The sequence below is a fragment of the Cavia porcellus genome, unplaced genomic scaffold (assembly GCF_034190915.1).
Source record: "Cavia porcellus strain 051 isolate PalLab524CR breed Dunkin Hartley unplaced genomic scaffold, mCavPor4.1 scaffold_3, whole genome shotgun sequence".
NCBI classification, from domain to species: domain Eukaryota; kingdom Metazoa; phylum Chordata; class Mammalia; order Rodentia; family Caviidae; genus Cavia; species Cavia porcellus.
Window position 1 is genome coordinate 3322158 of NW_026947486.1, and position 72089 is coordinate 3394246.

The following is a 72089-nucleotide window of genomic DNA, read 5'->3' on the forward strand; positions in this document are numbered from 1 at the left end:
GCGTGTCATGTCCATGTCTCTTTACAAAAGATTTTATCTCCTATTTGATAGGAATTACTGTTTCTTTGAAAGGTCAACCTGCACTGAAATAAAGATAATCCCTCCTTTCCTCATTCTGCTTGAAACCACATCCTTTGGTAGTTATATTTTCTTACACAGAAACACTTGGAGATGACTACAGCAAGAGTTTCCCATTGGTGGAATTTCCACGGAGACACATGAAGTAATACTGCACAACTTCAAGTGAAGTGCACTGTCCCTTGACAATGGCAAGTCTGGGCAAACCTCTAGTAACTGAAAATATTAGAAAGTCTAAAAGTGAGTGAATGAAAATGGGCCTCTCCACATTTGGACAGGGCCTCTCCTGAAGCACACATTTGTGGAAAAAGTAATTATGAGAGACGCATGAACTCCCAAAACGGAATGGAAATTTTCTTGTTTAGGCCTGGAACGCTATGGCCTGGAGCCCTGTGTTTCTAACTGGATGAGCAAAGTGTGAGCAGAGATCAAAGTAAAACACACAGCATTTAGCGAACTCGATATTTAACCAGGTGTCCAGAGTAGTGGCAAACTGTACTTGTGTCAATTTGCTCAAATCCTGTCTTCACAAGAAAGTAAATTCCAGCACGACCAGTGACTAGAGGAGGACACATTTCAAAGGACTTGTAAAAAGTCCAACCCTGAAGTTAGCCCAACACTGAATTTAGATGAAAAGTAGCAGAGTCTGTTAGTCTTTCAAGTTTTAATAGGAGAAACTTATACCATGTAATAGCTGTTACATGAATAACTTCAGAGCTTTTGGAGAGGTCGAAATCACTATGAGTGAGGGCTTCCCTGACTCACAAAGTTAAAAATAGTAAAACAAACAATTTGAAAAACCAATCAACCAATTAAATACAAACACTAAGTCCAAAGGGTTTCACTGGTTTTAAAACCACTTATGGAATGCACAACTATTGATGAGGCTTACTCTGCATTCTACCTTACTCAGGCCCGGTACATGAGCAACTGTGAAAGCAAAACTCAAAATGTCATGTGAAGTGACCATTTCATTGTTGAAACCATGACCCAATAGACATTTTCTCTTTTCAAACTTCGTACATTATCCATATATGTTCTCAAAGGGAAGGAATACACAGGATTTAGGCTGAAATTTTTTTTCAGTATTTTGTGTTCCACCAGATTTATTTGAAGATCTCCTGTCCTGCATCCACTGCCCAATGCAGAAGGCCACACATAGGACAACCAACATGAGAACTTCACTTCTACAGCCTGATTAAATCATCATGAGAATATAATTTTCCTTTCATCATCAAAGATTTTTACATCAGATTAACCAGCTCTCTTGCTTTCCCATGTTTTTCCCTGGTTTTTGTACCTTGAAATGGGTGTGCACTCTTCTCAGCCTTGATGTCCATCTTCCCTCGTATTTCCAAACATATTCATCTGGGAAACATGTAAAGATCTTATTCGGGGCTTGTTTCATTGTTTTCAAATATCTGCCCTTGAAATTCAACTTCCACCACTGTCTCTCATATCCAAAGCTATGTATTTGCAGAGGATTTCTGCTGCGAAATTTCACAGAAAGCTCTTATACTGCAGGTGAATGATGCCAGCAAGTCTTGACTGAATAGCTTAGGGAACAGGACTCAGCTAAATGACAGACATGACAAGGGAAAAGCCTATGCTCAAGGATAGGACATGGCAGAGATCATCTGCGAGGCCCTGGCATATTTCATATCCCATTGAAAGTACATCCATGTGTAGATTGGCTAGCATTTCCATCCACAAATTCTGAGCAGTGAAGCCTTCAGAGAGAATATTGTGGCATACCAGGCCAAGAATATTCATCCTATTAAAATCTTGCCCTACAAGGTCCTCCGTGCCACTGAGGTCTCCATGGCAACACCCAGCATTGTGACTCAGGTCTCCTACTGCACACTTGTATCCTAGAGCCTAAAGTCCAGCTCACAATGGTGCTCAGCCAATCAAAGCCCATTGTGGTTGCCTGGCAACCACAAGCTTGTGGATTTCTGTGAACTGTTTCAGCCCAACTCTGCAGCTTTCCACCTCATATAACCACAGCCATTCCAATCATGCAGTATTTGATTAGCCTCTCTATGTTGCCTCAGAATTTTTTTTACAGTTGTAGTGATCAAGAAAATTTGACATATTTTGAGAAGTGGAGGGAAGTCATTGGAAAACCTTTTGGTATGTCTGAGCTCTATGGGTTCCAAACTTGACTACCCCAGTCTTTTAAATTTTCAAACGTTGAGCCTAAAATTCCCCTCACAGTGATGTTCAGCCAATCTCAGCCCAGTGTGGTTTCCTGGCAACCACAAGCCTGTGGATTTCTGTGAACAGTTTCAGCCCAACTCTGTAGCTTTCCACCTCATACAACCACAGCCATTCCAACCATGCAGTATTTGATTAACCTCTCTAAGTTGCCTCAGAATTTTCTTTGAAGTTGTGGTGATCAAGCAAATTTGACATATTTTGACAAGTGGAGGGAAGTATTTGGCTCTGTCTTTAGCTCTCTTTGTGGTATATGGGGTCCAAACGTGACTAGCCTGGTCTATTCAATTATCAAACTTAGAAAACCAAATATTTCAAGGGAGGAAGGAAAATGCCACAATGATTTGGGTTCTGCCAAGTTTCTGGTGGCTTGGGAAGCAAACCTGCCAACCATACATGCAGTCTCTGCTGGATTACTGCCACCATGGTAGTATCAGTTAGCACTAAAAGCCAGCAACCAGAAGATGAGACACAAAATGAAAGAGAATCCTTGCAGTGCATGAATATTTAGAGTGCCTGCTTCAACTATCCAGCTTCCTCGGGGTTCACTTGTCTGCAATCGCTATTTCAAGGAGGTCTGCAGCCATTCCAGCATAACCCTGAACACTAAACATGAGGTATTAGCACAATACCTTATCACCAGCAGGTTTTCCCAGAATTCAAATGTAACATGGTGAAAGGGAAACCCTTAGAAAAGGGATGCAAATGCCCCTTTCACTAAAAATCCCAGGTATTTTCTCATGGCATGGAATATTTACACTCCACAACTCATGTAGTGAACCCAGGGACCTAGACCAAGTGTGTCTAGTTTAATGTTGTCCTCTTTTTGGAAACAGCATCTTATGTAGTTGTTGAAAGAGGCCTTGAGATAAATTCGTAGCCCAAGATGGACTGGAACTCCCAAGGATCCATCCACCTCAGCACCCAGATTGCTGGGATTATAGGCATGAGTGACCATGCCAAGCATGTGCACAGAGATTCTTACATAATTTGTGAAATCCCACTACTGGTCTATAGGTAGCTTCTGTGCTTCAGGCTTTAGGAATATGCCTCTCTTTGTTTTGGCTCCCCTTGTTCAGGTGTCCATTTCTATTGTGATACGGTCCAAGGCCCCAGGCAAGGGAGTGGCTGCCCTTCCTCTGGTGTGTCCTTGGATGATTACAGCCCAGGTGAACAGGGTTCAAATAGATTGGATCCTGTGCATTTGAAGAGGAAATGAGTAAAGATTCATGAGTTAATGTGGACATGCCAGGGAATTGAGGGGCCATGATAGAGACAAAACTTCAGGCCATGGGCTGAAGGCTGAGGATTCTGTACCTCTAGCTTCTTGAATAGTGGGCCTGCTGAGCAATTGTGTTCTCTCAAATGTAATTTGATGGGTTTTATTTTAATTTATTTTGTTTTTTGCTTTGGTTTTTTACATGGAAGGAACTGTACCATGGTTTAAAGAAGCTGGAGTGTCTTACCTAAGAGAAATTTGCAAAAAGGGACAATTCAGCAGCCAAGAATTTCTCAAATGCCCTTGGCGTTTTAAAAAAAGTGACATAAAGTTGAGCGTGTCATGTCCATGTCTCTTTACAAAAGATTTTATCTCCTATTTGATAGGAATTACTGTTTCTTTGAAAGGTCAACCTGCACTGAAATAAAGATAATCCCTCCTTTCCTCATTCTGCTTGAAACCACATCCTTTGGTAGTTATATTTTCTTACACAGAAACACTTGGAGATGACTACAGCAAGAGTTTCCCATTGGTGGAATTTCCACGGAGACACATGAAGTAATACTGCACAACTTCAAGTGAAGTGCACTGTCCCTTGACAATGGCAAGTCTGGGCAAACCTCTAGTAACTGAAAATCTTAGAAAGTCTAAAAGTGAGTGAATGAAAATGGGCCTCTCCACATTTGGACAGGGCCTCTCCTGAAGCACACATTTGTGGAAAAAGTAATTATGAGAGACGCATGAACTCCCAAAACGGAATGGAAATTTTCTTGTTTAGGCCTGGAACGCTATGGCCTGGAGCCCTGTGTTTCTAACTGGATGAGCAAAGTGTGAGCAGAGATCAAAGTAAAACACACAGCATTTAGCGAACTCGATATTTAACCAGGTGTCCAGAGTAGTGGCAAACTGTACTTGTGTCAATTTGCTCAAATCCTGTCTTCACAAGAAAGTAAATTCCAGCACGACCAGTGACTAGAGGAGGACACATTTCAAAGGACTTGTAAAAAGTCCAACCCTGAAGTTAGCCCAACACTGAATTTAGATGAAAAGTAGCAGAGTCTGTTAGTCTTTCAAGTTTTAATAGGAGAAACTTATAGCATGTAATAGCTGTTACATGAATAACTTCAGAGCTTTTGGAGAGGTCAAAATCACTATGAGTGAGGGCTTCCCTGACTCACAAAGTTAAAAATAGTAAAACAAACAATTTGAAAAACCAATCAACCAATTAAATACAAACACTAAGTCCAAAGGGTTTCACTGGTTTTAAAACCACTTATGGAATGCACAACTATTGATGAGGCTTACTCTGCATTCTACCTTACTCAGGCCCGGTACATGAGCAACTGTGAAAGCAAAACTCAAAATGTCATGTGAAGTGACCATTTCATTGTTGAAACCATGACCCAATAGACATTTTCTCTTTTCAAACTTCGTACATTATCCATATATGTTCTCAAAGGGAAGGAATACACAGGATTTAGGCTGAATTTTTTTTTTCAGTATTTTGAGTTCCACCTGATTTATTTGAAGATCTCCTGTCCTGCATCCACTGCCCAATGCAGAAGGCCACACATAGGACAACCAACATGAGAACTTCACTTCTACAGCCTGATTAAATCATCATGAGAATATAATTTTCCTTTCATCATCAAGATTTTTACATCAGATTAACCAGCTCTCTTGCTTTCCCATGTTTTTCCCTGGTTTTTGTACCTTGAAATGGGTGTGCACTCTTCTCAGCCTTGATCTCCATCTTCCCCCGTATTTCCAAACATATTCATCTGGGAAACATGTAAAGATCTTATTCGGGGCTTGTTTCATTGTTTTCAAATATCTGCCCTTGAAATTCAACTTCCACCACTGTCTCTCATATCCAAAGCTATGTACTTGCAGAGGATTTCTGCTGAGAAATTTCACAGAAAGCTCTTATACTGCAGGTGAATGATGCCAGCAAGTCTTGACTGAATAGCTTAGGGAACAGGAATCAGCCAAATGACAGACATGACAAGGGAAAAACGTATGCTCAAGGATCGGACATGGCAGAGATCATCTGCCAGGCCCTGGCATATTTCATATCCCATTGAAAGTACATCCATGTGTAGATTGGCTAGCATTTCCATCCACAAATTCTGAGCAGTGAAGCCTTCAGAGAGAATATTGTGGCATACCAGGCCAAGAATATTCATCCTATTTAAATCTTGCCCTACAAGGTCCTCCGTGCCACTGAGGTCTCCATGGCAATGCCCAGCAATGTGACTCAGGTCTCCAACTGTACACTTGTATCCTAGAGCCTAAAGTCCAGCACACAATGGTGCTCAGCCAATCACAGCCCATTGTGGTTGCCTGGCAACCACAAGCTTGTTGATTTCTGTGAACTGTTTCAGCCCAACTCTGCAGCTTTCCACCTCATACAACCACAGCCATTCCAATCATGCAGTATTTGATTAGCCTCTCTATGTTGCCTCAGAATTTTTTTTACAGTTGTAGTGATCAAGAAAATTTGACATATTTTGAGAAGTGGAGGGAAGTCATTGGAAAAGCTTTTGGTATGTCTGAGGTCTATGGGTTCCAAACTTGACTACCCTAGTCTTTTAAATTTTCAAACCTAGAGCCTAAAATCCCCCTCACAGTGATGTTCAGCCAATGTCAGCCCAGTGTGCTTGCCTGGCAACCACAAGCCTGTGGATTTCTGTGAACAGTTTCAGCCCAACTCTGCAGCTTTCCACCTCATACAACCACAGCCATTCCAATCATGCAGTATTTGATTAACCTCTCTAAGTTGCCTCAGAATTTTCTTTGAAGTTGTGGTGATCAAGCAAATTTGACATATTTTGACAAGTGGAGGGAAGTAATTGGCTCTGTCTTTAGCTCTGTTTGTGGTATATGGTGTCCAAACGTGACTAGCCCAGTCTATTCAATTATCAAACTTAGAAAGCCAAATGTTTCAAGGGAGGAAAGAAAATGCCACAATGATTTGGGTTCTGCCAAGTTTCTGGTGGCTTGGGAAGCAAACCTGCAAACCATACATGCAGTCTCTGCTGGATTACTGCCACCATGGTAGTATCAGTTAGCACTAAAAGCCAGCAACCAGAAGATGAGATCCAAAATGAAAGTGAATCCTTGCAGTGCATGAATATTTGGAGTGCCTGCTTCAACTATCCAGCTTCCTCGGGGTTCACTTGTCTGCAATCGCTATTTCAAGGAGGTCTGCAGCCATTCCAGCATAACCCTGAACACTAAACATGAGGTATTAGCACAATACCTTATCACCAGCAGGTTTTCCCAGAATTCAAATGTAACATGGTGAAAGGGAAACCCTTAGAAAAGGGATGCAAATTCCCCTTTCACTAAAAATCCCAGGTATTTTCTCATAGCATGGAATATTTAGACTCCACAACTCATGTAGTGAACCCAGGAACCTAGACCAAGTGTGTCTAGTTTAATGTTGTCCTCTTTTTGGAAACAGCATCTTATGTAGTTGTTGAAAGAGGCCTTGAGATAAATTTGTAGCCCAAGATGGACTGGAACTCCCAAGGATCCATCCACTTCAGCCCCCAGATTGATGGGATTATAGGCATGAGCGACCATGCCAAGCATGTGCACAGAGATTCTTACATAATTTGTGAAATCCCACTAGTGGTCTATAGGTAGCTTCTGTGCTTCAGGATTTAGGAATATGCCTCTCTTTGTTTTGGCTCCCCTTGTTCAGGTGTCCATTTCTATTGTGATAAGGTCCAAGGCCCCAGGCAAGGGAGTGGCTGCCCTTCCTCTGGTGTGTCCTTGGATGATTACAGCCCAGGTGAACAGGGTTCAAATATATTGGATCCTGTGCATTTGAAGAGGAAATGAGTAAAGATTCATGAGTTAATGTGGACATGCCAGGGAATTGAGGGGCCATGATAGAGACAAAACTTCAGGCCATGGGCTGAAGGCTGAGGATTCTGTACCTCTAGCTTCTTGAATAGTGGGCCTGCTGAGCAATTGTGTTCTCTCAAATGTAATTTGATGGGTTTTATTTTAATTTATTTTGTTTTTTGCTTTGGTTTTTTACATGGAAGGAACTGTACCATGGTTTAAAGAAGCTGGAGTGTCTTACCTAAGAGAAATTTGCAAAAAGGGACAATTCAGCAGCCAAGAATTTCTCAAATGCCCTTGGCGTTTTAAAAAAAGTGACATAAAGTTGAGCGTGTCATGTCCATGTCTCTTTACAAAAGATTTTATCTCCTATTTGATAGGAATTACTGTTTCTTTGAAAGGTCAACCTGCACTGAAATAAAGATAATCCCTCCTTTCCTCATTCTGCTTGAAACCACATCCTTTGGTAGTTATATTTTCTTACACAGAAACACTTGGAGATGACTACAGCAAGAGTTTCCCATTGGTGGAATTTCCACGGAGACACATGAAGTAATACTGCACAACTTCAAGTGAAGTGCACTGTCCCTTGACAATGGCAAGTCTGGGCAAACCTCTAGTAACTGAAAATCTTAGAAAGTCTAAAAGTGAGTGAATGAAAATGGGCCTCTCCACATTTGGACAGGGCCTCTCCTGAAGCACACATTTGTGGAAAAAGTAATTATGAGAGACGCATGAACTCCCAAAACGGAATGGAAATTTTCTTGTTTAGGCCTGGAACGCTATGGCCTGGAGCCCTGTGTTTCTAACTGGATGAGCAAAGTGTGAGCAGAGATCAAAGTAAAACACACAGCATTTAGGGAACTCGATATTTAACCAGGTGTCCAGAGTAGTGGCAAACTGTACTTGTGTCAATTTGCTCAAATCCTGTCTTCACAAGAAAGTAAATTCCAGCACGACCAGTGACTAGAGGAGGACACATTTCAAAGGACTTGTAAAAAGTCCAACCCTGAAGTTAGCCCAACACTGAATTTAGATGAAAAGTAGCAGAGTCTGTTAGTCTTTCAAGTTTTAATAGGAGAAACTTATACCGTGTAATAGCTGTTACATGAATAACTTCAGAGCTTTTGGAGAGGTCGAAATCACTATGAGTGAGGGCTTCCCTGACTCACAAAGTTAAAAATAGTAAAACAAACAATTTGAAAAACCAATCAACCAATTAAATACAAACACTAAGTCCAAAGGGTTTCACTGGTTTTAAAACCACTTATGGAATGCACAACTATTGATGAGGCTTACTCTGCATTCTAACTTACTCAGGCCCGGTATATGAGCAACTGTGAAAGCAAAACTTAAAATGTCATGTGAAGTGACCATTTCATTGTTGAAACCATGACCCAATAGACATTTTCTCTTTTCAAACTTCATACATTATCCATATATGTTCTCAAAGGGAAGGAATACACAGGATTTAGGCTGAATTTTTTTTTCAGTATTTTGTGTTCCACCAGATTTATTTGAAGATCTCCTGTCCTGCATCCACTGCCCAATGCAGAAGGCCACACATAGGACAACCAACATGAGAACTTCACTTCTACAGCCTGATTAAATCATCATGAGAATATAATTTTCCTTTCATCATCAAAGATTTTTACATCAGATTAACCAGCTCTCTTGCTTTCCCATGTTTTTCCCTGGTTTTTGTACCTTGAAATGGGTGTGCACTCTTCTCAGCCTTGATCTCCATCTTCCCTCGTATTTCCAAACATATTCATCTGGGAAACATGTAAAGATCTTATTCGGGGCTTGTTTCATTGTTTTCAAATATCTGCCCTTGAAATTCAACTTCCACCACTGTCTCTCATATCCAAAGCTATGTACTTGCAGAGGATTTCTGCTGAGAAATTTCACAGAAAGCTCTTATACTGCAGGTGAATGATGCCAGCAAGTCTTGACTGAATAGCTTAGGGAACAGGACTCAGCCAAATGACAGACATGACAAGGGAAAAGCCTATGCTCAAGGATAGGACATGGCAGAGATCATCTGCCAGGCCCTGGCATATTTCATATCCCATTGAAAGTACATCCATGTGTAGATTGGCTAGCATTTCCATCCACAAATTCTGAGCAGTGAAGCCTTCAGAGAGAATATTGTGGCATACCAGGCCAAGAATATTCATCCTATTAAAATCTTGCCCTACAAGGTCCTCCGTGCCACTGAGGTCTCCATGGCAACACCCAGCATTGTGACTCAGGTCTCCTACTGCACACTTGTATCCTAGAGCCTAAAGTCCAGCTCACAATGGTGCTCAGCCAATCAAAGCCCATTGTGGTTGCCTGGCAACCACAAGCTTGTGGATTTCTGTGAACTGTTTCAGCCCAACTCTGCAGCTTTCCACCTCATATAACCACAGCCATTCCAATCATGCAGTATTTGATTAGCCTCTCTATGTTGCCTCAGAATTTTTTTTACAGTTGTAGTGATCAAGAAAATTTGACATATTTTGAGAAGTGGAGGGAAGTCATTGGAAAACCTTTTGGTATGTCTGAGCTCTATGGGTTCCAAACTTGACTACCCCAGTCTTTTAAATTTTCAAACGTAGAGCCTAAAATTCCCCTCACAGTGATGTTCAGCCAATCTCAGCCCAGTGTGGTTTCCTGGCAACCACAAGCCTGTGGATTTCTGTGAACAGTTTCAGCCCAACTCTGTAGCTTTCCACCTCATACAACCACAGCCATTCCAACCATGCAGTATTTGATTAACCTCTCTAAGTTGCCTCAGAATTTTCTTTGAAGTTGTGGTGATCAAGCAAATTTGACATATTTTGACAACTGGAGGGAAGTAATTGGCTCTGTCTTTAGCTCTGTTTGTGGTATATGGGGTCCAAACGTGACTAGCCCGGTCTATTCAATTATCAAACTGAGAAAACCAAATATTTCAAGGGAGGAAGGAAAATGCCACAATGATTTGGGTTCTGCCAAGTTTCTGGTGGCTTGGGAAGCAAACCTGCCAACCATACATGCAGTCTCTGCTGGATTACTGCCACCATGGTAGTATCAGTTAGCACTAAAAGCCAGCAACCAGAAGATGAGACACAAAATGAAAGAGAATCCTTGCAGTGCATGAATATTTGGAGTGCCTGCTTCAACTATCCAGCTTCCTCGGGGTTCACTTGTCTGCAATCGCTATTTCAAGGAGGTCTGCAGCCATTCCAGCATAACCCTGAACACTAAACATGAGGTATTAGCACAATACCTTATCACCAGCAGGTTTTCCCAGAATTCAAATGTAACATGGTGAAAGGGAAACCCTTAGAAAAGGGATGCAAATGCCCCTTTCACTAAAAATCCCAGGTATTTTCTCATGGCATGGAATATTTAGACTCCACAACTCATGTAGTGAACCCAGGGACCTAGACCAAGTGTGTCTAGTTTAATGTTGTCCTCTTTTTGGAAACAGCATTTTATGTAGTTGTTGAAAGAGGCCTTGAGATAAATTCGTAGCCCAAGATGGACTGGAACTCCCAAGGATCCATCCACCTCAGCACCCAGATTGCTGGGATTATAGGCATGAGTGACCATGCCAAGCATGTGCACAGAGATTCTTACATAATTTGTGAAATCCCACTACTGGTCTATAGGTAGCTTCTGTGCTTCAGGCTTTAGGAATATGCCTCTCTTTGTTTTGGCTCCCCTTGTTCAGGTGTCCATTTCTATTGTGATAAGGTCCAAGGCCCCAGGCAAGGGAGTGGCTGCCCTTCCTCTGGTGTGTCCTTGGATGATTACAGCCCAGGTGAACAGGGTTCAAATATATTGGATCCTGTGCATTTGAAGAGGAAATGAGTAAAGATTCATGAGTTAATGTGGACATGCCAGGGAATTGAGGGGCCATGATAGAGACAAAACTTCAGGCCATGGGTTGAAGGCTGAGGATTCTGTACCTCTAGCTTCTTGAATAGTGGGCCTGCTGAGCAATTGTGTTCTCTCAAATGTAATTTGATGGGTTTTATTTTAATTTATTTTGTTTTTTGCTTTGGTTTTTTACATGGAAGGAACTGTACCATGGTTTAAAGAAGCTGGAGTGTCTTACCTAAGAGAAATTTGCAAAAAGGGACAATTCAGCAGCCAAGAATTTCTCAAATGCCCTTGGCATTTTAAAAAAAGTGACATAAAGTTGAGCGTGTCATGTCCATGTCTCTTTACAAAAGATTTTATCTCCTATTTGATAGGAATTACTGTTTCTTTGAAAGGTCAACCTGCACTGAAATAAAGATAATCCCTCCTTTCCTCATTCTGCTTGAAACCACATCCTTTGGTAGTTATATTTTCTTACACAGAAACACTTGGAGATGACTACAGCAAGAGTTTCCCATTGGTGGAATTTCCACGGAGACACATGAAGTAATACTGCACAACTTCAAGTGAAGTGCACTGTCCCTTGACAATGGCAAGTCTGGGCAAACCTCTAGTAACTGAAAATCTTAGAAAGTCTAAAAGTGAGTGAATGAAAATGGGCCTCTCCACATTTGGACAGGGCCTCTCCTGAAGCACACATTTGTGGAAAAAGTAATTATGAGAGACGCATGAACTCCCAAAACGGAATGGAAATTTTCTTGTTTAGGCCTGGAACGCTATGGCCTGGAGCCCTGTGTTTCTAACTGGATGAGCAAAGTGTGAGCAGAGATCAAAGTAAAACACACAGCATTTAGCGAACTCGATATTTAACCAGGTGTCCAGAGTAGTGGCAAACTGTACTTGTGTCAATTTGCTCAAATCCTGTCTTCACAAGAAAGTAAATTCCAGCACGACCAGTGACTAGAGGAGGACACATTTCAAAGGACTTGTAAAAAGTCCAACCCTGAAGTTAGCCCAACACTGAATTTAGATGAAAAGTAGCAGAGTCTGTTAGTCTTTCAAGTTTTAATAGGAGAAACTTATAGCATGTAATAGCTGTTACATGAATAACTTCAGAGCTTTTGGAGAGGTCAAAATCACTATGAGTGGGGGCTTCCCTGACTCACAAAGTTAAAAATAGTAAAACAAACAATTTGAAAAACCAATCAACCAATTAAATACAAACACTAAGTCCAAAGGGTTTCACTGGTTTTAAAACCACTTATGGAATGCACAACTATTGATGAGGCTTACTCTGCATTCTACCTTACTCAGGCCCGGTACATGAGCAACTGTGAAAGCAAAACTCAAAATGTCATGTGAAGTGACCATTTCATTGTTGAAACCATGACCCAATAGACATTTTCTCTTTTCAAACTTCGTACATTATCCATATATGTTCTCAAAGGGAAGGAATACACAGGATTTAGGCTGAATTTTTTTTTCAGTATTTTGTGTTCCACCAGATTTATTTGAAGATCTCCTGTCCTGCATCCACTGCCCAATGCAGAAGGCCACACATAGGACAACCAACATGAGAACTTCACTTCTACAGCCTGATTAAATCATCATGAGAATATAATTTTCCTTTCATCATCAAAGATTTTTACATCAGATTAACCAGCTCTCTTGCTTTCCCATGTTTTTCCCTGGTTTTTGTACCTTGAAATGGGTGTGCACTCTTCTCAGCCTTGATCTCCATCTTCCCTCGTATTTCCAAACATATTCATCTGGGAAACATGTAAAGATCTTATTCGGGGCTTGTTTCATTGTTTTCAAATATCTGCCCTTGAAATTCAACTTCCACCACTGTCTCTCATATCCAAAGCTATGTACTTGCAGAGGATTTCTGCTGAGAAATTTCACAGAAAGCTCTTATACTGCAGGTGAATGATGCCAGCAAGTCTTGACTGAATAGCTTAGGGAACAGGACTCAGCCAAATGACAGACATGACAAGGGAAAAGCGTATGCTCAAGGATAGGACATGGCAGAGATCATCTGCCAGGCCCTGGCATATTTCATATCCCATTGAAAGTACATCCATGTGTAGATTGGCTAGCATTTCCATCCACAAATTCTGAGCAGTGAAGCCTTCAGAGAGAATATTGTGGCATACCAGGCCAAGAATATTCATCCTATTTAAATCTTGCCCTACAAGGTCCTCCGTGCCACTGAGGTCTCCATGGCAATGCCCAGCAATGTGACTCAGGTCTCCAAATGTACACTTGTATCCTAGAGCCTAAAGTCCAGCACACAATGGTGCTCCGCCAATCACAGCCCATTGTGGTTGCCTGGCAACCACAAGCTTGTGGATTTCTGTGAACTGTTTCAGCCCAACTCTGCAGCTTTCCACCTCATACAACCACAGCCATTCCAATCATGCAGTATTTGATTAGCCTCTCTATGTTGCCTCAGAATTTTTGTTACAGTTGTAGTGATCAAGAAAATTTGACATATTTTGAGAAGTGGAGGGAAGTCATTGGAAAACCTTTTGGTATGTCTGAGGTCTATGGGTTCCAAACTTGACTACCCTAGTCTTTTAAATTTTCAAACCTAGAGCCTAAAATCCCCCTCACAGTGATGTTCAGCCAATGTCAGCCAAGTGTGCTTGCCTGGCAACCACAAGCCTGTGGATTTTTGTGAACAGTTTCAGCCCAACTCTGCAGCTTTCCACCTCATACAACCACAGCCATTCCAATCATGCAGTATTTGATTAACCTCTCTAAGTTGCCTCAGAATTTTCTTTGAAGTTGTGGTGATCAAGCAAATTTGACATATTTTGACAAGTGGAGGGAAGTAATTGGATCTGTCTTTAGCTCTGTTTGTGGTATATGGGGTCCAAACGTGACTAGCTCAGTCTATTCAATTATCAAACTTAGAAAGCCAAATGTTTCAAGGGAGGAAAGAAAATGCCACAATGATTTGGGTTCTGCCAAGTTTCTGGTGGCTTGGTAAGCAAACCTGCAAACCATACATGCAGTCTCTGCTGGATTACTGCCACCATGGTAGTATCAGTTAGCAGTAAAAGCCAGCAACCAGAAGATGAGATCCAAAATGAAAGTGAATCCTTGCAGTGCATGAATATTTGGAGTGCCTGCTTCAACTATCCAGCTTCCTCGGGGTTCACTTGTCTGCAATCGCTATTTCAAGGAGGTCTGCAGCCATTCCAGCATAACCTTGAACACAAAACATGAGGTATTAGCACAATACCTTATCACCAGCAGGTTTTCCAAGAATTCAAATGTAACATGGTGAAAGGGAAACCCTTAGAAAAGGGATGCAAATGCCCCTTTCACTAAAAATCCCAGGTATTTTCTCATGGCATGGAATATTTAGACTCCACAACTCATGTAGTGAACCCAGGGACCTAGACCAAGTGTGTCTAGTTTAATGTTGTCCTCTTTTTGGAAACAGCATCTTATGTAGTTGTTGAAAGAGGCCTTGAGATAAATTCGTAGCCCAAGATGGACTGGAACTCCCAAGGATCCATCCACCTCAGCACAAAGATTGCTGGGATTATAGGCATGAGCGACCATGCCAAGCATGTGCACAGAGATTCTTACATAATTTGTGAAATCCCACTACTGGTCTATAGGTAGCTTCTGTGCTTCAGGCTTTAGGAATATGCCTCTCTTTGTTTTGGCTCCCCTTGTTCAGGTGTCCATTTCTATTGTGATAAGCTCCAAGGCCCCAGGCAAAGGAGTGGCTGCCCTTCCTCTGGTGTGTCCTTGGATGATTACAGCCCAGGTGAACAGGGTTCAAATAGATTGGATCCTGTGCATTTGAAGAGGAAATGAGTAAAGATTCATTAGTTAATGTGGACATGCCAGGGAATTGAGGGGCCATGATAGAGACAAAACTTCAGGCCATGGGCCGAAGGCTGAGGATTCTCTACCTCTAGCTTCTTGAATAGTGGGCCTGATGAGCAATTGTGTGCTCTCAAATGTAATTTGATGGGTTTTATTTTAATTTATTTTGTTTTTTGCTTTGTTTTTTTACATGGAAGGAACTGTACCATGGTTTAAAGAAGCTGGAGTGTCTTACCAAAGAGAAATTTGCAAAAAGGGACAATTCAGCAGCCAAGAATTTCTCAAATGCCCTTGGCGTTTTAAAAAAAGTGACATAAAGTTGAGCGCGTCATGTCCATATCTCTTTACAAAAGATTTTACCTCCTATTTGATAGGAATTACTGTTTCTTTGAAAGGTCAACCTGCACTGCAATAAAGATAATCCCTCCTTTCCTCATTCTGCTTGAAACCACATCCTTTGTTAGTTATATTTTCTTACACAGAAACACTTGGAGATGACTACAGCAAGAGTTTCCCATTGGTGGAATTTCCACGGAGACACATGAAGTAATACTGCACAACTTCAAGTGAAGTGCACTGTCCCTTGACAATGGCAAGTCTGGGCAAACCTCTAGTAACTGAAAATCTTAGAAAGTCTAAAATGAGTGAATGAAAGTGGGCCTCTCCACATTTGGACAGGGCCTCTAATGAAGCACACATTTGTGGAAAAAGTAATTATGAGAGACGCAAAAACTCCCAACACCGAATGGAAATTTTCTTGTTTACGCCTGGAACGCTATGGCCTGGAGCCCTGTGTTTCTAACTGGATGAGCAAAGTGTGAGCAGAGATCAAAGTAAAACACACAGCATTTAGGGAACTCGATATTTAACCATGGGTCCAGAGTAGTGGGAAACTGTACTTGTGTCAATTTGCTCAAATCCTGTCTTCACAAGAAAGTAAATTCCAGCACGACCAGTGACTAGAGGAGGACACATTTCAAAGGACTTGTAAAAAGTCCAACCCTGAAGTTAGCCCAACACTGAATTTAGATGGAAAGTAGCAGAGTCTGTTAGTCTTTCAAGTTTTAATAGGAGAAACTTATACCATGTAATAGCTGTTACATGAATAACTTCAGAGCTTTTGGAGAGGTGGAAATCACTATGAGTGAGGGCTTCCCTGACTCACAAAGTTAAAAATAGTAAAACAAACAATTTGAAAAACCAATCAACCAATTAAATACAAACACTAAGTCCAAAGGGTTTCACTGGTTTTAAAACCACTTATGGAATGCACAACTATTGATGAGGCTTACTCTGCATTCTGCTTTACTCAGGCACGGCACATGAGCAACTGTGAAAGCAAAATTCAAAATGTTATGTGAAGTGACCATTTCATTGTTGAAACCATGACCCAATAGACATTTTCTCTTTTGAAACTTCGTACATTATCCATATATGTTCTCAAAGGGAAGGAATACAAAGGATTTAGGCTGAATTTTTTTTTCAGTATTTTGTGTTCCACCAGATTTATTTGAAGATCTCCTGTCCTGCATCCACTGCCCAATGCAGAAGGCCACACATAGGACAACCAACATGAGAACTTCACTTCTACAGCCTGATTAAACCATCATGAGAATATAATTTTCCTTTCATCATCAAAGATTTTTACATCAGATTAACCAGCTCTCTTGCTTTCCCAAGTTTTTCCCTGGTTTTTGTACCTTGAAATGGGTGTGCAAGCTTCTCAGCCTTGATCTCCATCTTCCCCCGTATTTCGAAACATATTCATCTGGGAAACATGTAAAGATCTTATTCGGGGCTTGTTTCATTGTTTTCAAATATCTGCCCTTGAAATTCAACTTCCACCACTGTCTCTCATATCCAAAGCTATGTACTTGCAGAGGATTTCTGCTGAGAAATTTCACAGAAAGCTCTTATACTGCAGGTGAATGATGCCAGCAAGTCTTGATTGAATAACTTAGGGAACAGGACTCAGCCAAATAACAGACATGACAAGGGAAAAGCGTATGCTCAAGGATAGGACATGGCAGAGATCATCTGCCAGGCCCCGGCATATTTCATATCCCATTGAAAGTACATCCATGTGTAGATTGGCTAGCATTTCCATCCACAGATTCTGAGCAGTGAATCCTTCAGAGAGAATATTGTGGCATACCAGGCCAAGAATGTTCATCCTATTTAAATTTTGCCCTACAAGGTCCTCTGTGCCACTGAGGTCTCCATGGCAACGCCCAGCAGTGTGACTCAGGTCTCCTACTGCACACTTGTATCCTAGAGCCTAAAGTCCAACTCACAATGGTGCTCAGCCAATCACAGCCCATTGTGGTTGCCTGGCAACCACAAGCTTGTGGATTTCTGTGAACTGTTTCAGCCCAACTCTGCAGCTTTCCAACTCATACAACCACAGCCATTCCAATCATGCAGTATTTGATTAGCCTCTCTATGTTGCCTCAGAATTTTTTTTACAGTTGTAGGGATCAAGAAAATTTGACATATTTTGAGAAGTGGAGGGAAGTCATTGGAAAACCTTTTGGTATGTCTGAGGTCTATGGGTTCCAAACTTGACTACCCCAGTCTTTTAAATTTTCAAACCTAGAGCCTAAAATCCCCCTCACAGTGATGTTCAGCCAATCTGAGCCCAGTGTGGTTGCCTCGCAACCACAAGGCTGTGGATTTCTGTGAACAGTTTCAGCCCAACTCTGCAGCTTTCCACCTCATACAACCACAGCCATTCCAATCATGCAGTATTTGATTAACCTCTCTAAGTTGCCTCAGAATTTTCTTTGAAGTTGTGGTGATCAAGCAAATTTGACATATTTTGACAAGTGGAGGGAAGTAATTGGCTCTGTCTTTAGCTCTGTTTGTGGTATATGGGGTCCAAACGTGACTAGGCCAGTCTATTCAATTATCAAACTTAGAAAGCCAAATGTTTCAAGGGAGGAAAGAAAATGCCACAATGATTTGGGTTCTCCCAAGTTTCTGGTGGCTTGGGAAGCAAACCTGCAAACCATACATGCAGTCTCTGCTGGATTACTGCCACCATGGTAGTATCAGTTAGCACTGAAAGCCAGCAACCAGAACATGAGACCCAAAATGAAAGTGAATCCTTGCAGTGCATGAATATTTGGAGTGCCTGCGTCAACTATCCAGCTTCCTAGGGGTTCACTTGTCTGCAATCGCTATTTCAAGGAGGGCTGCAGCCATTCCAGCATAACCCTGAACACTAAACATGAGGTATTAGCACAATACCTTATCACCAGCAGGTTTTCCAAGAATTCAAATGTAACATGGTGAAAGGGAAACCCTTAGAAAAGGGATGCAAATGCCCCTTTCACTAAAAATCCCAGGAATTTTCTCATGGCATGGAATATTTAGACTCCACAACTCATGTAGTGAACACAGGGACCTAGACCAAGTGTGTCTAGTTTAATGTTGTCCTCTTTTTGGAAACAGCATCTTATGTAGTTCTTGAAAGAGGCCTTGAGATAAATTCGTAGCCCAAGATGGACTGGAACTCCCAAGGATCCATCCACCTCAGCACCCAGATTGCTGGGATTATAGGCACGAGCGACCATGCCAAGCATGTGCACAGAGATTCTTACATAATTTGTTAAATCCCACTACTGGTCTATAGGTAGCTTCTGTGCTTCAGGCTTTAGGAATATGCCTCTCTTTGTTTTGGCTCCCCTTGTTCAGGTGTCCATTTCTATTGTGATAAGCTCCAAGGCCCCAGGCAAGGGAGTGGCTGCCCTTCCTCTGGTGTGTCCTTGGATGATTACAGCCCAGGTGAACAGGGTTCAAATATATTGTATCCTGTGCATTTGAAGAGGAAATGAGTAAAGATTCATGAGTTAATGTGGACATGCCCGGGAATTGAGGGCCCATGATAGAGACAAAACTTCAGGCCATGGGCTTAAGGCTGAGGATTATGTACCTCTAACTTCTTGAATAGTGGGCCTGCTGAGCAATTGTGTTCTCAAATGTAATTTGATGGGTTTTGTTTTAATTTATTTTGTTTTTTGCTTTGATTTTTTACATGGAAGGAACTGTACCATGGTTTAAAGAAGCTGGAGTGTCTTACCTAATAGAAATTTGCAAAAAGGGACAATTCAACAGCCAAGAATTTCTCAAATGCCCTTGGCGTTTTAAAAAAAGTGACATAAAGTTGAGCGTGTCATGTCCATGTCTCTTTACAAAAGATTTTACCTCCTATTTGATAGGAATTACTGTTTCTTTGAAAGGTCAACCTGCACTGAAATAAAGATAATCCCTCCTTTCCTCATTCTGCTTGAAACCACATCCTTTGTTAGTTATATTTTCTTACACAGAAACACTTGGAGATGACTACAGCAAGAGTTTCCCATTGGTGGAATTTCCACGGAGACACATGAAGTAATACTGCACAACTTCAAGTGAAGTGCACTGTCCCTTGACAATGGCAAGTCTGGGCAAACCTCTAGTAACTGAAAATCTTAGAAAGTCTAAAAGTGAGTGAATGAAAGTGGGCTTCTCCACATTTGGACAGGGCCTCTAATGAAGCACACATTTGTGGAAAAAGTAATTATGAGAGACGCAAAAACTCCCAACACCGAATGGAAATTTTCTTGTTTACGCCTGGAACGCTATGGCCTGGAGCCCTGTGTTTCTAACTGGATGAGCAAAGTGTGAGCAGAGATCAAAGTAAAACACACAGCATTTAGGGAACTCGATATTTAACCATGGGTCCAGAGTAGTGGGAAACTGTACTTGTGTCAATTTGCTCAAATCCTGTCTTCACAAGAAAGTAAATTCCAGCACGACCAGTGACTAGAGGAGGACACATTTCAAAGGACTTGTAAAAAGTCCAACCCTGAAGTTAGCCCAACACTGAATTTAGATGGAAAGTAGCAGAGTCTGTTAGTCTTTCAAGTTTTAATAGGAGAAACTTATACCATGTAATAGCTGTTACATGAATAACTTCAGAGCTTTTGGAGAGGTGGAAATCACTATGAGTGAGGGCTTCCCTGACTCACAAAGTTAAAAATAGTAAAACAAACAATTTGAAAAACCAATCAACCAATTAAATACAAACACTAAGTCCAAAGGGTTTCACTGGTTTTAAAACCACTTATGGAATGCACAACTATTGATGAGGCTTACTCTGCATTCTGCTTTACTCAGGCACGGCACATGAGCAACTGTGAAAGCAAAATTCAAAATGTTATGTGAAGTGACCATTTCATTGTTGAAACCATGACCCAATAGACATTTTCTCTTTTGAAACTTCGTACATTATCCATATATGTTCTCAAAGGGAAGGAATACAAAGGATTTAGGCTGAATTTTTTTTTCAGTATTTTGTGTTCCACCAGATTTATTTGAAGATCTCCTGTCCTGCATCCACTGCCCAATGCAGAAGGCCACACATAGGACAACCAACATGAGAACTTCACTTCTACAGCCTGATTAAACCATCATGAGAATATAATTTTCCTTTCATCATCAAAGATTTTTACATCAGATTAACCAGCTCTCTTGCTTTCCCAAGTTTTTCCCTGGTTTTTGTACCTTGAAATGGGTGTGCACTCTTCTCAGCCTTGATCTCCATCTTCCCTCGTATTTCCAAACATATTCATCTGGGAAACATGTAAAGATCTTATTCGGGGCTTGTTTCATTGTTTTCAAATATCTGCCCTTGAAATTCAACTTCCACCACTGTCTCTCATATCCAAAGCTATGTACTTGCAGAGGATTTCTGCTGAGAAATTTCACAGAAAGCTCTTATACTGCAGGTGAATGATGCCAGCAAGTCTTGACTGAATAGCTTAGGGAACAGGACTCAGCCAAATGACAGACATGACAAGGGAAAAGCGTATGCTCAAGGATAGGACATGGCAGAGATCATCTGCCAGGCCCCGGCATATTTCATATCCCATTGAAAGTACATCCATGTGTAGATTGGCTAGCATTTCCATCCACAAATTCTGAGCAGTGAAGCCTTCAGAGAGAATATTGTGGCATACCAGGCCAAGAATATTCATCCTATTTAAATCTTGCCCTACAAGGTCCTCCGTGCCACTGAGGTCTCCATGGCAATGCCCAGCAATGTGACTCAGGTCTCCAAATGTACACTTGTATCCTAGAGCCTAAAGTCCAGCACACAATGGTGCTCCGCCAATCACAGCCCATTGTGGTTGCCTGGCAACCACAAGCTTGTGGATTTCTGTGAACTGTTTCAGCCCAACTCTGCAGCTTTCCACCTCATACAACCACAGCCATTCCAATCATGCAGTATTTGATTAGCCTCTCTATGTTGCCTCAGAATTTTTGTTACAGTTGTAGTGATCAAGAAAATTTGACATATTTTGAGAAGTGGAGGGAAGTCATTGGAAAACCTTTTGGTATGTCTGAGGTCTATGGGTTCCAAACTTGACTACCCTAGTCTTTTAAATTTTCAAACCTAGAGCCTAAAATCCCCCTCACAGTGATGTTCAGCCAATGTCAGCCAAGTGTGCTTGCCTGGCAACCACAAGCCTGTGGATTTTTGTGAACAGTTTCAGCCCAACTCTGCAGCTTTCCACCTCATACAACCACAGCCATTCCAACCATGCAGTATTTGATTAACCTCTCTAAGTTGCCTCAGAATTTTCTTTGAAGTTGTGGTGATCAAGCAAATTTGACATATTTTGACAACTGGAGGGAAGTAATTGGCTCTGTCTTTAGCTCTGTTTGTGGTATATGGGGTCCAAACGTGACTAGCCCGGTCTATTCAATTATCAAACTGAGAAAACCAAATATTTCAAGGGAGGAAGGAAAATGCCACAATGATTTGGGTTCTGCCAAGTTTCTGGTGGCTTGGGAAGCAAACCTGCCAACCATACATGCAGTCTCTGCTGGATTACTGCCACCATGGTAGTATCAGTTAGCACTAAAAGCCAGCAACCAGAAGATGAGACACAAAATGAAAGAGAATCCTTGCAGTGCATGAATATTTGGAGTGCCTGCTTCAACTATCCAGCTTCCTCGGGGTTCACTTGTCTGCAATCGCTATTTCAAGGAGGTCTGCAGCCATTCCAGCATAACCCTGAACACTAAACATGGGGTATTAGCACAATACCTTATCACCAGCAGGTTTTCCCAGAATTCAAATGTAACATGGTGAAAGGGAAACCCTTAGAAAAGGGATGCAAATGCCCCTTTCACTAAAAATCCCAGGTATTTTCTCATGGCATGGAATATTTAGACTCCACAACTCATGTAGTGAACCCAGGGACCTAGACCAAGTGTGTCTAGTTTAATGTTGTCCTCTTTTTGGAAACAGCATTTTATGTAGTTGTTGAAAGAGGCCTTGAGATAAATTCGTAGCCCAAGATGGACTGGAACTCCCAAGGATCCATCCACCTCAGCACCCAGATTGCTGGGATTATAGGCATGAGTGACCATGCCAAGCATGTGCACAGAGATTCTTACATAATTTGTGAAATCCCACTACTGGTCTATAGGTAGCTTCTGTGCTTCAGGCTTTAGGAATATGCCTCTCTTTGTTTTGGCTCCCCTTGTTCAGGTGTCCATTTCTATTGTGATAAGGTCCAAGGCCCCAGGCAAGGGAGTGGCTGCCCTTCCTCTGGTGTGTCCTTGGATGATTACAGCCCAGGTGAACAGGGTTCAAATATATTGGATCCTGTGCATTTGAAGAGGAAATGAGTAAAGATTCATGAGTTAATGTGGACATGCCAGGGAATTGAGGGGCCATGATAGAGACAAAACTTCAGGCCATGGGTTGAAGGCTGAGGATTCTGTACCTCTAGCTTCTTGAATAGTGGGCCTGCTGAGCAATTGTGTTCTCTCAAATGTAATTTGATGGGTTTTATTTTAATTTATTTTGTTTTTTGCTTTGGTTTTTTACATGGAAGGAACTGTACCATGGTTTAAAGAAGCTGGAGTGTCTTACCTAAGAGAAATTTGCAAAAAGGGACAATTCAGCAGCCAAGAATTTCTCAAATGCCCTTGGCATTTTAAAAAAAGTGACATAAAGTTGAGCGTGTCATGTCCATGTCTCTTTACAAAAGATTTTATCTCCTATTTGATAGGAATTACTGTTTCTTTGAAAGGTCAACCTGCACTGAAATAAAGATAATCCCTCCTTTCCTCATTCTGCTTGAAACCACATCCTTTGGTAGTTATATTTTCTTACACAGAAACACTTGGAGATGACTACAGCAAGAGTTTCCCATTGGTGGAATTTCCACGGAGACACATGAAGTAATACTGCACAACTTCAAGTGAAGTGCACTGTCCCTTGACAATGGCAAGTCTGGGCAAACCTCTAGTAACTGAAAATCTTAGAAAGTCTAAAAGTGAGTGAATGAAAATGGGCCTCTCCACATTTGGACAGGGCCTCTCCTGAAGCACACATTTGTGGAAAAAGTAATTATGAGAGACGCATGAACTCCCAAAACGGAATGGAAATTTTCTTGTTTAGGCCTGGAACGCTATGGCCTGGAGCCCTGTGTTTCTAACTGGATGAGCAAAGTGTGAGCAGAGATCAAAGTAAAACACACAGCATTTAGCGAACTCGATATTTAACCAGGTGTCCAGAGTAGTGGCAAACTGTACTTGTGTCAATTTGCTCAAATCCTGTCTTCACAAGAAAGTAAATTCCAGCACGACCAGTGACTAGAGGAGGACACATTTCAAAGGACTTGTAAAAAGTCCAACCCTGAAGTTAGCCCAACACTGAATTTAGATGAAAAGTAGCAGAGTCTGTTAGTCTTTCAAGTTTTAATAGGAGAAACTTATAGCATGTAATAGCTGTTACATGAATAACTTCAGAGCTTTTGGAGAGGTCAAAATCACTATGAGTGGGGGCTTCCCTGACTCACAAAGTTAAAAATAGTAAAACAAACAATTTGAAAAACCAATCAACCAATTAAATACAAACACTAAGTCCAAAGGGTTTCACTGGTTTTAAAACCACTTATGGAATGCACAACTATTGATGAGGCTTACTCTGCATTCTACCTTACTCAGGCCCGGTACATGAGCAACTGTGAAAGCAAAACTCAAAATGTCATGTGAAGTGACCATTTCATTGTTGAAACCATGACCCAATAGACATTTTCTCTTTTCAAACTTCGTACATTATCCATATATGTTCTCAAAGGGAAGGAATACACAGGATTTAGGCTGAATTTTTTTTTCAGTATTTTGTGTTCCACCAGATTTATTTGAAGATCTCCTGTCCTGCATCCACTGCCCAATGCAGAAGGCCACACATAGGACAACCAACATGAGAACTTCACTTCTACAGCCTGATTAAATCATCATGAGAATATAATTTTCCTTTCATCATCAAAGATTTTTACATCAGATTAACCAGCTCTCTTGCTTTCCCATGTTTTTCCCTGGTTTTTGTACCTTGAAATGGGTGTGCACTCTTCTCAGCCTTGATCTCCATCTTCCCTCGTATTTCCAAACATATTCATCTGGGAAACATGTAAAGATCTTATTCGGGGCTTGTTTCATTGTTTTCAAATATCTGCCCTTGAAATTCAACTTCCACCACTGTCTCTCATATCCAAAGCTATGTACTTGCAGAGGATTTCTGCTGAGAAATTTCACAGAAAGCTCTTATACTGCAGGTGAATGATGCCAGCAAGTCTTGACTGAATAGCTTAGGGAACAGGACTCAGCCAAATGACAGACATGACAAGGGAAAAGCGTATGCTCAAGGATAGGACATGGCAGAGATCATCTGCCAGGCCCTGGCATATTTCATATCCCATTGAAAGTACATCCATGTGTAGATTGGCTAGCATTTCCATCCACAAATTCTGAGCAGTGAAGCCTTCAGAGAGAATATTGTGGCATACCAGGCCAAGAATATTCATCCTATTTAAATCTTGCCCTACAAGGTCCTCCGTGCCACTGAGGTCTCCATGGCAATGCCCAGCAATGTGACTCAGGTCTCCAAATGTACACTTGTATCCTAGAGCCTAAAGTCCAGCACACAATGGTGCTCCGCCAATCACAGCCCATTGTGGTTGCCTGGCAACCACAAGCTTGTGGATTTCTGTGAACTGTTTCAGCCCAACTCTGCAGCTTTCCACCTCATACAACCACAGCCATTCCAATCATGCAGTATTTGATTAGCCTCTCTATGTTGCCTCAGAATTTTTGTTACAGTTGTAGTGATCAAGAAAATTTGACATATTTTGAGAAGTGGAGGGAAGTCATTGGAAAACCTTTTGGTATGTCTGAGGTCTATGGGTTCCAAACTTGACTACCCTAGTCTTTTAAATTTTCAAACCTAGAGCCTAAAATCCCCCTCACAGTGATGTTCAGCCAATGTCAGCCAAGTGTGCTTGCCTGGCAACCACAAGCCTGTGGATTTTTGTGAACAGTTTCAGCCCAACTCTGCAGCTTTCCACCTCATACAACCACAGCCATTCCAATCATGCAGTATTTGATTAACCTCTCTAAGTTGCCTCAGAATTTTCTTTGAAGTTGTGGTGATCAAGCAAATTTGACATATTTTGACAAGTGGAGGGAAGTAATTGGATCTGTCTTTAGCTCTGTTTGTGGTATATGGGGTCCAAACGTGACTAGCTCAGTCTATTCAATTATCAAACTTAGAAAGCCAAATGTTTCAAGGGAGGAAAGAAAATGCCACAATGATTTGGGTTCTGCCAAGTTTCTGGTGGCTTGGTAAGCAAACCTGCAAACCATACATGCAGTCTCTGCTGGATTACTGCCACCATGGTAGTATCAGTTAGCAGTAAAAGCCAGCAACCAGAAGATGAGATCCAAAATGAAAGTGAATCCTTGCAGTGCATGAATATTTGGAGTGCCTGCTTCAACTATCCAGCTTCCTCGGGGTTCACTTGTCTGCAATCGCTATTTCAAGGAGGTCTGCAGCCATTCCAGCATAACCTTGAACACAAAACATGAGGTATTAGCACAATACCTTATCACCAGCAGGTTTTCCAAGAATTCAAATGTAACATGGTGAAAGGGAAACCCTTAGAAAAGGGATGCAAATGCCCCTTTCACTAAAAATCCCAGGTATTTTCTCATGGCATGGAATATTTAGACTCCACAACTCATGTAGTGAACCCAGGGACCTAGACCAAGTGTGTCTAGTTTAATGTTGTCCTCTTTTTGGAAACAGCATCTTATGTAGTTGTTGAAAGAGGCCTTGAGATAAATTCGTAGCCCAAGATGGACTGGAACTCCCAAGGATCCATCCACCTCAGCACAAAGATTGCTGGGATTATAGGCATGAGCGACCATGCCAAGCATGTGCACAGAGATTCTTACATAATTTGTGAAATCCCACTACTGGTCTATAGGTAGCTTCTGTGCTTCAGGCTTTAGGAATATGCCTCTCTTTGTTTTGGCTCCCCTTGTTCAGGTGTCCATTTCTATTGTGATAAGCTCCAAGGCCCCAGGCAAAGGAGTGGCTGCCCTTCCTCTGGTGTGTCCTTGGATGATTACAGCCCAGGTGAACAGGGTTCAAATAGATTGGATCCTGTGCATTTGAAGAGGAAATGAGTAAAGATTCATTAGTTAATGTGGACATGCCAGGGAATTGAGGGGCCATGATAGAGACAAAACTTCAGGCCATGGGCCGAAGGCTGAGGATTCTCTACCTCTAGCTTCTTGAATAGTGGGCCTGATGAGCAATTGTGTGCTCTCAAATGTAATTTGATGGGTTTTATTTTAATTTATTTTGTTTTTTGCTTTGTTTTTTTACATGGAAGGAACTGTACCATGGTTTAAAGAAGCTGGAGTGTCTTACCAAAGAGAAATTTGCAAAAAGGGACAATTCAGCAGCCAAGAATTTCTCAAATGCCCTTGGCGTTTTAAAAAAAGTGACATAAAGTTGAGCGCGTCATGTCCATATCTCTTTACAAAAGATTTTACCTCCTATTTGATAGGAATTACTGTTTCTTTGAAAGGTCAACCTGCACTGCAATAAAGATAATCCCTCCTTTCCTCATTCTGCTTGAAACCACATCCTTTGTTAGTTATATTTTCTTACACAGAAACACTTGGAGATGACTACAGCAAGAGTTTCCCATTGGTGGAATTTCCACGGAGACACATGAAGTAATACTGCACAACTTCAAGTGAAGTGCACTGTCCCTTGACAATGGCAAGTCTGGGCAAACCTCTAGTAACTGAAAATCTTAGAAAGTCTAAAATGAGTGAATGAAAGTGGGCCTCTCCACATTTGGACAGGGCCTCTAATGAAGCACACATTTGTGGAAAAAGTAATTATGAGAGACGCAAAAACTCCCAACACCGAATGGAAATTTTCTTGTTTACGCCTGGAACGCTATGGCCTGGAGCCCTGTGTTTCTAACTGGATGAGCAAAGTGTGAGCAGAGATCAAAGTAAAACACACAGCATTTAGGGAACTCGATATTTAACCATGGGTCCAGAGTAGTGGGAAACTGTACTTGTGTCAATTTGCTCAAATCCTGTCTTCACAAGAAAGTAAATTCCAGCACGACCAGTGACTAGAGGAGGACACATTTCAAAGGACTTGTAAAAAGTCCAACCCTGAAGTTAGCCCAACACTGAATTTAGATGGAAAGTAGCAGAGTCTGTTAGTCTTTCAAGTTTTAATAGGAGAAACTTATACCATGTAATAGCTGTTACATGAATAACTTCAGAGCTTTTGGAGAGGTGGAAATCACTATGAGTGAGGGCTTCCCTGACTCACAAAGTTAAAAATAGTAAAACAAACAATTTGAAAAACCAATCAACCAATTAAATACAAACACTAAGTCCAAAGGGTTTCACTGGTTTTAAAACCACTTATGGAATGCACAACTATTGATGAGGCTTACTCTGCATTCTGCTTTACTCAGGCACGGCACATGAGCAACTGTGAAAGCAAAATTCAAAATGTTATGTGAAGTGACCATTTCATTGTTGAAACCATGACCCAATAGACATTTTCTCTTTTGAAACTTCGTACATTATCCATATATGTTCTCAAAGGGAAGGAATACAAAGGATTTAGGCTGAATTTTTTTTTCAGTATTTTGTGTTCCACCAGATTTATTTGAAGATCTCCTGTCCTGCATCCACTGCCCAATGCAGAAGGCCACACATAGGACAACCAACATGAGAACTTCACTTCTACAGCCTGATTAAACCATCATGAGAATATAATTTTCCTTTCATCATCAAAGATTTTTACATCAGATTAACCAGCTCTCTTGCTTTCCCAAGTTTTTCCCTGGTTTTTGTACCTTGAAATGGGTGTGCAAGCTTCTCAGCCTTGATCTCCATCTTCCCCCGTATTTCGAAACATATTCATCTGGGAAACATGTAAAGATCTTATTCGGGGCTTGTTTCATTGTTTTCAAATATCTGCCCTTGAAATTCAACTTCCACCACTGTCTCTCATATCCAAAGCTATGTACTTGCAGAGGATTTCTGCTGAGAAATTTCACAGAAAGCTCTTATACTGCAGGTGAATGATGCCAGCAAGTCTTGATTGAATAACTTAGGGAACAGGACTCAGCCAAATAACAGACATGACAAGGGAAAAGCGTATGCTCAAGGATAGGACATGGCAGAGATCATCTGCCAGGCCCCGGCATATTTCATATCCCATTGAAAGTACATCCATGTGTAGATTGGCTAGCATTTCCATCCACAGATTCTGAGCAGTGAATCCTTCAGAGAGAATATTGTGGCATACCAGGCCAAGAATGTTCATCCTATTTAAATTTTGCCCTACAAGGTCCTCTGTGCCACTGAGGTCTCCATGGCAACGCCCAGCAGTGTGACTCAGGTCTCCTACTGCACACTTGTATCCTAGAGCCTAAAGTCCAACTCACAATGGTGCTCAGCCAATCACAGCCCATTGTGGTTGCCTGGCAACCACAAGCTTGTGGATTTCTGTGAACTGTTTCAGCCCAACTCTGCAGCTTTCCAACTCATACAACCACAGCCATTCCAATCATGCAGTATTTGATTAGCCTCTCTATGTTGCCTCAGAATTTTTTTTACAGTTGTAGGGATCAAGAAAATTTGACATATTTTGAGAAGTGGAGGGAAGTCATTGGAAAACCTTTTGGTATGTCTGAGGTCTATGGGTTCCAAACTTGACTACCCCAGTCTTTTAAATTTTCAAACCTAGAGCCTAAAATCCCCCTCACAGTGATGTTCAGCCAATCTGAGCCCAGTGTGGTTGCCTCGCAACCACAAGGCTGTGGATTTCTGTGAACAGTTTCAGCCCAACTCTGCAGCTTTCCACCTCATACAACCACAGCCATTCCAATCATGCAGTATTTGATTAACCTCTCTAAGTTGCCTCAGAATTTTCTTTGAAGTTGTGGTGATCAAGCAAATTTGACATATTTTGACAAGTGGAGGGAAGTAATTGGCTCTGTCTTTAGCTCTGTTTGTGGTATATGGGGTCCAAACGTGACTAGGCCAGTCTATTCAATTATCAAACTTAGAAAGCCAAATGTTTCAAGGGAGGAAAGAAAATGCCACAATGATTTGGGTTCTCCCAAGTTTCTGGTGGCTTGGGAAGCAAACCTGCAAACCATACATGCAGTCTCTGCTGGATTACTGCCACCATGGTAGTATCAGTTAGCACTGAAAGCCAGCAACCAGAACATGAGACCCAAAATGAAAGTGAATCCTTGCAGTGCATGAATATTTGGAGTGCCTGCGTCAACTATCCAGCTTCCTAGGGGTTCACTTGTCTGCAATCGCTATTTCAAGGAGGGCTGCAGCCATTCCAGCATAACCCTGAACACTAAACATGAGGTATTAGCACAATACCTTATCACCAGCAGGTTTTCCAAGAATTCAAATGTAACATGGTGAAAGGGAAACCCTTAGAAAAGGGATGCAAATGCCCCTTTCACTAAAAATCCCAGGAATTTTCTCATGGCATGGAATATTTAGACTCCACAACTCATGTAGTGAACACAGGGACCTAGACCAAGTGTGTCTAGTTTAATGTTGTCCTCTTTTTGGAAACAGCATCTTATGTAGTTCTTGAAAGAGGCCTTGAGATAAATTCGTAGCCCAAGATGGACTGGAACTCCCAAGGATCCATCCACCTCAGCACCCAGATTGCTGGGATTATAGGCACGAGCGACCATGCCAAGCATGTGCACAGAGATTCTTACATAATTTGTTAAATCCCACTACTGGTCTATAGGTAGCTTCTGTGCTTCAGGCTTTAGGAATATGCCTCTCTTTGTTTTGGCTCCCCTTGTTCAGGTGTCCATTTCTATTGTGATAAGCTCCAAGGCCCCAGGCAAGGGAGTGGCTGCCCTTCCTCTGGTGTGTCCTTGGATGATTACAGCCCAGGTGAACAGGGTTCAAATATATTGTATCCTGTGCATTTGAAGAGGAAATGAGTAAAGATTCATGAGTTAATGTGGACATGCCCGGGAATTGAGGGCCCATGATAGAGACAAAACTTCAGGCCATGGGCTTAAGGCTGAGGATTATGTACCTCTAACTTCTTGAATAGTGGGCCTGCTGAGCAATTGTGTTCTCAAATGTAATTTGATGGGTTTTGTTTTAATTTATTTTGTTTTTTGCTTTGATTTTTTACATGGAAGGAACTGTACCATGGTTTAAAGAAGCTGGAGTGTCTTACCTAATAGAAATTTGCAAAAAGGGACAATTCAACAGCCAAGAATTTCTCAAATGCCCTTGGCGTTTTAAAAAAAGTGACATAAAGTTGAGCGTGTCATGTCCATGTCTCTTTACAAAAGATTTTACCTCCTATTTGATAGGAATTACTGTTTCTTTGAAAGGTCAACCTGCACTGAAATAAAGATAATCCCTCCTTTCCTCATTCTGCTTGAAACCACATCCTTTGTTAGTTATATTTTCTTACACAGAAACACTTGGAGATGACTACAGCAAGAGTTTCCCATTGGTGGAATTTCCACGGAGACACATGAAGTAATACTGCACAACTTCAAGTGAAGTGCACTGTCCCTTGACAATGGCAAGTCTGGGCAAACCTCTAGTAACTGAAAATCTTAGAAAGTCTAAAAGTGAGTGAATGAAAGTGGGCTTCTCCACATTTGGACAGGGCCTCTAATGAAGCACACATTTGTGGAAAAAGTAATTATGAGAGACGCAAAAACTCCCAACACCGAATGGAAATTTTCTTGTTTACACCTGGAACGCTATGGCCTGGAGCCCTGTGTTTCTAACTGGATGAGCAAAGTGTGAGCAGAGATCAAAGTAAAACACACAGCATTTAGGGAACTCGATATTTAACCATGGGTCCAGAGTAGTGGGAAACTGTACTTGTGTCAATTTGCTCAAATCCTGTCTTCACAAGAAAGTAAATTCCAGCACGACCAGTGACTAGAGGAGGACACATTTCAAAGGACTTGTAAAAAGTCCAACCCTGAAGTTAGCCCAACACTGAATTTAGATGGAAAGTAGCAGAGTCTGTTAGTCTTTCAAGTTTTAATAGGAGAAACTTATACCATGTAATAGCTGTTACATGAATAACTTCAGAGCTTTTGGAGAGGTGGAAATCACTATGAGTGAGGGCTTCCCTGACTCACAAAGTTAAAAATAGTAAAACAAACAATTTGAAAAACCAATCAACCAATTAAATACAAACACTAAGTCCAAAGGGTTTCACTGGTTTTAAAACCACTTATGGAATGCACAACTATTGATGAGGCTTACTCTGCATTCTGCTTTACTCAGGCACGGCACATGAGCAACTGTGAAAGCAAAATTCAAAATGTTATGTGAAGTGACCATTTCATTGTTGAAACCATGACCCAATAGACATTTTCTCTTTTGAAACTTCGTACATTATCCATATATGTTCTCAAAGGGAAGGAATACAAAGGATTTAGGCTGAATTTTTTTTTCAGTATTTTGTGTTCCACCAGATTTATTTGAAGATCTCCTGTCCTGCATCCACTGCCCAATGCAGAAGGCCACACATAGGACAACCAACATGAGAACTTCACTTCTACAGCCTGATTAAACCATCATGAGAATATAATTTTCCTTTCATCATCAAAGATTTTTACATCAGATTAACCAGCTCTCTTGCTTTCCCAAGTTTTTCCCTGGTTTTTGTACCTTGAAATGGGTGTGCACTCTTCTCAGCCTTGATCTCCATCTTCCCTCGTATTTCCAAACATATTCATCTGGGAAACATGTAAAGATCTTATTCGGGGCTTGTTTCATTGTTTTCAAATATCTGCCCTTGAAATTCAACTTCCACCACTGTCTCTCATATCCAAAGCTATGTACTTGCAGAGGATTTCTGCTGAGAAATTTCACAGAAAGCTCTTATACTGCAGGTGAATGATGCCAGCAAGTCTTGACTGAATAGCTTAGGGAACAGGACTCAGCCAAATGACAGACATGACAAGGGAAAAGCGTATGCTCAAGGATAGGACATGGCAGAGATCATCTGCCAGGCCCCGGCATATTTCATATCCCATTGAAAGTACATCCATGTGTAGATTGGCTAGCATTTCCATCCACAAATTCTGAGCAGTGAAGCCTTCAGAGAGAATATTGTGGCATACCAGGCCAAGAATATTCATCCTATTTAAATCTTGCCCTACAAGGTCCTCCGTGCCACTGAGGTCTCCATGGCAATGCCCAGCAATGTGACTCAGGTCTCCAAATGTACACTTGTATCCTAGAGCCTAAAGTCCAGCACACAATGGTGCTCCGCCAATCACAGCCCATTGTGGTTGCCTGGCAACCACAAGCTTGTGGATTTCTGTGAACTGTTTCAGCCCAACTCTGCAGCTTTCCACCTCATACAACCACAGCCATTCCAATCATGCAGTATTTGATTAGCCTCTCTATGTTGCCTCAGAATTTTTGTTACAGTTGTAGTGATCAAGAAAATTTGACATATTTTGAGAAGTGGAGGGAAGTCATTGGAAAACCTTTTGGTATGTCTGAGGTCTATGGGTTCCAAACTTGACTACCCTAGTCTTTTAAATTTTCAAACCTAGAGCCTAAAATCCCCCTCACAGTGATGTTCAGCCAATGTCAGCCAAGTGTGCTTGCCTGGCAACCACAAGCCTGTGGATTTTTGTGAACAGTTTCAGCCCAACTCTGCAGCTTTCCACCTCATACAACCACAGCCATTCCAACCATGCAGTATTTGATTAACCTCTCTAAGTTGCCTCAGAATTTTCTTTGAAGTTGTGGTGATCAAGCAAATTTGACATATTTTGACAACTGGAGGGAAGTAATTGGCTCTGTCTTTAGCTCTGTTTGTGGTATATGGGGTCCAAACGTGACTAGCCCGGTCTATTCAATTATCAAACTGAGAAAACCAAATATTTCAAGGGAGGAAGGAAAATGCCACAATGATTTGGGTTCTGCCAAGTTTCTGGTGGCTTGGGAAGCAAACCTGCCAACCATACATGCAGTCTCTGCTGGATTACTGCCACCATGGTAGTATCAGTTAGCACTAAAAGCCAGCAACCAGAAGATGAGACACAAAATGAAAGAGAATCCTTGCAGTGCATGAATATTTGGAGTGCCTGCTTCAACTATCCAGCTTCCTCGGGGTTCACTTGTCTGCAATCGCTATTTCAAGGAGGTCTGCAGCCATTCCAGCATAACCCTGAACACTAAACATGAGGTATTAGCACAATACCTTATCACCAGCAGGTTTTCCCAGAATTCAAATGTAACATGGTGAAAGGGAAACCCTTAGAAAAGGGATGCAAATGCCCCTTTCACTAAAAATCCCAGGTATTTTCTCATGGCATGGAATATTTAGACTCCACAACTCATGTAGTGAACCCAGGGACCTAGACCAAGTGTGTCTAGTTTAATGTTGTCCTCTTTTTGGAAACAGCATTTTATGTAGTTGTTGAAAGAGGCCTTGAGATAAATTCGTAGCCCAAGATGGACTGGAACTCCCAAGGATCCATCCACCTCAGCACCCAGATTGCTGGGATTATAGGCATGAGTGACCATGCCAAGCATGTGCACAGAGATTCTTACATAATTTGTGAAATCCCACTACTGGTCTATAGGTAGCTTCTGTGCTTCAGGCTTTAGGAATATGCCTCTCTTTGTTTTGGCTCCCCTTGTTCAGGTGTCCATTTCTATTGTGATAAGGTCCAAGGCCCCAGGCAAGGGAGTGGCTGCCCTTCCTCTGGTGTGTCCTTGGATGATTACAGCCCAGGTGAACAGGGTTCAAATATATTGGATCCTGTGCATTTGAAGAGGAAATGAGTAAAGATTCATGAGTTAATGTGGACATGCCAGGGAATTGAGGGGCCATGATAGAGACAAAACTTCAGGCCATGGGTTGAAGGCTGAGGATTCTGTACCTCTAGCTTCTTGAATAGTGGGCCTGCTGAGCAATTGTGTTCTCTCAAATGTAATTTGATGGGTTTTATTTTAATTTATTTTGTTTTTTGCTTTGGTTTTTTACATGGAAGGAACTGTACCATGGTTTAAAGAAGCTGGAGTGTCTTACCTAAGAGAAATTTGCAAAAAGGGACAATTCAGCAGCCAAGAATTTCTCAAATGCCCTTGGCATTTTAAAAAAAGTGACATAAAGTTGAGCGTGTCATGTCCATGTCTCTTTACAAAAGATTTTATCTCCTATTTGATAGGAATTACTGTTTCTTTGAAAGGTCAACCTGCACTGAAATAAAGATAATCCCTCCTTTCCTCATTCTGCTTGAAACCACATCCTTTGGTAGTTATATTTTCTTACACAGAAACACTTGGAGATGACTACAGCAAGAGTTTCCCATTGGTGGAATTTCCACGGAGACACATGAAGTAATACTGCACAACTTCAAGTGAAGTGCACTGTCCCTTGACAATGGCAAGTCTGGGCAAACCTCTAGTAACTGAAAATCTTAGAAAGTCTAAAAGTGAGTGAATGAAAATGGGCCTCTCCACATTTGGACAGGGCCTCTCCTGAAGCACACATTTGTGGAAAAAGTAATTATGAGAGACGCATGAACTCCCAAAACGGAATGGAAATTTTCTTGTTTAGGCCTGGAACGCTATGGCCTGGAGCCCTGTGTTTCTAACTGGATGAGCAAAGTGTGAGCAGAGATCAAAGTAAAACACACAGCATTTAGCGAACTCGATATTTAACCAGGTGTCCAGAGTAGTGGCAAACTGTACTTGTGTCAATTTGCTCAAATCCTGTCTTCACAAGAAAGTAAATTCCAGCACGACCAGTGACTAGAGGAGGACACATTTCAAAGGACTTGTAAAAAGTCCAACCCTGAAGTTAGCCCAACACTGAATTTAGATGAAAAGTAGCAGAGTCTGTTAGTCTTTCAAGTTTTAATAGGAGAAACTTATAGCATGTAATAGCTGTTACATGAATAACTTCAGAGCTTTTGGAGAGGTCAAAATCACTATGAGTGGGGGCTTCCCTGACTCACAAAGTTAAAAATAGTAAAACAAACAATTTGAAAAACCAATCAACCAATTAAATACAAACACTAAGTCCAAAGGGTTTCACTGGTTTTAAAACCACTTATGGAATGCACAACTATTGATGAGGCTTACTCTGCATTCTACCTTACTCAGGCCCGGTACATGAGCAACTGTGAAAGCAAAACTCAAAATGTCATGTGAAGTGACCATTTCATTGTTGAAACCATGACCCAATAGACATTTTCTCTTTTCAAACTTCGTACATTATCCATATATGTTCTCAAAGGGAAGGAATACACAGGATTTAGGCTGAATTTTTTTTTCAGTATTTTGTGTTCCACCAGATTTATTTGAAGATCTCCTGTCCTGCATCCACTGCCCAATGCAGAAGGCCACACATAGGACAACCAACATGAGAACTTCACTTCTACAGCCTGATTAAATCATCATGAGAATATAATTTTCCTTTCATCATCAAAGATTTTTACATCAGATTAACCAGCTCTCTTGCTTTCCCATGTTTTTCCCTGGTTTTTGTACCTTGAAATGGGTGTGCACTCTTCTCAGCCTTGATCTCCATCTTCCCTCGTATTTCCAAACATATTCATCTGGGAAACATGTAAAGATCTTATTCGGGGCTTGTTTCATTGTTTTCAAATATCTGCCCTTGAAATTCAACTTCCACCACTGTCTCTCATATCCAAAGCTATGTACTTGCAGAGGATTTCTGCTGAGAAATTTCACAGAAAGCTCTTATACTGCAGGTGAATGATGCCAGCAAGTCTTGACTGAATAGCTTAGGGAACAGGACTCAGCCAAATGACAGACATGACAAGGGAAAAGCGTATGCTCAAGGATAGGACATGGCAGAGATCATCTGCCAGGCCCTGGCATATTTCATATCCCATTGAAAGTACATCCATGTGTAGATTGGCTAGCATTTCCATCCACAAATTCTGAGCAGTGAAGCCTTCAGAGAGAATATTGTGGCATACCAGGCCAAGAATATTCATCCTATTTAAATCTTGCCCTACAAGGTCCTCCGTGCCACTGAGGTCTCCATGGCAATGCCCAGCAATGTGACTCAGGTCTCCAAATGTACACTTGTATCCTAGAGCCTAAAGTCCAGCACACAATGGTGCTCCGCCAATCACAGCCCATTGTGGTTGCCTGGCAACCACAAGCTTGTGGATTTCTGTGAACTGTTTCAGCCCAACTCTGCAGCTTTCCACCTCATACAACCACAGCCATTCCAATCATGCAGTATTTGATTAGCCTCTCTATGTTGCCTCAGAATTTTTGTTACAGTTGTAGTGATCAAGAAAATTTGACATATTTTGAGAAGTGGAGGGAAGTCATTGGAAAACCTTTTGGTATGTCTGAGGTCTATGGGTTCCAAACTTGACTACCCTAGTCTTTTAAATTTTCAAACCTAGAGCCTAAAATCCCCCTCACAGTGATGTTCAGCCAATGTCAGCCAAGTGTGCTTGCCTGGCAACCACAAGCCTGTGGATTTTTGTGAACAGTTTCAGCCCAACTCTGCAGCTTTCCACCTCATACAACCACAGCCATTCCAATCATGCAGTATTTGATTAACCTCTCTAAGTTGCCTCAGAATTTTCTTTGAAGTTGTGGTGATCAAGCAAATTTGACATATTTTGACAAGTGGAGGGAAGTAATTGGATCTGTCTTTAGCTCTGTTTGTGGTATATGGGGTCCAAACGTGACTAGCTCAGTCTATTCAATTATCAAACTTAGAAAGCCAAATGTTTCAAGGGAGGAAAGAAAATGCCACAATGATTTGGGTTCTGCCAAGTTTCTGGTGGCTTGGTAAGCAAACCTGCAAACCATACATGCAGTCTCTGCTGGATTACTGCCACCATGGTAGTATCAGTTAGCAGTAAAAGCCAGCAACCAGAAGATGAGATCCAAAATGAAAGTGAATCCTTGCAGTGCATGAATATTTGGAGTGCCTGCTTCAACTATCCAGCTTCCTCGGGGTTCACTTGTCTGCAATCGCTATTTCAAGGAGGTCTGCAGCCATTCCAGCATAACCTTGAACACAAAACATGAGGTATTAGCACAATACCTTATCACCAGCAGGTTTTCCAAGAATTCAAATGTAACATGGTGAAAGGGAAACCCTTAGAAAAGGGATGCAAATGCCCCTTTCACTAAAAATCCCAGGTATTTTCTCATGGCATGGAATATTTAGACTCCACAACTCATGTAGTGAACCCAGGGACCTAGACCAAGTGTGTCTAGTTTAATGTTGTCCTCTTTTTGGAAACAGCATCTTATGTAGTTGTTGAAAGAGGCCTTGAGATAAATTCGTAGCCCAAGATGGACTGGAACTCCCAAGGATCCATCCACCTCAGCACAAAGATTGCTGGGATTATAGGCATGAGCGACCATGCCAAGCATGTGCACAGAGATTCTTACATAATTTGTGAAATCCCACTACTGGTCTATAGGTAGCTTCTGTGCTTCAGGCTTTAGGAATATGCCTCTCTTTGTTTTGGCTCCCCTTGTTCAGGTGTCCATTTCTATTGTGATAAGCTCCAAGGCCCCAGGCAAAGGAGTGGCTGCCCTTCCTCTGGTGTGTCCTTGGATGATTACAGCCCAGGTGAACAGGGTTCAAATAGATTGGATCCTGTGCATTTGAAGAGGAAATGAGTAAAGATTCATTAGTTAATGTGGACATGCCAGGGAATTGAGGGGCCATGATAGAGACAAAACTTCAGGCCATGGGCCGAAGGCTGAGGATTCTCTACCTCTAGCTTCTTGAATAGTGGGCCTGATGAGCAATTGTGTGCTCTCAAATGTAATTTGATGGGTTTTATTTTAATTTATTTTGTTTTTTGCTTTGTTTTTTTACATGGAAGGAACTGTACCATGGTTTAAAGAAGCTGGAGTGTCTTACCAAAGAGAAATTTGCAAAAAGGGACAATTCAGCAGCCAAGAATTTCTCAAATGCCCTTGGCGTTTTAAAAAAAGTGACATAAAGTTGAGCGCGTCATGTCCATATCTCTTTACAAAAGATTTTACCTCCTATTTGATAGGAATTACTGTTTCTTTGAAAGGTCAACCTGCACTGCAATAAAGATAATCCCTCCTTTCCTCATTCTGCTTGAAACCACATCCTTTGTTAGTTATATTTTCTTACACAGAAACACTTGGAGATGACTACAGCAAGAGTTTCCCATTGGTGGAATTTCCACGGAGACACATGAAGTAATACTGCACAACTTCAAGTGAAGTGCACTGTCCCTTGACAATGGCAAGTCTGGGCAAACCTCTAGTAACTGAAAATCTTAGAAAGTCTAAAATGAGTGAATGAAAGTGGGCCTCTCCACATTTGGACAGGGCCTCTAATGAAGCACACATTTGTGGAAAAAGTAATTATGAGAGACGCAAAAACTCCCAACACCGAATGGAAATTTTCTTGTTTACGCCTGGAACGCTATGGCCTGGAGCCCTGTGTTTCTAACTGGATGAGCAAAGTGTGAGCAGAGATCAAAGTAAAACACACAGCATTTAGGGAACTCGATATTTAACCATGGGTCCAGAGTAGTGGGAAACTGTACTTGTGTCAATTTGCTCAAATCCTGTCTTCACAAGAAAGTAAATTCCAGCACGACCAGTGACTAGAGGAGGACACATTTCAAAGGACTTGTAAAAAGTCCAACCCTGAAGTTAGCCCAACACTGAATTTAGATGGAAAGTAGCAGAGTCTGTTAGTCTTTCAAGTTTTAATAGGAGAAACTTATACCATGTAATAGCTGTTACATGAATAACTTCAGAGCTTTTGGAGAGGTGGAAATCACTATGAGTGAGGGCTTCCCTGACTCACAAAGTTAAAAATAGTAAAACAAACAATTTGAAAAACCAATCAACCAATTAAATACAAACACTAAGTCCAAAGGGTTTCACTGGTTTTAAAACCACTTATGGAATGCACAACTATTGATGAGGCTTACTCTGCATTCTGCTTTACTCAGGCACGGCACATGAGCAACTGTGAAAGCAAAATTCAAAATGTTATGTGAAGTGACCATTTCATTGTTGAAACCATGACCCAATAGACATTTTCTCTTTTGAAACTTCGTACATTATCCATATATGTTCTCAAAGGGAAGGAATACAAAGGATTTAGGCTGAATTTTTTTTTCAGTATTTTGTGTTCCACCAGATTTATTTGAAGATCTCCTGTCCTGCATCCACTGCCCAATGCAGAAGGCCACACATAGGACAACCAACATGAGAACTTCACTTCTACAGCCTGATTAAACCATCATGAGAATATAATTTTCCTTTCATCATCAAAGATTTTTACATCAGATTAACCAGCTCTCTTGCTTTCCCAAGTTTTTCCCTGGTTTTTGTACCTTGAAATGGGTGTGCAAGCTTCTCAGCCTTGATCTCCATCTTCCCCCGTATTTCGAAACATATTCATCTGGGAAACATGTAAAGATCTTATTCGGGGCTTGTTTCATTGTTTTCAAATATCTGCCCTTGAAATTCAACTTCCACCACTGTCTCTCATATCCAAAGCTATGTACTTGCAGAGGATTTCTGCTGAGAAATTTCACAGAAAGCTCTTATACTGCAGGTGAATGATGCCAGCAAGTCTTGATTGAATAACTTAGGGAACAGGACTCAGCCAAATAACAGACATGACAAGGGAAAAGCGTATGCTCAAGGATAGGACATGGCAGAGATCATCTGCCAGGCCCCGGCATATTTCATATCCCATTGAAAGTACATCCATGTGTAGATTGGCTAGCATTTCCATCCACAGATTCTGAGCAGTGAATCCTTCAGAGAGAATATTGTGGCATACCAGGCCAAGAATGTTCATCCTATTTAAATTTTGCCCTACAAGGTCCTCTGTGCCACTGAGGTCTCCATGGCAACGCCCAGCAGTGTGACTCAGGTCTCCTACTGCACACTTGTATCCTAGAGCCTAAAGTCCAACTCACAATGGTGCTCAGCCAATCACAGCCCATTGTGGTTGCCTGGCAACCACAAGCTTGTGGATTTCTGTGAACTGTTTCAGCCCAACTCTGCAGCTTTCCAACTCATACAACCACAGCCATTCCAATCATGCAGTATTTGATTAGCCTCTCTATGTTGCCTCAGAATTTTTTTTACAGTTGTAGGGATCAAGAAAATTTGACATATTTTGAGAAGTGGAGGGAAGTCATTGGAAAACCTTTTGGTATGTCTGAGGTCTATGGGTTCCAAACTTGACTACCCCAGTCTTTTAAATTTTCAAACCTAGAGCCTAAAATCCCCCTCACAGTGATGTTCAGCCAATCTGAGCCCAGTGTGGTTGCCTCGCAACCACAAGGCTGTGGATTTCTGTGAACAGTTTCAGCCCAACTCTGCAGCTTTCCACCTCATACAACCACAGCCATTCCAATCATGCAGTATTTGATTAACCTCTCTAAGTTGCCTCAGAATTTTCTTTGAAGTTGTGGTGATCAAGCAAATTTGACATATTTTGACAAGTGGAGGGAAGTAATTGGCTCTGTCTTTAGCTCTGTTTGTGGTATATGGGGTCCAAACGTGACTAGGCCAGTCTATTCAATTATCAAACTTAGAAAGCCAAATGTTTCAAGGGAGGAAAGAAAATGCCACAATGATTTGGGTTCTCCCAAGTTTCTGGTGGCTTGGGAAGCAAACCTGCAAACCATACATGCAGTCTCTGCTGGATTACTGCCACCATGGTAGTATCAGTTAGCACTGAAAGCCAGCAACCAGAACATGAGACCCAAAATGAAAGTGAATCCTTGCAGTGCATGAATATTTGGAGTGCCTGCGTCAACTATCCAGCTTCCTAGGGGTTCACTTGTCTGCAATCGCTATTTCAAGGAGGGCTGCAGCCATTCCAGCATAACCCTGAACACTAAACATGAGGTATTAGCACAATACCTTATCACCAGCAGGTTTTCCAAGAATTCAAATGTAACATGGTGAAAGGGAAACCCTTAGAAAAGGGATGCAAATGCCCCTTTCACTAAAAATCCCAGGAATTTTCTCATGGCATGGAATATTTAGACTCCACAACTCATGTAGTGAACACAGGGACCTAGACCAAGTGTGTCTAGTTTAATGTTGTCCTCTTTTTGGAAACAGCATCTTATGTAGTTCTTGAAAGAGGCCTTGAGATAAATTCGTAGCCCAAGATGGACTGGAACTCCCAAGGATCCATCCACCTCAGCACCCAGATTGCTGGGATTATAGGCACGAGCGACCATGCCAAGCATGTGCACAGAGATTCTTACATAATTTGTTAAATCCCACTACTGGTCTATAGGTAGCTTCTGTGCTTCAGGCTTTAGGAATATGCCTCTCTTTGTTTTGGCTCCCCTTGTTCAGGTGTCCATTTCTATTGTGATAAGCTCCAAGGCCCCAGGCAAGGGAGTGGCTGCCCTTCCTCTGGTGTGTCCTTGGATGATTACAGCCCAGGTGAACAGGGTTCAAATATATTGTATCCTGTGCATTTGAAGAGGAAATGAGTAAAGATTCATGAGTTAATGTGGACATGCCCGGGAATTGAGGGCCCATGATAGAGACAAAACTTCAGGCCATGGGCTTAAGGCTGAGGATTATGTACCTCTAACTTCTTGAATAGTGGGCCTGCTGAGCAATTGTGTTCTCAAATGTAATTTGATGGGTTTTGTTTTAATTTATTTTGTTTTTTGCTTTGATTTTTTACATGGAAGGAACTGTACCATGGTTTAAAGAAGCTGGAGTGTCTTACCTAATAGAAATTTGCAAAAAGGGACAATTCAACAGCCAAGAATTTCTCAAATGCCCTTGGCGTTTTAAAAAAAGTGACATAAAGTTGAGCGTGTCATGTCCATGTCTCTTTACAAAAGATTTTACCTCCTATTTGATAGGAATTACTGTTTCTTTGAAAGGTCAACCTGCACTGAAATAAAGATAATCCCTCCTTTCCTCATTCTGCTTGAAACCACATCCTTTGTTAGTTATATTTTCTTACACAGAAACACTTGGAGATGACTACAGCAAGAGTTTCCCATTGGTGGAATTTCCACGGAGACACATGAAGTAATACTGCACAACTTCAAGTGAAGTGCACTGTCCCTTGACAATGGCAAGTCTGGGCAAACCTCTAGTAACTGAAAATCTTAGAAAGTCTAAAAGTGAGTGAATGAAAGTGGGCTTCTCCACATTTGGACAGGGCCTCTCCTGAAGCACACATTTGTGGAAAAAGTAATTATGAGAGACGCATGAACTCCCAAAACGGAATGGAAATTTTCTTGTTTAGGCCTGGAACGCTATGGCCTGGAGCCCTGTGTTTCTAACTGGATGAGCAAAGTGTGAGCAGAGATCAAAGTAAAACACACAGCATTTAGGGAACTCGATATTTAACCAGGTGTCCAGAGTAGTGGCAAACTGAACTTGTGTCAATTTGCTCAAATCCTGTCTTCACAAGAAAGTAAATTCCAGCACGACCAGTGACTAGAGGAGGACACATTTCAAAGGACTTGTAAAAAGTCCAACCCTGAACTTAGCCCAACACTGAATTTAGATGAAAAGTAGCAGAGTGTGTTAGTCTTTCAAGTTTTAATAGGAGAAACTTATAGCATGTAATAGCTGTTACATGAATAACTTCAGAGCTTTTGGAGAGGTCGAAATCACTATGAGTGAGGGCTTCCCTGACTCACAAAGTTAAAAATAGTAAAACAAACAATTTGAAAAACCAATCAACCAATTAAATACAAACACTAAGTCCAAAGGGTTTCACTGGTTTTAAAACCACTTATGGAATGCACAACTATTGATGAGGCTTACTCTGCATTCTGCTTTACTCAGGCCCGGTACATGAGCAACTGTGAAAGCAAAATTCAAAATGTTATGTGAAGTGACCATTTCATTGTTGAAACCATGACCCAATAGACATTTTCTCTTTTGAAACTTCGTATATTATCCATATATGTTCTCAAAGGGAAGGAATACCCAGGATTTAGGCTGAATTATTTTTTTCAGTATTTTGTGTTCCACCAGATTTATTTGAAGATCTCCTGTCCTGCATCCACTGCCCAATGCAGAAGGCCACACATAGGACAACCAACATGAGAACTTCACTTCTACAGCCTGATTAAATCATCATGAGAATATAATTTTCCTTTCATCATCAAAGATTTTTACATCAGATTAACCAGCTCTCTTGCTTTCCCATGTTTTTCCCTGGTTTTTGTACCTTGAAATGGGTGTGCACGCTTCTCAGCCTTGATCTCCATCTTCCCCCGTATTTCCAAACATATTCATCTGGGAAACATGTAAAGATCTTATTCGGGGCTTGTTTCATTGTTTTCAAATATCTGCCCTTGAAATTCAACTTCCACCACTGTCTCTCATATCCAAAGCTATGTACTTGCAGAGGATTTCTGCTGAGAAATTTCACAGAAAGCTCTTATACTGCAGGTGAATGATGCCAGCAAGTCTTGACTGAATAGCTTAGGGAACAGGACTCAGCCAAATGACAGACATGACAAGGGAAAAGCGTATGCTCAAGGATCGGACATGGCAGAGATCATCTGCCAGGCCCTGGCATATTTCATATCCCATTGAAAGTACATCCATGTGTAGATTGGCTAGCATTTCCATCCACAAATTCTGAGCAGTGAAGCCTTCAGAGAGAATATTGTGGCATACCAGGCCAAGAATATTCATCCTATTTAAATCTTGCCCTACAAGGTCCTCTGTGCCACTGAGGTCTCCATGGCAACGCCCAGCATTGTGACTCAGGTCTCCTACTGCACACTTGTATCCTAGAGCCTAAAGTCCAGCTCACAATGGTGCTCAGCCAATCACAGCCCATTGTGGTTGCCTGGCAACCACAAGCTTGTGGATTTCTGTGAACTGTTTCAGCCCAACTCTGCAGCATTCCACCTCATATAACCACAGCCATTCCAATCATGCAGTATTTGATTAGCCTCTCTATGTTGCCTCAGAATTTTTTTTACAGTTGTAATGATCAAGAAAATTTGACATATTTTGAGAAGTGGAGGGAAGTCATTGGAAAACCTTTTGGTAGGTCTGAGCTCTATGGGTTCCAAACTTGACTACCCCAGTCTTTTAAATTTTCAAACCTAGAGCCGAAAATCCCCCTCACAGTGATGTTCAGCCAATCTCAGCCCAGTGTGGTTGCCTGGCAACCACAAGCCTGTGGATTTCTGTGAACAGTTTCAGCCCAACTCTGCAGCTTTCCACCTCATACAACCACAGCCATTCCAATCATGCAGTATTTGATTAACCTCTCTAAGTTGCCTCAGAATTTTCTTTGAAGTTGTGGTGATCAAGCAAATTTGACATATTTTGACAAGTGGAGGGAAGTAATTGGCTCTGTCTTTAGCTCTGTTTGTGGTATATGGGGTCCAAACGTGACTAGCCCAGTCTATTCAATTATCAAACTTAGAAAGCCAAATGTTTCAAGGGAGGAAAGAAAATGCCACAATGATTTCGGTTCTGCCAAGTTTCTGGTGGCTTGGGAAGCAAACCTGCAAACCATACATGCAGTCTCTGCTGGATTACTGCCACCATGGTAGTATCAGTTAGCACTGAAAGCCAGCAACCAGAACATGAGACCCAAAATGAAAGTGAATCCTTGCAGTGCATGAATATTTGGAGTGCCTGCGTCAACTATCCAGCTTCCTAGGGGTTCACTTGTCTGCAATCGCTATTTCAAGGAGGGCTGCAGCCATTCCAGCATAACCCTGAACACTAAACATGAGGTATTAGCACAATACCTTATCACCAGCAGGTTTTCCAAGAATTCAAATGTAACATGGTGAAAGGGAAACCCTTAGAAAAGGGATGCAAATGCCCCTTTCACTAAAAATCCCAGGAATTTTCTCATGGCATGGAATATTTAGACTCCACAACTCATGTAGTGAACACAGGGACCTAGACGAAGTGTGTCTAGTTTAATGTTGTCCTCTTTTTGGAAACAGCATCTTATGTAGTTGTTGAAAGAGGCCTTGAGATAAATTCGTAGCCCAAGATGGACTGGAACTCCCAAGGATCCATCCACCGCAGCCCCCAGATTGCTGGGATTATAGGCATGAGCGACCATCTCAAGCATGTGCACAGAGATTCTTACATAATTTGTGAAATCACACTGCTGGTCTATAGGTAGCTTCTGTGCTTCAGGCTTTAGGAATATGCCTCTCTTTGTTTTGGCTCCCCTTGTTCAGGTGTCCATTTCTATTGTGATAAGCTCCAAGGCCCCAGGCAAGGGAGTGGCTGCCCTTCCTCTGGTGTGTCCTTGGATGATTACAACCCAGGTGAACAGGGTTCAAATATATTGGATCCTGTTCATTTGAAGAGGAAATGAGTAAAGTTTCATGAGTTAATGTGGACATGCCAGGGAATTGAGGGGTCATGATAGAGACAAAACTTCAGGCCATGGGCCGAAGGCTGAGGATTCTCTACCTCTAGCTTCTTGAATAGTGGGCCTGCTGAGCAATTGTGTGCTCTCAAATGTAATTTGATGGGTTTTGTTTTAATTTATTTTGTTTTTTGCTTTGGTTTTTTGCATGGAAGGAACTGTACCATGGTTTAAAGAAGCTGGAGTGTCTTACCTAAGAGAAATTTGCAAAAAGGGACAATTCAACAGCCAAGAATTTCTCAAATGCCCTTGGCTTTTTAAAAAAAGTGAGATAAAGTTGAGCGTGTCATGTCCATGTCTCTTTACAAAAGATTTTACCTCCTCTTTGATAGGAATTACTGTTTCTTTGAAAGGTCAACCTGCACTGAAATAAAGATAATCCCTCCTTTCCTCATTCTGCTTGAAACCACATCCTTTGTTAGTTATATTTTCTTACACAGAAACACTTGGAGATGACTACAGCAAGAGTTTCCCATTGGTGGAATTTCCATGGAGACACATGAAGTAATACTGCACAACTTCAAGTGAAGTGCACTGTCCCTTGACAATGGCAAGTCTGGGCAAACCTCTAGTAACTGAAAATCTTAGAAAGTCTAAAAGTGAGTGAATGAAAATGGGCCTCTCCACATTTGGACAGGGCCTCTCCTGAAGCACACATTTGTGGAAAAAGGAATTATGAGAGACGCATGAACTCCCAAAACGGAATGGAAATTTTCTTGTTTAGGCCTGGAACGCTATGGCCTGGAGCCCTGTGTTTCTAACTGGATAAGCAAAGTGTGAGCAGAGATCAAAGTAAAACACACAGCATTTAGGGAACTCGATATTTAACCAGGTGTCCAGAGTAGTGGCAAACTGTACTTGTGTCAATTTGCTCAAATCCTGTCTTCACAAGAAAGTAAATTCCAGCACGACCAGTGACTAGAGGAGGACACATTTCAAAGGACTTGTAAAAAGTCCAAACCTGAAGTTAGCCCAACACTGAATTTAGATGAAAAGTAGCAGAGTCTGTTAGTCTTTCAAGTTTTAATAGGAGAAACTTATAGCATGTAATAGCTGTTACATGAATAACTTCAGAGCTTTTGGAGAGGTCGAAATCACTATGAGTGAGGGCTTCCCTGACTCACAAAGTTAAAAATAGTAAAACAAACAATTTGAAAAACCAATCAACCCATTAAAAACAAACAGTAAGTCCAAAGGGTTTCACTGGTTTTAAAACCACTTATGGAATGCACAACTATTGATGAGGCTTTCTCTGCATTCTGCTTTACTCAGGCCCGGTACATGAGCAACTGTGAAAGCAAAATTCAAAATGTTATGTGAAGTGACCATTTCATTGTTGAAACCATAACCCAATAGACATTTTCTCTTTTGAAACTTCATTCATTATCCATATATGTTCTCAAAGAGAAGGAATACACCGGATTTAGGCTGAATTTTTGTTTTCAGTATTTTGTGTTCCACCAGATTTATTTGAAGATCTCCTGTCCTGCATCCACTGCCCAATGCAGAAAGCCACACATAGGACAACCAACATGAGAACTTCACTTCTATAACCTGATTAAATCATCATGAGAATATAATTTTCCTTTCATCATCAAAGATTTTTACATCAGATTAACCAGCTCTCTTGCTTTCCCAAGTTTTTCCCTGGTTTTTGTACCTTGAAATGGGTGTGCACTCTTCTCAGCCTTGATCTCCATCTTCCCCCGTATTTCCAAACATATTCATCTGGGAAACATGTAAAGATCTTATTCGGGGCTTGTTTCATTGTTTTCAAATATCTGCCCTTGAAATTCAACTTCCACCACTGTCTCTCATATCCAAAGCTATGTACTTGCAGAGGATTTCTGCTGAGAAATTTCACAGAAAGCTCTTATACTGCAGGTGAATGAAGCCAGCAAGTCTTGACTGAATAGCTTAGGGAACAGGACTCAGCCAAATGACAGACATGACAAGGGAAAAGCGTATGCTCAAGGGTAGGACATGGCAGAGATCATCTGCCAGGCCCTGGCATATTTCATATCCCATTGAGAGTACATCCATGTGTAGATTGGCTAGCATTTCCATCCACAAATTCTGAGCAGTGAAGCCTTCAGAGAGAATATTGTGGCATACCAGTCCAAGAATATTCATCCTATTTAAATCTTGCCCTACAAGGTCCTCTGTGCCACTGAGGTCTCCATGGCAACGCCCAGCATTGTGACTCAGGTCTCCTACTGCACACTTGTATCCTAGAGCCTAAAGTCCAGCTCACAATGGTGCTCAGCCAATCACAGCCCATTGTGGTTGCCTGGCAACCACAAGCTTGTTGATTTCTGTGAACTGTTTCAGCCCAACTCTGCAGCTTTCCTCCTCATACAACCACAGCCATTCTAATCATGCAGCATTTGATTAGCCTCTCTATGTTGCCTCAGAATTTTTTTTACAGTAGTAGTGATCAAGAAAATTTGACATATTTTGAGAAGTGGAGGGAAGTCATTGGAAAACCTTTTGGTATGTCTGAGGTCTATGGGTTCCAAACTTGACTACACCAGTCTTTTAAATTTTCAAACCTAGAGCCTAAAATCCCCCTCACAGTGATTTTCAGCCAATTTCAGCCCAGTGTACTTGCCTGGCAACCACAAGCCTGTGGATTACTGTGAACAGTTTCAGCCCAACTCTGCAGCTTTCCACCTCATACAACCACAGCCATTCCAATCATGTAGTATTTGATTAACCTCTCTAAGTTGCCTCAGAATTTTCTTTGAAGTTGTGGTGATCAAACAAATTTGACATATTTTGACAAGTGGAGGGAAGTAATTGGCTCTGTCTTTAGCTCTCTTTGTGGTATATGGGGTCCAAACGTGACTAGCCCAGTCTATTCATTTATCAAACTTAGAAAGACAAATGTTTCAAGGGATGAAAAAAATGCCACAATGAATTGGGTTCTGCCAAGTTTCTGGTGGCTTGGGAAGCAAACCTGCAAACCATACATGCAGTCTCTGCTGGATTACTGCCACCATGGTAGTATCAGTTAGCACTAAAAGCCAGCAACCAGAAGATGAGACCCAAAATGAAAGTGAATCCTTGCAGTGCATGAATATTTGGAGTGCCTGCTTCAACTATCCAGCTTCCTCGGGGTTCACTTGTCTACAATCACTATTTCAAGGAGGTCTGCAGCCATTCCAGCATAACCCTGAACACTAAACATGAGGTATTAGCACAATACCTTATCACCAGCAGGTGTTCCCAGAATTGAAATGTAACATGGTGAAAGGGAAACCCTTAGAAAAGGGATGCAAATTCCCCTTTCACTAAAAATCCCAGGTATTTTCTCGTAGCATGGAATATTTAGACTCGACAACTCATGTAGTGAACCCAGGAACCTAGACCAAGTGTGTCTAGTTTAATGTTGTCCTCTTTTTGGAAACAGCATCTTATATAGTTGTTGAAAGAGGCCTTGAGATAAATTCATAGCCCAAGATGGACTGGAACTCCCAAGGATCCATCCACCTCAGCCCCCAGATTGCTGGGATTATAGGCATGAGCGACCATGCCAAGCATGTGCACAGAAATTCTTACATAATTTGTGAAATCCCACTACTGGTCTATAGGTAGCTTCTGTGCTTCAGGCTTTAGGAATATGCCTCTCTTTGTTTTGGCTCCCCTTGTTCAGGTGTCCATTTCTATTGTGATAAGCTCCAAGGCCCCAGGCAAGGGAGTGGCTGCCCTTCCTCTGGTGTGTCCTTGGATGATTACAGCCCAGGTGAACAGGGTTCAAATAGATTGGATCCTGTGCATTTGAAGAGGAAATGAGTAAAGATTCATGAGTTAATGTGGACATGCCAGGGAATTGAGGGGCCATGATAGAGACAAAACTTCAGGCCATGGGCCGAAGGCTGAGGATTCTCTACCTCTAGCTTCTGGAATAGTGGGCCTGCTGAGCAATTGTGTTCTCAAATGTAATTTGATGGGTTTTGTTTTAATTTATTTTGTTTTTTGGTTTGGTTTTTTACATGGAAGGAACTGTACCATGGTTTAAAGAAGCTGGAGTGTCTTACCTAATAGAAATTTGCAAAAAGGGACAATTCAACAGCCAAGAATTTCTCAAATGCCCTTGGCTTTTTAAAAAAAGTGAGATAAAGTTGAGCGTGTCATGTCCATGTCTCTTTACAAAAGATTTTACCTCCTCTTTGATAGGAATTACTGTTTCTTTGAAAGGTCAACCTGCACTGAAATAAAGATAATCCCTCCTTTCCTCATTCTGCTTGAAACCACATCCTTTGTTAGTTATATTTTCTTACACAGAAACACGTGGAGATGACTACAGCAAGAGTTTCCCATTGGTGGAATTTCCATGGAGACACATGAAGTAATACTGCACAACTTCAAGTGAAGTGCACTGTCCCTTGACAATGGCAAGTCTGGGCAAACCTCTAGTAACTGAAAATCTTAGAAAGTCTAAAAGTGAGTGAATGAAAATGGGCCTCTCCACATTTGGACAGGGCCTCTCCTGAAGCACACATTTGTGGAAAAAGGAATTATGAGAGACGCATGAACTCCCAAAACGGAATGGAAATTTTCTTGTTTAGGCCTGGAACGCTATGGCCTGGAGCCCTGTGTTTCTAACTGGATGAGCAAAGTGTGAGCAGAGATCAAAGTAAAACACACAGCATTTAGGGAACTCGATATTTAACCATGTGTCCAGAGTAGTGGCAAACTGTACTTGTGTCAAGTTGCTCAAATCCTGTCTTCACAAGAAAGTAAATTCCAGCACGACCAGTGACTAGAGGAGGACACATTTCAAAGGACTTGTAAAAAGTCCAAACCTGAAGTTAGCCCAACACTGAATTTAGATGAAAAGTAGCAGAGTCTGTTAGTCTTTCAAGTTTTAATAGGAGAAACTTATAGCATGTAATAGCTGTTACATGAATAACTTCAGAGCTTTTGGAGAGGTCGAAATCACTATGAGTGAGGGCTTCCCTGACTCACAAAGTTAAAAATAGTAAAACAAACAATTTGAAAAACCAATCAACCCATTAAAAACAAACAGTAAGTCCAAAGGGTTTCACTGGTTTTAAAACCACTTATGGAATGCACAACTATTGATGAGGCTTTCTCTGCATTCTGCTTTACTCAGGCCCGGTACATGAGCAACTGTGAAAGCAAAATTCAAAATGTTATGTGAAGTGACCATTTCATTGTTGAAACCATAACCCAATAGACATTTTCTCTTTTGAAACTTCATTCATTATCCATATATGTTCTCAAAGAGAAGGAATACACCGGATTTACGCTGAATTTTTGTTTTCAGTATTTTGTGTTCCACCAGATTTATTTGAAGATCTCCTGTCCTGCATCCACTGCCCAATGCAGAAAGCCACACATAGGACAACCAACATGAGAACTTCACTTCTATAGCCTGATTAAACCATCATGAGAATATAATTTTCCTTTCATCATCAAAGATTTTTACATCAGATTAACCAGCTCTCTTGCTTTCCCAAGTTTTTCCCTGGTTTTTGTACCTTGAAATGGGTGTGCAAGCTTCTCAGCCTTGATCTCCATCTTCCCCCGTATTTCGAAACATATTCATCTGGGAAACATGTAAAGATCTTATTCGGGGCTTGTTTCATTGTTTTCAAATATCTGCCCTTGAAATTCAACTTCCACCACTGTCTCTCATATCCAAAGCTATGTACTTGCAGAGGATTTCTGCTGAGAAATTTCACAGAAAGCTCTTATACTGCAGGTGAATGATGCCAGCAAGTCTTGATTGAATAACTTAGGGAACAGGACTCAGCCAAATAACAGACATGACAAGGGAAAAGCGTATGCTCAAGGATAGGACATGGCAGAGATCATCTGCCAGGCCCCGGCATATTTCATATCCCATTGAAAGTACATCCATGTGTAGATTGGCTAGCATTTCCATCCACAGATTCTGAGCAGTGAATCCTTCAGAGAGAATATTGTGGCATACCAGGCCAAGAATATTCATCCTATTTAAATTTTGCCCTACAAGGTCCTCTGTGCCACTGAGGTCTCCATGGCAACGCCCAGCAGTGTGACTCAGGTCTCCAACTGCACACTTGTATCCTAGAGCCTAAAGTCCAACTCACAATGGTGCTCAGCCAATCACAGCCCATTGTGGTTGCCTGGCAACCACAAGCTTGTGGATTTCTGTGAACTGTTTCAGCCCAACTCTGCAGCTTTCCAACTCATACAACCACAGCCATTCCAATCATGCAGTATTTGATTAGCCTCTCTATGTTGCCTCAGAATTTTTTTTACAGTTGTAGGGATCAAGAAAATTTGACATATTTTGAGAAGTGGAGGGAAGTCATTGGAAAACCTTTTGGTATGTCTGAGGTCTATGGGTTCCAAACTTGACTACCCCAGTCTTTTAAATTTTCAAACCTAGAGCCTAAAATCCCCCTCACAGTGAAGTTCAGCCAATCTGAGCGCAGTGTGGTTGCCTCGCAACCACAAGGCTGTGGATTTCTGTGAACAGTTTCAGCCCAACTCTGCAGCTTTCCACCTCATACAACCACAGCCATTCCAATCATGCAGTATTTGATTAACCTCTCTAAGTTGCCTCAGAATTTTCTTTGAAGTTGTGGTGATCAAGCAAATTTGACATATTTTGACAAGTGGAGGGAAGTAATTGGCTCTGTCTTTAGCTCTGTTTGTGGTATATGGGGTCCAAACGTGACTAGGCCAGTCTATTCAATTATCAAACTTAGAAAGCCAAATGTTTCAAGGGAGGAAAGAAAATGCCACAATGATTTGGGTTCTGCCAAGTTTCTGGTGGCTTGGGAAGCAAACCTGCAAACCATACATGCAGTCTCTGCTGGATTACTGCCACCATGGTAGTATCAGTTAGCACTGAAAGCCAGCAACCAGAACATGAGACCCAAAATGAAAGTGAATCCTTGCAGTGCATGAATATTTGGAGTGCCTGCGTCAACTATCCAGCTTCCTAGGGGTTCACTTGTCTGCAATCGCTATTTCAAGGAGGGCTGCAGCCATTCCAGCATAACCCTGAACACTAAACATGAGGTATTAGCACAATACCTTATCACCAGCAGGTTTTCCAAGAATTCAAATGTAACATGGTGAAAGGGAAACCCTTAGAAAAGGGATGCAAATGCCCCTTTCACTAAAAATCCCAGGAATTTTCTCATGGCATGGAATATTTAGACTCCACAACTCATGTAGTGAACACAGGGACCTAGACCAAGTGTGTCTAGTTTAATGTTGTCCTCTTTTTGGAAACAGCATCTTATGTAGTTCTTGAAAGAGGCCTTGAGATAAATTCGTAGCCCAAGATGGACTGGAACTCCCAAGGATCCATCCACCTCAGCACCCAGATTGCTGGGATTATAGGCACGAGCGACCATGCCAAGCATGTGCACAGAGATTCTTACATAATTTGTTAAATCCCACTACTGGTCTATAGGTAGCTTCTGTGCTTCAGGCTTTAGGAATATGCCTCTCTTTGTTTTGGCTCCCCTTGTTCAGGTGTCCATTTCTATTGTGATAAGCTCCAAGGCCCCAGGCAAGGGAGTGGCTGCCCTTCCTCTGGTGTGTCCTTGGATGATTACAGCCCAGGTGAACAGGGTTCAAATATATTGTATCCTGTGCATTTGAAGAGGAAATGAGTAAAGATTCATGAGTTAATGTGGACATGCCCGGGAATTGAGGGCCCATGATAGAGACAAAACTTCAGGCCATGGGCTTAAGGCTGAGGATTATGTACCTCTAACTTCTTGAATAGTGGGCCTGCTGAGCAATTGTGTTCTCAAATGTAATTTGATGGGTTTTGTTTTAATTTATTTTGTTTTTTGCTTTGATTTTTTACATGGAAGGAACTGTACCATGGTTTAAAGAAGCTGGAGTGTCTTACCTAATAGAAATTTGCAAAAAGGGACAATTCAACAGCCAAGAATTTCTCAAATGCCCTTGGCGTTTTAAAAAAAGTGACATAAAGTTGAGCGTGTCATGTCCATGTCTCTTTACAAAAGATTTTACCTCCTATTTGATAGGAATTACTGTTTCTTTGAAAGGTCAACCTGCACTGAAATAAAGATAATCCCTCCTTTCCTCATTCTGCTTGAAACCACATCCTTTGTTAGTTATATTTTCTTACACAGAAACACTTGGAGATGACTACAGCAAGAGTTTCCCATTGGTGGAATTTCCACGGAGACACATGAAGTAATACTGCACAACTTCAAGTGAAGTGCACTGTCCCTTGACAATGGCAAGTCTGGGCAAACCTCTAGTAACTGAAAATCTTAGAAAGTCTAAAAGTGAGTGAATGAAAGTGGGCTTCTCCACATTTGGACAGGGCCTCTCCTGAAGCACACATTTGTGGAAAAAGTAATTATGAGAGACGCATGAACTCCCAAAACGGAATGGAAATTTTCTTGTTTAGGCCTGGAACGCTATGGCCTGGAGCCCTGTGTTTCTAACTGGATGAGCAAAGTGTGAGCAGAGATCAAAGTAAAACACACAGCATTTAGGGAACTCGATATTTAACCAGGTGTCCAGAGTAGTGGCAAACTGAACTTGTGTCAATTTGCTCAAATCCTGTCTTCACAAGAAAGTAAATTCCAGCACGACCAGTGACTAGAGGAGGACACATTTCAAAGGACTTGTAAAAAGTCCAACCCTGAACTTAGCCCAACACTGAATTTAGATGAAAAGTAGCAGAGTGTGTTAGTCTTTCAAGTTTTAATAGGAGAAACTTATAGCATGTAATAGCTGTTACATGAATAACTTCAGAGCTTTTGGAGAGGTCGAAATCACTATGAGTGAGGGCTTCCCTGACTCACAAAGTTAAAAATAGTAAAACAAACAATTTGAAAAACCAATCAAACAATTAAATACAAACACTAAGTCCAAAGGGTTTCACTGGTTTTAAAACCACTTATGGAATGCACAACTATTGATGAGGCTTACTCTGCATTCTGCTTTACTCAGGCCCGGTACATGAGCAACTGTGAAAGCAAAATTCAAAATGTTATGTGAAGTGACCATTTCATTGTTGAAACCATGACCCAATAGACATTTTCTCTTTTGAAACTTCGTATATTATCCATATATGTTCTCAAAGGGAAGGAATACCCAGGATTTAGGCTGAATTATTTTTTTCAGTATTTTGTGTTCCACCAGATTTATTTGAAGATCTCCTGTCCTGCATCCACTGCCCAATGCAGAAGGCCACACATAGGACAACCAACATGAGAACTTCACTTCTACAGCCTGATTAAATCATCATGAGAATATAATTTTCCTTTCATCATCAAAGATTTTTACATCAGATTAACCAGCTCTCTTGCTTTCCCATGTTTTTCCCTGGTTTTTGTACCTTGAAATGGGTGTGCACGCTTCTCAGCCTTGATCTCCATCTTCCCCCGTATTTCCAAACATATTCATCTGGGAAACATGTAAAGATCTTATTCGGGGCTTGTTTCATTGTTTTCAAATATCTGCCCTTGAAATTCAACTTCCACCACTGTCTCTCATATCCAAAGCTATGTACTTGCAGAGGATTTCTGCTGAGAAATTTCACAGAAAGCTCTTATACTGCAGGTGAATGATGCCAGCAAGTCTTGACTGAATAGCTTAGGGAACAGGACTCAGCCAAATGACAGACATGACAAGGGAAAAGCGTATGCTCAAGGATCGGACATGGCAGAGATCATCTGCCAGGCCCTGGCATATTTCATATCCCATTGAAAGTACATCCATGTGTAGATTGGCTAGCATTTGCATCCACAAATTCTGAGCAGTGAAGCCTTCAGAGAGAATATTGTGGCATACCAGGCCAAGAATATTCATCCTATTTAAATCTTGCCCTACAAGGTCCTCTGTGCCACTGAGGTCTCCATGGCAACGCCCAGCATTGTGACTCAGGTCTCCTACTGCACACTTGTATCCTAGAGCCTAAAGTCCAGCTCACAATGGTGCTCAGCCAATCACAGCCCATTGTGGTTGCCTGGCAACCACAAGCTTGTGGATTTCTGTGAACTGTTTCAGCCCAACTCTGCAGCATTCCACCTCATATAACCACAGCCATTCCAATCATGCAGTATTTGATTAGCCTCTCTATGTTGCCTCAGAATTTTTTTTACAGTTGTAATGATCAAGAAAATTTGACATATTTTGAGAAGTGGAGGGAAGTCATTGGAAAACCTTTTGGTAGGTCTGAGCTCTATGGGTTCCAAACTTGACTACCCCAGTCTTTTAAATTTTCAAACCTAGAGCCGAAAATCCCCCTCACAGTGATGTTCAGCCAATCTGAGCCCAGTGTGGTTGCCTGGCAACCACAAGCCTGTGGATTTCTGTGAACAGTTTCAGCCCAACTCTGCAGCTTTCCACCTCATACAACCACAGCCATTCCAATCATGCAGTATTTGATTAACCTCTCTAAGTTGCCTCAGAATTTTCTTTGAAGTTGTGGTGATCAAGCAAATTTGACATATTTTGACAAGTGGAGGGAAGTAATTGGCTCTGTCTTTAGCTCTGTTTGTGGTATATGGGGTCCAAACGTGACTAGCCCAGTCTATTCAATTATCAAACTTAGAAAGCCAAATGTTTCAAGGGAGGAAAGAAAATGCCACAATGATTTCGGTTCTGCCAAGTTTCTGGTGGCTTGGGAAGCAAACCTGCAAACCATACATGCAGTCTCTGCTGGATTACTGCCACCATGGTAGTATCAGTTAGCACTGAAAGCCAGCAACCAGAACATGAGACCCAAAATGAAAGTGAATCCTTGCAGTGCATGAATATTTGGAGTGCCTGCGTCAACTATCCAGCTTCCTAGGGGTTCACTTGTCTGCAATCGCTATTTCAAGGAGGGCTGCAGCCATTCCAGCATAACCCTGAACACTAAACATGAGGTATTAGCACAATACCTTATCACCAGCAGGTTTTCCAAGAATTCAAATGTAACATGGTGAAAGGGAAACCCTTAGAAAAGGGATGCAAATGCCCCTTTCACTAAAAATCCCAGGAATTTTCTCATGGCATGGAATATTTAGACTCCACAACTCATGTAGTGAACACAGGGACCTAGACAAAGTGTGTCTAGTTTAATGTTGTCCTCTTTTTGGAAACAGCATCTTATGTAGTTGTTGAAAGAGGCCTTGAGATAAATTCGTAGCCCAAGATGGACTGGAACTCCCAAGGATCCATCCACCGCAGCCCCCAGATTGCTGGGATTATAGGCATGAGCGACCATCTCAAGCATGTGCACAGAGATTCTTACATAATTTGTGAAATCACACTGCTGGTCTATAGGTAGCTTCTGTGCTTCACGCTTTAGGAATATGCCTCTCTTTGTTTTGGCTCCCCTTGTTCAGGTGTCCATTTCTATTGTGATAAGCTCCAAGGCCCCAGGCAAGGGAGTGGCTGCCCTTCCTCTGGTGTGTCCTTGGATGATTACAACCCAGGTGAACAGGGTTCAAATATATTGGATCCTGTTCATTTGAAGAGGAAATGAGTAAAGTTTCATGAGTTAATGTGGACATGCCAGGGAATTGAGGGGTCATGATAGAGACAAAACTTCAGGCCATGGGCCGAAGGCTGAGGATTCTCTACTTCTAGCTTCTTGAATAGTGGGCCTGCTGAGCAATTGTGTGCTCTCAAATGTAATTTGATGGGTTTTGTTTTAATTTATTTTGTTTTTTGCTTTGGTTTTTTGCATGGAAGGAACTGTACCATGGTTTAAAGAAGCTGGAGTGTCTTACCTAAGAGAAATTTGCAAAAAGGGACAATTCAACAGCCAAGAATTTCTCAAATGCCCTTGGCTTTTTAAAAAAAGTGAGATAAAGTTGAGCGTGTCATGTCCATGTCTCTTTACAAAAGATTTTACCTCCTCTTTGATAGGAATTACTGTTTCTTTGAAAGGTCAACCTGCACTGAAATAAAGATAATCCCTCCTTTCCTCATTCTGCTTGAAACCACATCCTTTGTTAGTTATATTTTCTTACACAGAAACACTTGGAGATGACTACAGCAAGAGTTTCCCATTGGTGGAATTTCCATGGAGACACATGAAGTAATACTGCACAACTTCAAGTGAAGTGCACTGTCCCTTGACAATGGCAAGTCTGGGCAAACCTCTAGTAACTGAAAATCTTAGAAAGTCTAAAAGTGAGTGAATGAAAATGGGCCTCTCCACATTTGGACAGGGCCTCTCCTGAAGCACACATTTGTGGAAAAAGGAATTATGAGAGACGCATGAACTCCCAAAACGGAATGGAAATTTTCTTGTTTAGGCCTGGAACGCTATGGCCTGGAGCCCTGTGTTTCTAACTGGATAAGCAAAGTGTGAGCAGAGATCAAAGTAAAACACACAGCATTTAGGGAACTCGATATTTAACCAGGTGTCCAGAGTAGTGGCAAACTGTACTTGTGTCAATTTGCTCAAATCCTGTCTTCACAAGAAAGTAAATTCCAGCACGACCAGTGACTAGAGGAGGACACATTTCAAAGGACTTGTAAAAAGTCCAAACCTGAAGTTAGCCCAACACTGAATTTAGATGAAAAGTAGCAGAGTCTGTTAGTCTTTCAAGTTTTAATAGGAGAAACTTATAGCATGTAATAGCTGTTACATGAATAACTTCAGAGCTTTTGGAGAGGTCGAAATCACTATGAGTGAGGGCTTCCCTGACTCACAAAGTTAAAAATAGTAAAACAAACAATTTGAAAAACCAATCAACCCATTAAAAACAAACAGTAAGTCCAAAGGGTTTCACTGGTTTTAAAACCACTTATGGAATGCACAACTATTGATGAGGCTTTCTCTGCATTCTGCTTTACTCAGGCCCGGTACATGAGCAACTGTGAAAGCAAAATTCAAAATGTTATGTGAAGTGACCATTTCATTGTTGAAACCATAACCCAATAGACATTTTCTCTTTTGAAACTTCATTCATTATCCATATATGTTCTCAAAGAGAAGGAATACACCGGATTTAGGCTGAATTTTTGTTTTCAGTATTTTGTGTTCCACCAGATTTATTTGAAGATCTCCTGTCCTGCATCCACTGCCCAATGCAGAAAGCCACACATAGGACAACCAACATGAGAACTTCACTTCTATAACCTGATTAAATCATCATGAGAATATAATTTTCCTTTCATCATCAAAGATTTTTACATCAGATTAACCAGCTCTCTTGCTTTCCCAAGTTTTTCCCTGGTTTTTGTACCTTGAAATGGGTGTGCACTCTTCTCAGCCTTGATCTCCATCTTCCCCCGTATTTCCAAACATATTCATCTGGGAAACATGTAAAGATCTTATTCGGGGCTTGTTTCATTGTTTTCAAATATCTGCCCTTGAAATTCAACTTCCACCACTGTCTCTCATATCCAAAGCTATGTACTTGCAGAGGATTTCTGCTGAGAAATTTCACAGAAAGCTCTTATACTGCAGGTGAATGAAGCCAGCAAGTCTTGACTGAATAGCTTAGGGAACAGGACTCAGCCAAATGACAGACATGACAAGGGAAAAGCGTATGCTCAAGGGTAGGACATGGCAGAGATCATCTGCCAGGCCCTGGCATATTTCATATCCCATTGAGAGTACATCCATGTGTAGATTGGCTAGCATTTCCATCCACAAATTCTGAGCAGTGAAGCCTTCAGAGAGAATATTGTGGCATACCAGTCCAAGAATATTCATCCTATTTAAATCTTGCCCTACAAGGTCCTCTGTGCCACTGAGGTCTCCATGGCAACGCCCAGCATTGTGACTCAGGTCTCCTACTGCACACTTGTATCCTAGAGCCTAAAGTCCAGCTCAAAATGGTGCTCAGCCAATCACAGCCCATTGTGGTTGCCTGGCAACCACAAGCTTGTTGATTTCTGTGAACTGTTTCAGCCCAACTCTGCAGCTTTCCTCCTCATACAACCACAGCCATTCTAATCATGCAGCATTTGATTAGCCTCTCTATGTTGCCTCAGAATTTTTTTTACAGTAGTAGTGATCAAGAAAATTTGACATATTTTGAGAAGTGGAGGGAAGTCATTGGAAAACCTTTTGGTATGTCTGAGGTCTATGGGTTCCAAACTTGACTACACCAGTCTTTTAAATTTTCAAACCTAGAGCCTAAAATCCCCCTCACAGTGATTTTCAGCCAATTTCAGCCCAGTGTACTTGCCTGGCAACCACAAGCCTGTGGATTACTGTGAACAGTTTCAGCCCAACTCTGCAGCTTTCCACCTCATACAACCACAGCCATTCCAATCATGTAGTATTTGATTAACCTCTCTAAGTTGCCTCAGAATTTTCTTTGAAGTTGTGGTGATCAAACAAATTTGACATATTTTGACAAGTGGAGGGAAGCAATTGGCTCTGTCTTTAGCTCTCTTTGTGGTATATGGGGTCCAAACGTGACTAGCCCAGTCTATTCATTTATCAAACTTAGAAAGCCAAATGTTTCAAGGGATGAAAAAAATGCCACAATGATTTGGGTTCTGCCAAGTTTCTGGTGGCTTGGGAAGCAAACCTGCAAACCATACATGCAGTCTCTGCTGGATTACTGCCACCATGGTAGTATCAGTTAGCACTAAAAGCCAGCAACCAGAAGATGAGACCCAAAATGAAAGTGAATCCTTGCAGTGCATGAATATTTGGAGTGCCTGCTTCAACTATCCAGCTTCCTCGGGGTTCACTTGTCTACAATCGCTATTTCAAGGAGGTCTGCAGCCATTCCAGCATAACCCTGAACACTAAACATGAGGTATTAGCACAATACCTTATCACCAGCAGGTGTTCCCAGAATTGAAATGTAACATGGTGAAAGGGAAACCCTTAGAAAAGGGATGCAAATTCCCCTTTCACTAAAAATCCCAGGTATTTTCTCATAGCATGGAATATTTAGACTCCACAACTCATGTAGTGAACCCAGGAACCTAGACCAAGTGTGTCTAGTTTAATCTTGTCCTCTTTTTGGAAACAGCATCTTATATAGTTGTTGAATAGGCCTTGAGATAAATTCATAGCCCAAGATGGACTGGAACTCCCAAGGATCCATCCACCTCAGCCCCCAGATTGCTGGGATTATAGGCATGAGCGACCATGCCAAGCATGTGCACAGAAATTCTTACATAATTTGTGAAATCCCACTACTGGTCTATAGGTAGCTTCTGTGCTTCAGGCTTTAGGAATATGCCTCTCTTTGTTTTGGCTCCCCTTGTTCAGGTGTCCATTTCTATTGTGATAAGCTCCAAGGCCCCAGGCAAGGGAGTGGCTGCCCTTCCTCTGGTGTGTCCTTGGATGATTACAGCCCAGGTGAACAGGGTTCAAATAGATTGGATCCTGTGCATTTGAAGAGGAAATGAGTAAAGATTCATGAGTTAATGTGGACATGCCAGGGAATTGAGGGGCCATGATAGAGACAAAACTTCAGGCCATGGGCCGAAGGCTGAGGATTCTCTACCTCTAGCTTCTGGAATAGTGGGCCTGCTGAGCAATTGTGTTCTCAAATGTAATTTGATGGGTTTTGTTTTAATTTATTTTGTTTTTTGGTTTGGTTTTTTACATGGAAGGAACTGTACCATGGTTTAAAGAAGCTGGAGTGTCTTACCTAATAGAAATTTGCAAAAAGGGACAATTCAACAGCCAAGAATTTCTCAAATCCCCTTGGCTTTTTAAAAAAAGTGAGATAAAGTTGAGCGTGTCATGTCCATGTCTCTTTACAAAAGATTTTACCTCCTCTTTGATAGGAATTACTGTTTCTTTGAAAGGTCAACCTGCACTGAAATAAAGATAATCCCTCCTTTCCTCATTCTGCTTGAAACCACATCCTTTGTTAGTTATATTTTCTTACACAGAAACACGTGGAGATGACTACAGCAAGAGTTTCCCATTGGTGGAATTTCCATGGAGACACATGAAGTAATACTGCACAACTTCAAGTGAAGTGCACTGTCCCTTGACAATGGCAAGTCTGGGCAAACCTCTAGTAACTGAAAATCTTAGAAAGTCTAAAAGTGAGTGAATGAAAATGGGCCTCTCCACATTTGGACAGGGCCTCTCCTGAAGCACACATTTGTGGAAAAAGGAATTATGAGAGACGCATGAACTCCCAAAACGGAATGGAAATTTTCTTGTTTAGGCCTGGAACGCTATGGCCTGGAGCCCTGTGTTTCTAACTGGATGAGCAAAGTGTGAGCAGAGATCAAAGTAAAACACACAGCATTTAGGGAACTCGATATTTAACCATGTGTCCAGAGTAGTGGCAAACTGTACTTGTGTCAAGTTGCTCAAATCCTGTCTTCACAAGAAAGTAAATTCCAGCACGACCAGTGACTAGAGGAGGACACATTTCAAAAGACTTGTAAAAAGTCCAAACCTGAAGTTAGCCCAACACTGAATTTAGATGAAAAGTAGCAGAGTCTGTTAGTCTTTCAAGTTTTAATAGGAGAAACTTATAGCATGTAATAGCTGTTACATGAATAACTTCAGAGCTTTTGGAGAGGTCGAAATCACTATGAGTGAGGGCTTCCCTGACTCACAAAGTTAAAAATAGTAAAACAAACAATTTGAAAAACCAATCAACCCATTAAAAACAAACAGTAAGTCCAAAGGGTTTCACTGGTTTTAAAACCACTTATGGAATGCACAACTATTGATGAGGCTTTCTCTGCATTCTGCTTTACTCAGGCCCGGTACATGAGCAACTGTGAAAGCAAAATTCAAAATGTTATGTGAAGTGACCATTTCATTGTTGAAACCATAACCCAATAGACATTTTCTCTTTTGAAACTTCGTACATTATCCATATATGTTCTCAAAGGGAAGGAATTCACAGGATTTAGGCTGAATTTTTTTTTCAGTATTTTGTGTTCCACCAGATTTATTTGAAGATCTCCTGTCCTGCATCCACTGCCCAATACAGAAGGCCACACATAGGACAACCAACATGAGAACTTCACTTGTACAGCCTGATTAAATCATCATGAGAATATAATTTTCCTTTCATCATCAAAGATTTTTACATCAGATTAACCAGCTCGCTTGCTTTCCCATGTTATTCCCTGGTTTTTGTACCTTGAAATGGGTGTGCACTCTTCTCAGCCTTAATCTCCATCTTCCCCCGTATTTCCAAACATATTCATCTGGGAAACATGTAAAGATCTTATTCGGGGCTTGTTTCATTGTTTTCAAATATCTGCCCTTGAAATTCAACTTCCACCACTGTCTCTCATATCCAAAGCTATGTACTTGCAGAGGATTTCTGCTGAGAAATTTCACAGAAAGCTCTTAAACTGCAGGTGAATGATGCCAGCAAGTCTTGACTGAATAGCTTAGGGAACAGGACTCAGCCAAATGACAGACATGACAAGGGATAAGCGTATGCTCAAGGGTAGGACATGGCAGAGATCATATGCCAGGCCCTGGCATATTTCATATCCCATTGAAAATACATCCATGTACATTGGCTAGCATTTCCATCCACAAATTCTGAGCAAGGAAGCCTTCAGAGAGAATATTGTGGCATACCAGTCCAAGAATATTCATCCTATTTAAATCTTGCCCTACAAGGTCCTCTGTGCCACTGAGGTCTCCATGGCAACGCCCAGCATTGTGACTCAGGACTCCTACTGCACACTTGTATCCTAGAGCCTAAAGTCCAGCTCACAATGGTGCTCAGCCAATCACAGCCCATTGTGGTTGCCTGGCAACCACATGCTTGTGGATTTCTGTGAACTGTTTCAGCCCAACTCTGCAGCTTTCCACCTCATACAACCACAGCCATTCCAATCATGCAGTATTTGATTAGCCTCTCTATGTTGCCTCAGAATTTTTTTTTACAGTTGTAGTGATCAAGAAAATTTGACATATTTTGAGAAGTGGAGGGAAGTCATTGGAAAACGTTTTGGTATGTCTGAGGTCTATGGGTTCTAAACTTGACTACCCCAGTCTTTTAAATTTTCAAACCTAGAGCCTAAAATCCCCCTCACAGTGATGTTCAGCAAATCTGAGCCAGTGTGGATGCCTGGCAACCACAAGCCTGTGGATTTCTGTGAACAGTTTCAGCCCAACTCTGCAGCTTTCCACCTCATACAACCACAGCCATTCCAATCATGCAGTATTTGATTAGCCTCTCTATGTTGCCTCAGAATTTTTTTTACAGTTTTAGTGATCAAGAAAATTTGACATATTTTGATAAGTGGAGGGAAGTCATTGGAAAACCTTTTGGTATGTCTGAGGTCTATGGGTTCCAAAATTGACTACCCCAGTCTTTTAAATTTTCAAACCTAGAGCCTAAAATCCCCCTCAGAGTGATGTTCAGCCAATCTCAGCCCAGTGTGCTTGCCTGGCAACCACAAGCCTGTGGATTTCTGTGAACAGTTTCAGCCCAACTCTGCAGCTTTCCACCTCATACAACCACAGCCATTCCAATCATGCAGTATTTGATTAACCTCTCTAAGTTGCCTCAGAATTTTCTTTGAAGTTGTGGTGATCAAGCAAATTAGACATATTTTGACAAGTGGAGGGAAGTAATTGGCTCTGTCTTTAGCTCTGTTTGTGGTATATGGGGTCCAAACGTGACTAGCCCAGTTTATTCGATTATCAAACTTAGAAAGCCAAATGTTTCAAGGGAGGAAAGAAAATGCCACAATGATTTGGGTTCTGCCAAGTTTCTGGTGGCTTGGGAAGCAAACCTGCAAACCATACATGCAGTCTCTGCTGGATTACTGCCACCATGGTAGCATCAGTTAGCACTAAAAGCCAGCAACCAGAAGATGAGACCCAAAATGAAAGTGAATCCTTGCAGTGCATGAATATTTGGATTGCCTGCTTCAACTATCCAGCTTCCTCGGGGTTCACTTGTCTGCAATCGCTATTTCAAGGAGGCCTGCAGTCATTCCAGCATAACGCTGAACACTAAACATGAGGTATTAGCTCAATACCTTATCACCAGCAGGATTTCCCAGAATTCAAATGTAACATGGTGAAAGGGAAACCCTTAGAAAAGGGATGCAAATGCCCCTTTCACTAAAAATCCCAGGAATTTTCTCATGGCATGGAATATTTAGACTCCACAACTCATGTAGTGAACCCAGGGACCTAGACCAAGTGTGTCTAGTTTAATGTTGTCCTCTTTTTGGAAACAGCATCTTATGTAGTTGTTGAAAGAGGCCTTGAGATAAATTCGTAGCCCAAGATGGACTGGAACTCCCAAGGATCCATCCACCTCAGCACCCAGATTGCTGGGATTATAGGCATGAGCGACCATGCCAAGCATGTGCACAGAGATTCTTACATAATTTGTGAAATCCCACTACTGGTCTATAGGTAGCTTCTGTGCTTCAGGCTTTAGGAATATGCCTCTCTTTGTTTTGGCTCCCCTTGTTCAGCTGTCCATTTATATTGTGATAAGCTCCAAGGCCCCAGGCAAGGGAGTGGCTGCCCTTCCTCTGGTGTGTCCTTGGATGATTACAGCCCAGGTGAACAGGGTTCAAATAGATTGGATCCTGTGCATTTGAAGAGGAAATGAGTAAGATTCATGAGTTAATGTGGACATGCCAGGGAATTGAGGGGCCATGATAGAGACAAAACTTCAGGCCGTGGGCCGAAGGCTGAGGATTCTCTACCTCTAGCTTCTGGAATAGTGGGCCTGCTGAGCAATTGTGTTCTCAAATGTAATTTGATGGGTTTTGTTTTAATTTATTTTTTTTTGCTTTGGTTTTTTACATGGAAGGAACTGTACCATGGTTTAAAGAAGCTGGAGTGTCTTACCTAAGAGAAATTTGCAAAAAGGTACAATTCAGCAGCCAAGAATTTCTCAAATGCCCTTGGCGTTTTAAAAAAAGTGACATAAAGTTGAGCGTGTCATGTCCATGTCTCTTTACAAAAGATTTTTCCTCCTATTTGATAGGAATTACTGTTACTTTGAAAGATCAACCTGCACTGAAATAAAGATAATCCCTCCTTTCCTCATTCTGCTTGAAACCACATCCTTTGTTAGTTATATTTTCTTACACAGAAACACTTGGAGATGACTACAGCAAGAGTTTCCCATTGGTGGAATTTCCATGGAGACACATGAAGTAATACTGCACAATTTCAAGTGAAGTTCACTGTCCCTTGACAATGGCAAGTCTGGGCAAACCTCTAGTAACTGAAAATCTTAGAAAGTCTAAAAGTGGGTGAATGAAAATGGGCCTCTCCACATTAGGACAGGGCCTCTGCTGAAGCACACATTTGTGGAAAAAGTAATTATGAGAGACGCATGAACTCCCAAAACGGAATGGAAATTTTCTTGTTTAGGCCTGGAACGCTATGGCCTGGAGCCCTGTGTTTCTAACTGGATGAGCAAAGTGTGAGCAGAGATCAAAGTAAAACACACACCATTTAGGGAACTCGATATTTAACCAAGTGTCCAGAGTAGTGACAAACTGTACTTGTGTCAATTTGCTCAAATCCTGTCTTCACAAGAAACTAAATTCCAGCACGACCAGTGAATGGAGGAGTACACATTTCAAAGGACTTGTAAAAAGTCCAACCATGAAGTTTGCCTAACACTGAATTTAGATGAAAAGTAGCAGAGTCTGTTAGTCTTTCAAGTTTTAATAGGAGAAACTTATAGCATGTAATAGCTTTTACATGAATAACTTCACAGCTTTTGGAGAGGTCGAAATCACTATGAGTGAGGGCTTCCCTGACTCACAAAGTTAAAAATAGTAAAACAAACAATTTGAAAAACCAATCAACCAATTAAATACAAACACTAAGTCCAAAGGGTTTCACTGGTTTTAAAACCACTTATGAAATGCACAACTATTGATGAGGCTTACTCTGCATTCTGCTTTACTCAGGCCCGGTACATGAGCAACTGTGAAAGCAAAATTCAAAATGTTAAGTGAAGTGACCATTTCATTGATTAAACCACGACCCAATAGACATTTTCTCTTTTGAAACTTCGTACATTATCCATATATGTTCTCAAAGGGAAGGAATACACAGGATTTAGGCTGAATTTTTGTTTTCAGTATTTTGTGTTCCACCAGATTTATTTGAAGATCTCCTGTACTGCATCCACTGCCCAATACAAAAGGCCACACATAGGACAACCAACATGAGAACTTCACTTCTACAGCCTGATTAAATCATCATGAGAATATAATTTTCCTTTCATCATCAAAGATTTTTACATCAGATTAACCAGCTCTCTTGCTTTCCCATGTTATTCCCTGGTTTTTGTACCTTGAAATGGGTGTGCACTCTTCTCAGCCTTGATCTCCATCTTCCCCCGTATTTCCAAACATATTCATCTGGGAAACATGTAAAGATCTTATTCGGGGCTTGTTTCATTGTTTTCAAATATCTGCCCTTGAAATTCAACTTCCACCACTGTCTCTCATATCCAAAGCTATGTACTTGCAGAGGATTTCTGCTGAGAAATTTCACAGAAAGCTCTTATACTGCAGGTGAATGATGCCAGCAAGTCTTGACTGAATAGCTTAGGGAAAAGGACTCAGCCAAATGACAGACATGACAAGGGAAAAGCGTATGCTCAAGGGTAGGACATGGCAGAGATCATATGCCAGGCCCTGGCATATTTCATATCCCATTGAAAGTACATCCATGTACATTGGCTAGCATTTCCATCCACAAATTCTGAGCAATGAAGCCTTCAGAGAGAATATTGTGGCATACCAGTCCAAAAATATTCATCCTATTTAAATCTTGCCCTACAAGGTCCTCTGTGCCACTGAGGTCTCCATGGCAACGCCCAGCATTGTGACTCAAGACTCCTACTGCACACTTGTATCCTAGAGCCTAAAGTCCAGCTCACAATGGTGCTCAGCCAATCACAGCCCATTGTGGTTGCCTGGCAACCACATGCTTGTGGATTTCTGTGAACTGTTTCAGCCCAACTCTGCAGCTTTCCACCTCATACAACCACAGCCATTCCAATCATGCAGTATTTGATTAGCCTCTCTATGTTGCCTCAGAATTTTTTTTTACAGTTGTAGTGAACAAGAAAATTTGACATATTTTGAGAAGTGGAGGGAAGTCATTGGAAAACCTTTTGGTATGTCTGAGGTCTATGGGTTCCAAACTTGACTACACCAGTCTTTTAAATTTTCAAACCTAGAGCCTAAAATCCCCCTCACAGTGATGTTCAGCCAATCTGAGCCCAGTGTGGTTGCCTGGCAACCACAAGCCTGTGGATTTCTGTGAACAGTTTCAGCCCAACTCTGCAACTTTCCACCTCATACAACCACAGCCATTCCAATCATGCAGTATTTGATTAACCTCTCTAAGTTGCCTCAGAATTTTCTTTGAAGTTGTGGTGATCAAGCAAATTTGACATATTTTGACAAGTGGAGGGAAGTAATTGGCTCTGTCTTTAGCTCTGTTTGTGGTATATGGGGTCCAAATTGACTAGCCCAGTCTATTCAATTATCAAACTTAGAAAGCCAAATGTTTCAAGGGAGGAAAGAAAATGCCACAATGATTTGGGTTCTGCCAAGTTTCTGGTGGCTTGGGAAGCAAACCTGCAAACCATACATGCAGTCTCTGCTGGATTACTGCCACCATGGTAGTATCAGTTAGCACTGAAAGCCAGCAACCAGAAGATGAGACCCAAAATGAAAATGAATGCTTGCAGTGCATGAATATTTGGAGTGCCTGCTTTAACTATCCAGCTTCCTCGGGGTTCACTTGTCTGCAATCGCTATTTCAAGGAGGGCTGCAGCCATTCCAGCATAACCCTGAACACTAAACATGAGGTATTAGCACAATACCTTATCACCAGCAGGTTTTCCCAGAATTCAAATGTAACATGGTGAAAGGGAAACCCTTAGAAAAGGGATGCAAATGCCCCTTTCACTAAAAATCCCAGGTATTTTCTCATGGCATGGAATATTTAGACTGCACAACTCATGTAGTGAACCCAGGGACCTAGACCAAGTGTGTCTAGTTTAATGTTGTCCTCTTTTTGGAAACAGCATCTTATGTAGTTGTTGAAAGAGGCCTTGAGATAAATTCGTAGCCCAAGATGGACTGGAACTCCCAAGGATCCATCCACCTCAGCCCCCAGATTGCTGGGATTATAGGCATGAGCGACCATGCCAAGCATGTGCACAGAGATTCTTACATAATTTGTGAAATCCCACTACTGGTCTATAGGTAGCTTCTGTGCTTCAGGCTTTAGGAATATGCCTCTCTTTGTTTTGGCTCCCCTTGTTCAGGTGTCCATTTCTATTGTGATAAGCTCCAAGGCCCCAGGCAAGGGAGTGGCTGCTCTTCCTCTGGTGTGTCCTTGGATGATTACAGCCCAGGTGAACAGGGTTCAAATAGATTGGATCCTGTGCATTTGAAGAGGAAATGAGTAAAGATTCATGAGTTAATGTGGACATGCCAGGGAATTGAGGGGCCATGATAGAGACAAATCCTCTGGCCATGGGCCAAAGGCTGAGGATTCTCTACCTCTAGCTTCTTGAATAGTGGGCCTGCTGAGCAATTGTGTGCTCTCAAATGTAATTTGATGGGTTTTGTTTTAATTTATTTTTTTTTGCTTTGGTTTTTTACATGGAAGGAACTGTACCATGGTTTAAAGAAGCTGGAGTGTCTTACCTAAGAGAAATTTGCAAAAAGGGACAATTCAGCAGCCAAGAATTTCTCAAATGCCCTTGGCGTTTTAAAAAAAGTGAGATAAAGTTGAGCGTGTCATGTCCATGTCTCTTTACAAAAGATTTTTCCTCCTATTTGATAGGAATTACTGTTACTTTGAAAGGTCAACCTGCACTGAAATAAAGATAATCCCTCCTTTCCTCATTCTGCTTGAAACCACATCCTTTGTTAGTTATATTTTCTTACACAGAAACACTTGGAGATGACTACAGCAAGAGTTTCCCATTGGTGGAATTTCCATGGAGACACATGAAGTAATACTGCACAACTTCAAGTGAAGTGCACTGTCCCTTGACAATGGCAAGTCTGGGCAAACCTCTAGTAACTGAAAATCTTAGAAAGTCTAAAAGTGAGTGAATGAAAATGGGCCTCTCCACATTTGGACAGGGCCTCTCCTGAAGCACACATTTGTGGAAAAAGGAATTATGAGAGACGCATGAACTCCCTAAACGGAATGGAAATTTTCTTGTTTAGGCCTGGAACGCTATGGCCTGGAGCCCTGTGTTTCTAACTGGATGAGCAAAGTGTGAGCAGAGATCAAAGTAAAACACACAGCATTTAGGGAACTCGATATTTAACCAGGTGTCCAGAGTAGTGGCAAACTGTACTTGTGTCAATTTGCTCAAATCCTGTCTTCACAATAAAGTAAATTCCAGCACGACCAGTGACTAGAGGAGGACACATTTCAAAGGACTTGTAAAAAGTCCAACCCTGAAGTTAGCCCAACACTGAATTTAGATGAAAAGTAGCAGAGTCTGTTAGTCTTTCAAGTTTTAATAGGAGAAACTTATAGCATGTAATAGCTGTTACATGAATAACTTCAGAGCTTTTGGAGAGGTCGAAATCACTATGAGTGAGGGCTTCCCTGACTCACAAAGTTAAAAATAGTAAAACAAACAATTTGAAAAACCAATCAACCAATTAAATACAAACACTAAGTCCAAAGGGTTTCACTGGTTTTAAAACCACTTATGGAATGCACAACTATTGATGAGGCTTACTCTGCATTCTGCTTTACTCAGGCCCGGTACATGAGCAACTGTGAAAGCAAAATTCAAAATGTTATGTGAAGTGACCATTTCATTGTTGAAACCATGACCCAATAGACATTTTCTCTTTTGAAACTTCGTACATTATCCATATATGTTCTCAAAGGGAAGGAATTCACAGGATTTAGGCTGAATTTTTTTTTCAGTATTTTGTGTTCCACCAGATTTATTTGAAGATCTCCTGTCCTGCATCCACTGCCCAATACAGAAGGCCACACATAGGACAACCAACATGAGAACTTCACTTGTATAGCCTGATTAAATCATCATGAGAATATAATTTTCCTTTCATCATCAAAGATTTTTACATCAGATTAACCAGCTCGCTTGCTTTCCCATGTTATTCCCTGGTTTTTGTACCTTGAAATGGGTGTGCACTCTTCTCAGCCTTGATCTCCATCTTCCCCCGTATTTCCAAACATATTCATCTGGGAAACATGTAAAGATCTTATTCGGGGCTTGTTTCATTGTTTTCAAATATCTGCCCTTGAAATTCAACTTCCACCACTGTCTCTCATATCCAAAGCTATGTACTTGCAGAGGATTTCTGCTGAGAAATTTCACAGAAAGCTCTTAAACTGCAGGTGAATGATGCCAGCAAGTCTTGACTGAATAGCTTAGGGAACAGGACTCAGCCAAATGACAGACATGACAAGGGATAAGCGTATGCTCAAGGGTAGGACATGGCAGAGATCATATGCCAGGCCCTGGCATATTTCATATCCCATTGAAAATACATCCATGTACATTGGCTAGCATTTCCATCCACAAATTCTGAGCAAGGAAGCCTTCAGAGAGAATATTGTGGCATACCAGTCCAAGAATATTCATCCTATTTAAATCTTGCCCTACAAGGTCCTCTGTGCCACTGAGGTCTCCATGGCAACGCCCAGCATTGTGACTCAGGACTCCTACTGCACACTTGTATCCTAGAGCCTAAAGTCCAGCTCACAATGGTGCTCAGCCAATCACAGCCCATTGTGGTTGCCTGGCAACCACATGCTTGTGGATTTCTGTGAACTGTTTCAGCCCAACTCTGCAGCTTTCCACCTCATACAACCACAGCCATTCCAATCATGCAGTATTTGATTAGCCTCTCTATGTTGCCTCAGAATTTTTTTTTACAGTTGTAGTGATCAAGAAAATTTGACATATTTTGAGAAGTGGAGGGAAGTCATTGGAAAACCTTTTGGTATGTCTGAGGTCTATGGGTTCCAAACTTGACTACCCCAGTCTTTTAAATTTTCAAACCTAGAGCCTAAAATCCCCCTCACAGTGATTTTCAGCCAATTTCAGCCCAGTGTACTTGCCTGGCAACCACAAGCCTGTGGATTACTGTGAACAGTTTCAGCCCAACTCTGCAGCTTTCCACCTCATACAACCACAGCCATTCCAATCATGTAGTATTTGATTAACCTCTCTAAGTTGCCTCAGAATTTTCTTTGAAGTTGTGGTGATCAAACAAATTTGACATATTTTGACAAGTGGAGG